The 72,089-nt window shown below is 43.6% G+C and overlaps 2 protein-coding genes across 4 annotated transcripts; one reads left to right on the top strand and one right to left on the bottom strand.

The window, feature by feature from the left end:
• The first annotated feature begins 55,859 nt into the window (after window positions 1-55,859).
• On the top strand, window positions 55,860-61,268 carry LOC125528899 (two-component response regulator ORR24-like). Its single transcript, XM_087514012.1, has 7 exons — window positions 55,860-56,038; window positions 56,131-56,299; window positions 56,395-56,547; window positions 58,954-59,313; window positions 59,399-59,475; window positions 59,806-60,744; window positions 60,839-61,268. The coding sequence occupies exons 2-7, from the start codon at window positions 56,152-56,154 to the stop codon at window positions 60,875-60,877; spliced, it is 1,716 nt and encodes a 571-aa protein (XP_087370138.1). The 5' UTR covers window positions 55,860-56,038; window positions 56,131-56,151; the 3' UTR covers window positions 60,878-61,268.
• Window positions 61,269-66,501: 5,233 nt separating this feature from the next.
• On the bottom strand, window positions 66,502-71,051 carry LOC125545959 (pentatricopeptide repeat-containing protein At4g19220, mitochondrial-like). 3 transcript variants are annotated; one of them, XM_087514011.1, is made up of 4 exons: window positions 69,320-71,051; window positions 68,111-69,112; window positions 67,479-67,611; window positions 66,502-67,391 (listed from the first exon to the last, which is right to left on the bottom strand). In XM_087514011.1, exons 1-2 carry the CDS (start codon window positions 70,974-70,976, stop codon window positions 68,229-68,231), a joined length of 2,541 nt encoding a protein of 846 aa, XP_087370137.1. In that variant the 5' UTR covers window positions 70,977-71,051; the 3' UTR covers window positions 66,502-67,391; window positions 67,479-67,611; window positions 68,111-68,228. The 3 variants fall into 3 exon arrangements, with proteins under 3 accessions (XP_087370137.1, XP_048565982.2, XP_048565983.2); XM_048710025.2 differs by having other exon boundaries at window positions 68,111-71,051; XM_048710026.2 differs by having other exon boundaries at window positions 68,166-71,051.
• Window positions 71,052-72,089: the final 1,038 nt, after the last annotated feature.

Raw genomic sequence — 72,089 nt, 5'->3', positions numbered from 1 at the left:
CTTCGATCTGCTCCACATGGACCTCTTCGGTCCCACTCACTACTCAACTCTTACTACTACTGCTTGTCTCTATGGCTTTGTCATTGTTGATGATTATTCAAGATATACTTGGGTGCATATAATCCTTTACAAGACTGAAGTGCAGGATGTCTTCAGACGCTTCGCCAATCGAGCCATGAACAACTATGGCGTCAAGATCAAGCACATCAGAAGTGACTAGCACTGAATTCAAGAACACTGGCCTAGACACTTATCTTGATACTTTAGGCATCACTCATGAATTCTCAGCTTTGTACACGCCGCAGCAAAATGGCGTCGTGGAATGTAAGAACAGAACACTTATTGAGATGGCCCGGACGATGCTCGATGAATACAAGACTCCAAGAAAGTTCTGGCCTGAAGTCATTGATACTGCATGACATATCATCAATCGTGTTTATCTTCACAAGCTTCTGAACATGACATCCTATGAGCTCCTTACTGGCAAGAAGCCAAATGTCAGTTACTTCAGAGTATTTGGTGCCAGGTGCTGGATCAAGGATCCACATCACACTTCAAAATTTGCACCGAAAGCACATGAAGGTTTTATGCTTGGATATGGAAAGGATTCACACTCCTACAGAGTCTTCAACCTCTTTCACTATAAAGTGGTTGAAACTGTGGATGTGCGGTTCGATGAGACTAACGGCTCGCAAAGAGAGCACCTGCCAAATGTGCTAGATGAAGCCCCATCCAGTGAAACCATCAAACTAATGGGAACTGGAGAAATCATACCGGCTGAAGCTCAGCCTAAAGAGGAACTCATCATCTCAGCACCAGATCAACCTGAAGACAATGCTCAGCCTGACGACAATCCTTCTAACAATGACAATGATCAGCAAGAGCAAAATCTTCATCCTATTCATCCTCGTGTTGCAAATGAAGTACAGATTGAGAGAATAATTGATAGCATCAATGCACCAGGTCCACTCACTCGTTAAAGGGCAACACAGCTAGCAAATTTCTATGGGAACTTCGCAATTGTCTCAATATCTGAACCCAAGAAAGTTGATGAAGCCTTCATGGAACCTGAATGGATTCAAGCTATGCAAGAAGAGCTTCAACAGTTTGAGCTGAATAATGTACGGGAACTGGTTAAGCGACCTGATCCTCGTAAGCATAATATAATAGGCACTAAATGGATATATCGCAACAAGCAAGATGAGCATGGTCAAGTTGTCAGAATCAAATCTCGTCTCGTTGCTCAAGGATACACTCAAGTTGAAGGAATTGACTTCGATGAAACATTTGCTCCTGTGGCTAGGCTTGAAGCTATACGCATACTGCTGGCCTATGCAAATAATCATAACATTCTTCTGTATCAAATGGATGTGAAGAGCGCTTTTCTCAATGGCAAGATTGAAGAAGAAGTGTATGTTGCACAACCGCCTGGCTTTGAAGATCCAAAACATCCTGACATGGTCTACAAACTCAACAAGGAACTGTATGGCCTTAAACAAGCCCCTCGAGCTTGGTATGACACACTCAAAGACTTCCTAAAGAGCAAAGGCTTCAAACCTGGTTCCCTGGACCCCACTCTCTTCACGAAGACATATGATGGTGAACTATTTGTGTGCCAAATATATGTGGATGACATTATCTTCGGCTGCACTGACCAGAAATACAGTGAAGAGTTTGGATATATGATGCAAGAGCAATATCAGATGTCCATGATGGGTGAGCTGAAGTTCTTCCTTGGTCTTCAAATACGTCAGCAACGCAACATCATCTTCATATCTCAAGAGAAATACCTCAAAGATTGCCTGAAGAAATTTGGAATGCAAGACTGCAAAGGCTACACGACGCCAATGCCAGCCAAGCACCATCTGGGTCCCGACGACAATGGTAAAGAGTTCGATCAAAAGGTATACCGCTCCATGATTGGTTCTTTGCTTTATTTATGTGCATCTAGGCCAGCTATCATGCTTAGTGTTTGCATGTGTGCCCGGTTCCAAGCGGCACCAAAGGAATCACATCACTTAGCTGTGAAGTGAATTCTTAGATATTTGGCTCACACCCCAACACTAGGATTATGGTATCCAAAGGGCTCAGAGTTTGATCTAGTTGGATTCTCAGATGCTGATTATGCTGGTGACAAGGTGGATCGCAAGTCTACATCAGGCACATGTCATTTTCTGGGACGATCACTTGTATGTTGGTCTTCAAAGAAGCAGAACTGTGTATCTCTCTCCACTGTTGAATCTGAATACATTGATGTTGGATCTTGCTGTGCTCAGCTTCTATGGATGAAGCAAACACTCAAAGACTATGCCATTCATCTGAAGCAAGTGCCACTCTACTGCGACAATGAGAGCGCCATCAAGATTGCCAACAACCCAGTTCAGCACTCGAAGACAAAGCACATTGAAATTCGTCATCACTTTCTCAGAGATCATGTTATGAAGGAAGACATAGATATCATACACGTCAACACTGAAGAGCAATTGGCAGATATCTTCACAAAGCCCTTGGATGAGAAGAGGTTTTGCAAGTTATAGTGTGAGCTAAATATCTTGGAATCCTCAAATGTCCTGTGGTCAGGCACACTTCCTAACACTTGTGCATGTTGATGACTTAGATGTGCAACACACGAAGTAACGTATGTCTTCAATCAATGAAGACTTGCATTCTAAGTGTGAATACATTAACGTGGAATTTGACTTCAGAGCGCCACGAAGGTTGTGCGTCGTGTCTGGGTCTAATACTTCCTATACGGTGGGTAACGCCACCACAAAATTCTTCCCTAAGAAGTGTTTCTCACATGGCGTTACATTTGCAAAGTCTTCACTTTCTATTTGTCTTCAATGTTAACATGACCTCATGTTTATCTTCAACGTACTAATTTGGTTTCTGTCCTCTACAGCATTCACTTATAGCTATGGCTTCTTGCTCAATCTTTTGAACTAAGTGAATGTGATCGGACCCTAACCCCTCTATGCTTCTTTCCTAAGTCTATCTATCCAAATCATATGCATTCTATTGACATTGTCAAATGTCTTCTCTGCGTCCTTGTCGGCAGAAGACATAGAGACAAACATTAATCCATTTTCAATGCTAAATCCTTCCACCTGAAACCCGGAGAAGTGGGAACGACCACCCGATAATCCAGGTGTGCGTGGGAACGTGGAACAACCTCCGATGTGTTGCATGATAGCCACGTGTCCTTCAGATGTGAACCGCTAGGGGCACCTGTGTAATAACACTGTGCCGTCCCTGTCCCTATAAATACACGCCTCACCATAGTCATTATCCTTTCTCCCACTCTCGGACAAACCCTAGCGCCACCGCTAGCCCTCGACGACGCCGGTGACGAAGAGCTTAGCTGCCGCAATCTCACCGACGCCGTCCTCACGCCAGCCGCGGACATCGTCTTCTCCGCCGTCGCCGTAGGTGTCCTCCGTCGCCAAGTTAGGGCACAGAAGATCGAACTGCTCGGCCTCCTCTCCCACTCCGTCTAGCAGTTCCTCGTGTGGTAAATAAAACCTCCTTTTTACAGTCTCTTTGATCCGATAGATTCATCCTTTTCTACCACAAGCAGTTTCTGTTCACACAAGTTGGATCTATTTTATACTGCATCTCATAATATGCCTAGTATATTCACTTATGCTTGACAAAGTAGTTAGATTACTCACTTGTACTTATTCATGGATTCGTACAAATCTGGAACCAACTCTCTATCTATGAGTGAATGTCTTCGCACTATGAGGTCAATGTCTTCTAAACTGATTTATCTTCAAAATCTTCTGAGAATGCATATGACCTCTTCCCCTTCCCTCGCACCTTAATGCTGTCACATGTACATGTCCGTGGGAGAATCCCTTAGTTCTCATAGTCTGCATTCATTTGCAGAATTCTTACAGCATCATATAAATTCTCCTGAAGCCAGTTCTTGTCTGGCCAGTAGACGGAAGACTTTGACAGTTTTGAAGCCTTTCAGTTTGAACTTCATGGCACCAGAAAAATCTGCAAGGAAGGGTGGCAGACAGCGTCGTGGCAACACCTCAAGAGATTTGCGTCCTGACCTCTATGAGCTGTACAAGACAGATCCAAAGGAGGACTACAATCAGCGGAAAACTCGAATCCAATGGATTCGAAGATATTGGGCAGAACAATGGTTCAAGTACAGGTTCGTGACCCAGGAGTATGCTGAGAAGAATGCCATCAAGCGACCGTGGGGAGACATCCTATACAAAAATCTTCAACCCAGGTCCAGAGCTGAAGCCATTGAACAAGGCTTCTATCCTTGTATGGTCCATGGACCACAGCCTGCAGATGCAGACCCATCGTCATTGCTATGGTGTCGTGATGACAATCTGTTCAAGTGCAACCTTCAGTTTGCCAGGAACTCGGCCAAAGAAAACAAGAAGTCACGGGGCTTAGACTTCAACCCAGGTCCCTCTGCTCCTTGTGCCGATGGCTCACGCGAAGCTGAACCCAATCTTGTTGGGCCCTTCTACAACCTAGAAGGTCTCATCACTCATATTATGGTTCAAGGGGCAGTCGTGGATCAACCTGCAGACGATGCTGAATCTGACGAAGCGCCTGCACCACCGAAGCCAAAGAAGTTGAAGAAGCCTAAAGCTTCAAAGCCTGCCCCTGCACCAAAGGTCTCACGGGCAAAGCCTCTAGCCACTGCACCTCCTGAACACAGTGTGCAATCTGAAGATGTATCACGCATCTCCAAGCCCTCCAAAGTGAAGATGCCCATGCAACCCGCCAGCCAAGCACTGACCCCTGCTGCTGTTCTGTGAAATGAGAATGACGCCATTGATCTGTCCAGCGATGACGATCTTGGCGATGACGCTCTTGAGCAGTTGATCAAGAGCAAGCAAGAGGCAGAAATCTTCAATGACCTTCCTCTCTTTGATGTTGAAATCATCAACACATTCATTGATGAGTGGTTTGACAGCCCAAATGTTAGCTTTAATGATCTTCAGCTTCCCGTTGGCCTCAGTGTCGCCTTCTACGGAGCCATTGCTGCTGAGCTGGCTCTAGCTCAGAAGATTGTTGAGCTGAAGCATAATATAGATTATGAAAAGACTCAGTTCAAGAAGCATATGGACAAGCTCAATGTTGAAGACATTCAGAACTTCCAGATCATGATGCATGAGCTTAAGGAAGCATTCCGAACCAAACGCGAAGAAGTCAAAGGTTCTCGTGAGCACATGAAGGATCTTGCTGCTAAATGTGTCCAAGGATACAATGAAGCTAAAAAGCGCAAGGCCTTGAGGTGACCAGGCATCGACCCCAGAATGGCAGCCAAGAAGAAGAAGAAGCCAGCTATGGCAGAACCCGAAGCACCAAGGCAGGAAGTACATCCAATTGTCTTCCCAGCCAGTATGACAGGCTCGAAGCCTAAGGTCCCCACATGGCTTCAGAACTGAAGAAAACAAGGGCAGCTAAAGCTGAAGCAAGAAAGCGCAAAACCAAGGGCACCACTGATGATGCTCCTCCAACTAAGAAACAAAAAACCAAGAAGAGAGATCGGGCTGCTCCCACAGAGCCCCTTGAGGTCGAGCCAATCTCAGTGGCTCGTCCTGCGTCTGAAAATCAAGAACGCCAAGTAGTAATTCATGAGCCTGCTTCTCTAGAGGCTCCTGAAGTTGAAGACAATCCAGCTGTTGACCCCACCGCAGCTGAAGACATTGGTCCTCACGACAATGTTGAAGATGATGAAGTCCTTCCTTAGATCGAGCACCAATTGGTATCATCGCCTGTGCTCACGCACAGCGAACTCATCAGCATTGGTCGTCCTCTGACGCCAACTGCTCAGGATGCATCATGGGCTGATCACCCACAACGACAAGACACCCAAAGTTCTCCCCATCCACAAGTCACCTCACCCGTGCAAGATCACGATGACTTTGAGGCCCAGCACACTCCATCTCCGCAAGCGTCGCCAACATTACGCAGGCTTCGCAAAGGACCAAGACCCCAAGTCACTCCCACTATGCACGTGTCTGAGTCTGAAGCCAAAATGGCTGAAGATGTTCCGCTGCATCAACTGATGAAGAAGAAGCACCAAGAGTTGAAAGAGTTGCTACACCCCTGTCCCACCAAGATGTTGTTCTCGAGGAGAACGTGTCCGACCCTCCAGCTTCTAAAGTGGAGGTTAACAATCCTGAGGCGTCCACCAACATCACCACTGAAGCCAATGACGTTGTCATGGCTGAAGCTAATGCAGCGCCTGAAGCTACTGCGATGCCAGAAGTCCAAGTGCCTGACGCCACTGCAGCACCCGAAGCCAATACTGCACCTGAGGTACAAGCACCTAAAGCAAATGTGGCCCCTGAAGCTCATGTCAATGACAATGCCAATGCTCATGTTCCCCCTCCAAGACCTCATACAATTGAGCTGGCATTTGACTGTGGTCAGCTTGTTATGGTCCGATGGCCCATTCTGGTTCCTCCACCTGCTGCGGGTCCACAATTTGAATATCATGTCGAGCACAGACCTCAAGTCCAAAAGCCCAAGCCAAGACTTCCACGATCCCAGGCACTGCAACTTCACCTGGGGTCTTCAATGTGAATGGCTTCGTGGCACATAACACCTTCTTCAACAGCGCCAAGAACCCTTATACAAAACATCGCATTTGATCAGATCGGTTCTGGAGCCATCAACAGCGCAACTACTATTCCTGCGTCTTATACAATCAAGGGCGCATATTCCCACATATGCGCCTCGACTCTGAAGCTATAGATGGTCTGCCCTACCTTGAAGAAGCGTTGGCTTGCTTCAGAGATGCTGGACTGCTGCAGTTTGTCACAAATAAGGAACACTGGAATGAAGAGCTTCTGCTACAGTTCTATGCAACTCTTCACATCCGAGGCTACAACAGGGATCCAAAGACTTGGGTCCTTGAGTGGATGACAGGCAATGTCCATCATGAAGCCAATGCTCTTGATATCATTGAGCTCACAGGCCTGCCCACTCCTGGTGAATACTATGAACCAGGTTGTCAACAACACCAAAATTCCTTGGAAAGCATCTTTCAGAAGCCAGAACCCAACATGAGTCAAATGCTGAGCATGATGAAGCCTCTGCCTCAAGATGCTGAATACTCGTCTGAATTCTTTGTTGAAGACCTAGAGTACCTGCCTCACACCATTTACCATATCATCAGAAAGACTCTATGGCCTGTCAAAGGACATTCATCGGCAGCAAAGCTTGAAGGAGTAATGAAGACTTTGGTTTTCTATATCTTCAATGGCATCAGCTTCAATGCTCAAGACTTCTTCATCAGACAGTTGGCTGCATCTGGCTCCGACATTTTTGGGTTGAAATTCTATGCTCCATGGGTCATGCATCTTATCAAGTGTCACTCTGCCTTCAACTATCAGCCGTCTGCGTGCAATCATCTTATATTCTTGCCAGAGGTTGATATGTCTGTTGAAGCTATTTACCCAGAGCCTGCTAAGTATCCCATTTATCTTCACAATGTTGATCACCAAAGCTTCACCCAGCCTATTGAAGGAGTTCAGCAGTTGCTCGTATTTATCCCCTTGCTGGCAACACACGTGCCCCTCGCACTCAAACTGACGCCACTGGAAGCACCATTGCGCAAAGGCCTTAGAGGCGATATCATGTTCTCAATGACCGAGAGCTTCTCGTCGCGCTACACCAGAAACAGGACAAACATCACGACTTGCTTAAGCGTCAGATGCAAATCCTCTTGGTGGATGTCAACCGCATTCGCAATCTTGCCACCAAAAATGCCTTTGTCACTCATGAAACCTGTCGGAGGTCGTGGAAGAGTTTGACATTACTTGGTACTGAAGCTGATCTGCAAGACAATGGCTTCACTGAACGGTTCAAGTTTGACTCAACTCCTCCCAGGAATGCTCACTTGCGTCGGACTCACTCACTTGAAGACTCTGACTATTCGTCCTCAGCTGCAATAGTGAATGCCAGAGTCATCGATGACCAAGATGATGCCACTTCACCTCCTCCAACTTCAGCGCGTGTCGACACTGCACCAAGTTCTTTTGCACAACTGGACCTCAATGACGACCCTTCTGCCTCGCCTGCACCTCATGGGAATGAGTAGGCGCTCTATGTCTTCAAACCTTTTTGGTCCTTACTGACAAAAGGGGGAGAAGCATATGAGTTGATAGTCTTCAAGCGGGTCCATATGGGTGGTTGCTTTACCCTTTGCTACTTTTTCCAAGTGTTTACAACTCTTGCTTTTCGATATATTTGGTTCCTTGAGTTGTAACACTTAAACTCGATGGCCGTCTGCTACTTATTTGCTATTCTGTGATGTGATGATAAATTCCGCATGTGCGATGATAAATTCCGCACTTAGGTCATTTTGCAAACGTCCATTTTCCATTATGCATGTCATTATCTTTGTTATATCATATCATGCATGATGAATTGTCATCATAGGTTGAAGAGGATCTCCACAAGTACAGCCTGCCATGTGCATTTGCATTCCAAGAGCAAAGTACTTATATGCACATCTTCAGGGGGAGCCTTTGCAACTTATGAAGACAATACCCTGTCCTTTACAATTTCACATATTTTATTCCCCGTTAAAAACTTCAAACAGTTTATCATCAATCACCAAAAAGGGGGAGATTGTAAGTGCATCTAGTGCCACCCCTAGTTGGTTTTGGAGTATTGACGACAAACCTGGTTGAGGGACTAATGTGTTTGTGAGAATTGCAGGATAACACAGGTAGAAGTCCCTCATTGATTCTTTTTTCCTACCAGAGATGACCCCTAAAAATGTATGAAGACATTGAAGTCAAAGGTGGTATGTGAAGACATTCACATTGAAGACTATGACAAGAGAAGACATCGCGTGAAGACTATGGAGCGCGAAGACTTAGTTGTTTCGTCGTTCTTTTTCTTATTTGTTGAGTCATAGGAACCACCGTACTGTTAAGTGGGGTCCAAGAGAACCAGTCAGAATGACTGAAGTGATGCTTAACCAAAATCCTATGTCTTCGAGTGAAGACTATGAGAGCAAATCTTATTCAGAGTTGGATAAATCAGCTTTGCTTGTAGCTCAAGTAAAGTTGTCGTGTGTGTTTGAAATCTGACCGTTGGAACACGTGTCAGTTCCTTAGTGACCCAGGGTCATTTCGAACAAATCAGGTCGGGTTGCCTAGTGGCTATAAATAGCCCACCCCCTACAACCATAACGGTTGGCTGCTCAGAGATAGTGTACAGCTTTTGTCATTTGAGAGCAACCCACCTCGAAGCCTTTGAGAGAGAATTCCTTGCGAGGATAAAGCCCTAAACACCCAGAGCCAAAGAGTGTTAGGCATCACTTAAGTCTTCCTGTCTGTGTGATCTGAAGACTTATTACACTTGAGGACTGTGAATCCTCCAGCCGGTTAGGCGTCGCGTTCTGAGCATCCAAGAGTCATTGTGGATCGCCGGTGAACAAAGTCTGTGAAGGTTTGGAAGTCTGCCTTGAAGACTTACCAGAGTGATTGGGCGAGGACTAGGTGTCCTTAGCTCAAGGGGAATAAGGTGAAGACACGGTCTTCTGAGTTGAATCTCAGCCTCCCTAACGAGACGTACAGTTGTCACAGCAACTGGAACTGGTCCAACAAATCATTGTCTTCAACGAGTCACTGGTTCTATCCTGCCCATCTCTTTATTTACTGTTGGTCCTTGTGAAGTCATTGTATGATTGCATTATCTTTTGTCTTCACTGAGTGACTACTTGTTCTGATTGGCTTCGTACTATCTTCCTACCTGATCCATACTGGCTAGCTGCCATCAGTTGTTGTGATTTCACTTCATTGAATACTTGACTATGGTTTTCTTAGTGTAGTCCACCTTCCGCTGCATGGTAATAGGTTTATTTCTGTCATTTGTCTTCAAAACTCCCATGTTTCTGAAGACTTTCTTAAAAATCGCCTATTCACCCCCCTCTAGTCGATCACTAGCACTTTCAGTCCTCCCCCTCCCCCTCCTCTCCCATTCCCCTACCTCTCCCACTCTCGCTCTTCTTCTTCCTCAATACTTCCCCCCCCATTACTCTCCCTCTTCTACCTACCTTTCTCTCTCTTCATTACTCCTACCTAACTACACCACCTCCATTAATGCATCTCCTTTCTCTTTTTCCTTCCCCATCCACTAGTTGAAGTTGTCTCCTCCCAAATTAGGTAGCTAGGTAGATGTAAGCATTTAGTTAAGTGACCTATTTGCCCCCTAACTAGATCTATCTTTGTCAAGAAGAGCTTTGTGCACTTTTGATCTCCCTACATCATCATGTCCACCGTGTGCTCGATCTCGAGATATAGGTGATTAAAATTTCATGCTTTTGCAAAATGGAAATATGTTTATGTGTGTGTGATATGTTTATGGAAATTGTGTGTGTGGCATGAGTTGATGCCAAATTGTGCTTTTGAGTTGCGTATGTTTTGCTGAAATGTCGATTTATTTCAGTTTCTGCGAATTCCGGGCAAACTCTAGATCTATATATGTCCTATTTTTAAGGAAAGTCATGCTGAATTTTTGTATGACTTTGATGCATGCACGCATTTTTATAATCAATTTGTTTATTATTACCGTGCAGAGTTGACTATGGTTAGTGGAACGAGGGTGGACAGGTGGTTGCGGTTGGCGGTGCAGGACATGAAAGAAAATAACCGGACAGAGGTTTTATGTCCGTGTCGAAAATGCAAAGGAATAGTTTGGCTCGACCCCCATGACGATGGTCGTGTCGAAGCGCACCTGCTCATGACTGTTTTCATGGATGGCTATACTCGCTGGATAATTGAAGATGAGGATGACAATGTTGAGGATGCCGACGGGGCAGGCAATGATGACACGGAGCAAGATGAAGAGATGATCGATAATGGCGGCGGGGAAGAGGCCGGTCATGGCGGCGGAGAAAGGGCCGGACATGGCGGCGGAGAAGGGGCCGGACATGGCGGCGGAGAGAACGACACGGACTCCACGCAGCAGAGTTCGTCGGTACTAAGTTCAATCGTGCGCGACCCTCATGTTCAAGCATTGCTTCGCAAGGAGACGAGTACTGAGAGAGTTGCTTCTGGAGAGGAGGCTAAGCTGGAGCAACTGGTGGTAGACTCGAACACTCCATTGTATGATGGTTGCAATCCTGAGGTGATCCGCTTGAGTTTCACGCTCCAACTCCTGAAGACGAAGGCTAAAAACAAATGGACCGACACTAGCCTCGATGAGCATCTCAAGTACCTAAAGGATGTTCTTCCCGCGGGTAATCTATGTCCTAGTAGTGTTGATGAGGCCAAGAAGATCGTGTGCCCTCTTGATCTGCCACATGTTAGATACCATGCATGCATCAACGATTGCATAATTTATCGGAAGGAGCACGCGGAAAAAACAAGCTGTCCGGTGTGCAATGCTTCTCGATACAAGAAGGCCGGGAAGAAATGTCCCCAGAAAGTGGTATGGTACTTAACGATCACTCCCCGTCTCCAGAGGTATTTTGTAGATCCCAAGGAAGCAAAGCTAATGCGCTGGCACGCGGAGAGGATGAAGCCCGACGATGGAGATGATCCGAAGCTGAGACACGTCAAGGATGGAAGCCAGTGGAGAGCGTTGAACATCTTCTATCATTATTTTGAATGTGATGCAAGGAACATCATGCTCGGCGCATGTACCGATGGCATGAATCCGTTTGGCAACCAGAACACCAACCATAGCACATGGCCCGTGTTTGTATTGATGTACAACCTCCCCCCTAGTTGTGCATGAAATCGAAGTACATTCACATGAGCATGCCTATTCAAGGGCCGAAACAACCAGGAAATAATATTAATTTGTATCTGGGGCTACTTCAAGAGGAGTTAGATACGTTATGGAAAACACCGGCCAAGACATGGGATGCCAGCAAAGGCGAGTATTTCAACATGAGAGCCGCGCTGATCACGACAGTGCAGGACTATCTCGGTTATGGATATGTGGCAGGCCAGGTGTGCCATGGATATTGCGGATGCACGCAGTGCATGGATGATACGACGTCTCAGCAGCTAACGTCAAGGAAAGATGGCGGGTTTGGGAAAATCGTGTACATGGGGCATCAAAGATGGCTCAAATAGGACGACCCATGGAGAAACCGTGGACATCTATTCAATGGTCACGCTGAGCATCGAGGACCTCCACATAAGCAGAGCGGTGCCGAAATCGATGAGCTATTGAAAAACTGGAAGGAGTGCCCCACGCCGGGAAAGACGATGAGAAAGGCGCCGGAGCCGCTGCTGAAGGTATGGAAGACGAGGTCTGTGTTCTGGGACTTGGAGTACTGGCATAAACTCGATACACCTCATTGCCTTGATCAAATGCATATATGTAAGAATGTCCTTGATAGCTTGCTCGCAACACTAATGAACATGCCGGATAAGACCAAGGATGGGCCCAAGGCAAGAAAAGACTTGCAAGATTTGAAAATCAGGGAAGATCTGCACATGCCGCCCTATAAAATGTCAGACGAGACAAAGACAGAGACAGAGGCACGAGAGAAGAAGGGCAAGAAAATAAAGAAAGAGGATTATTGCCCCTCTTCTTGCTTCACCTTAAGTCAGGCTGAGATCGATCAATTCTTTAAGTGCCTTACCAGAGTCAAAGTTAGTTTCGGTTACTATGGCAAGATAAACAGATATCTAGACACGGACAAGAAAAGGTTCAGCGGGATGAAGTCCCATGACTGTCATGTGATGATGACGCAGATACTACATGTTGCCCTTAGAGGGATAATGTACAAGCACGTCCATGACACGCTTATTGGTCTCTGAAACTTTTTCGAGGTCATCTCTTGAAAGTCGATCAGTGTGAAGCAGCTCCGAAGGCTACAGGAAGAGATCGTTGTGATACTGAATGAGCTTGAGATGTACTTCCCGCCCGCGTTCTTTGACGTGATGGTGCATCTATGTGTCCATATTGTGGATGACATAATTGACCTGGGGCCGTCATTCCTACACAACATGATGCCGTTTGAGAGGATGAATGGGATCATCAAAGGATTCGTTCGTAACATGTCCCGTCCGGATGGAAGCATCGTCCAGGGCTATGTGACACAAGAGTGCATCTCTTTCTGTGAAAACGTCAGCGCTGAGGAACCGTATGTTATCGGTCAAATGATGTAATATATATATACATATATGTTCCTATTTTATATACACACTTAGCCATTATTACGCATGGGTCCAATGATGTAATATATATGTTCCTATTTTGTATACATATTTAACCGTCAAATGATGCAACATATATCGCCTTCCCTTCGTTCACTGCTCTCGGGAAATAAAAGTGGGAGAAAATAAAGGAAAAGAAAAAGGAAAACTGGCAGTAGCGATTTCCTTATAAAACAGCTACAGTCAAGCTAGCAGTAGCGATTTCCTTATAAAACCGCTACAGCTAGTGAAGGTAGTAGCAGCGCGTTTTATCTAAACCGCTACAGCTAGTGAAGGTAGTAGCAGCGCGTTTTATCTAAACCGCTACAGCTAGTGAAGGTAGTAGCTGCGCATTTTGTCTAAACGCGCTACTGCTACGTCCACTTGACCCAAAATTCTCACTCTCCCTACTTCATCCCGCCTCTTTCCCCCCAAATCCCCACTCTCTCTTCCCCCGTCGCACCACCACGCCCCGGCGCTCGCCCCCGACCCGGCCCTCACCCCCGACCCCGGCGCTCGCCCCTGACCCCTGGGCCCTCGCCTCCCTCCTCTGCTTCCTCCCCTCCCAACCTCGCCATCGTCGGGCCTACCTCCTCGCCCCTGCACCCTCTGTAAACCCCCCCCCTCTCTCTGCTAGTTAGGGTTCTTCAGTTAATTTACTTAGGTTTTAGTTAGGGCAGTAGGTTAATTAGGTTATCTATTTAATTATGAATTTAGCTAGGTTTTAAAATAGGACAGAAATTTAGGGTTAAGCATTTGTAGTTAAAACAAAAGGCAGCATTTAAGCAATTGTCCAAATCAACATCCCTTGTTAACGCAAATTTAGGTAGGCTAAATTTATATGCAAATTTGAACTGGACATGTGATATGTGGATATGTCATGTTTTGGACATGTCATGTTTGGAATTTGAACATGTCATTTGGACATGTGATGTTTTGGTTCAATTTTGGTAAATGATCCGAGTGGCCTATGTTACGCTGGAATGTTGATTCATTTCCGTTTCGGTGAATTTCAGACGCTCGATATGTCCATTTTTTAGCAAAGGTCATGCCAAAATTTGCCGTGAATAAAGGCATGATTTGTGCTACATAGTTGGCATATCGAGTGCTGGCACATAGATTTCTTTTTTATGTCATTTCTCATTTATTCATACTTTTAGAAATAAATGAGGACACTTAATCATAGGAAACATGTCGAACAACGAAGAAACTGGGCCTTCTGACCAAGATGCAGACGAGATGGATTATGAGGGTGAACAAGAGTACCTCGACTATTTGACTGCTAAGCAAGGTTTACAGGTTGGCCTCGATGATGGTACTGACGCCGACATCGACACCGACGGCGCCGGCACCGATGGTGGCGCCGAGACCGGCAGGGAAGGTACCGGCGGGGAAGATACCGGCGGGGAAGGTACCGGCGCCGATGCCGCTACTGAAAAGAGGAAGCATAAGAAGCAGAGGATACGAAAACCTAAAAAACTAGGGATTGGACGACTTTTGATCACAAAGATGGCACCTGGCAAGTTTGAGCCATTAGAGCCGGAAGAACCTCGCAAGTGCTATGGGAACCAAGTAGGATGCATCCTACGGGAATGCACGAGCATCAACGACGATGACTTAAGGAGTAAAGAACATTTAACACAGTTGCTCCTAACGAAGTTGCATAAGAGATTCAAGTTCCCCGACCGGGATGATAACACAGAACAACCGTGGGATGATCCGAAGATGAAAAAGATTAACAATCACACCATGGGCATGTTTAGCAATGATTTGGCCTCCTAGAAAGGGAGGGTGAAACGAGCTATTGAGGCTGAGGAACCCCTGTCCAAGATTCTGGAGGAAAATCCGACACTTACTTCTCCGAAAAGTTCAAGGACACTTGTGCTACCGAGGCAGCCAAGGCGAAGGCTGCAAAATTCAAGAGCCTTCAGCAAAGGAACACGGGGAAGCATCGCCTCGAAAGCCGTGGCTACCTCGGTAAAAGGCCCATATGGGATAAGGAGGACGCGGAACGTGAAGCCACGGGTCTCCCCAGACCCCTTCGTGAAGTTCACCAACCCCTTGGAGCGTGACTTCATCAGGGCCCACTACAAGTGGGACAAGGAGAAAAAGGTTTTTTACACGGACCAGATCACGAGGAAATTGATTAGACTACTGGAGAAGAATCACCAGCTTGCAGCCGAAAGCCCTACTTCTCCGACGAGGCCCAAGTGGGACACCCCTCTCAACCGGGCCTTGAACGAACTTAAGGGACTCCCTTTGGGCCAGCGGCCGCGATATGGTCATGTGCACAGCGTTGGAGACGGCGCCACGTGGAAGGTGTTTTACAACGAGGGCCCGGAGGCCAAGAAGCAGAAAAAACAAGTTTAGTCAGGCGGACATCAATGTGAAGGTGAAGCTTGCGGTCGAGAAAAAAGCAGCTGAGGACGCGAAAAAAACAGCCGAGGAGAAAAATGATTTGCTACAGCAGGTAGTCAATGCAGCTGTAACTGCCTGCAGAAATGATTTCGCTACTAACTTGGTTCCATCTATCATCAACTGGACGAAGGAAAATCCAGACAAGACGGTACATGATTTCCCGATGCCCAGTTTCGTCGGGAGCAACTCCATGAACAACAACAACACCGCACCATCACTTGCTCACGCAACCGGGCCTCCTCTCGTGATCGCTCCCGCTCATAGTAGCCCATCCTCAGTCTCTGGCGTGCTAGGTGGGCCTTCGTCTTTGGCTGAGCTCAACGCCGTCACGGTAATTACATGTCGCACTAACATATATATATATATATATATATATATATATAGAATATTCCATTTTCGTTGCCTTTCGGATGTTTTACGCCACAGACATATGTGTTTGTAGGGCGAAGAAACCCCGTGCACCATACTCTACTTGATAAAAGGCCAGAAGGTCGACGTGGGAAAGGGGATGATATTGAACCCCTTGAAACCCACGTTCCACAACCAGCCGATCCCCGCTGGGCACTTCAGGGTTAGCTTGTCCAGTGTGAAATCGGGGCACAAGGCATTGCCTCCTCCAGTACAGCATGTGGGAGAGGACGACGAGACCCCGCCACGGATTGGAAGCTGCAAGGGTTGGGTGTTGCTATGGCAGAAGAATCTTATTCGTCTGGAGCCGGCTGAGAGCACACCAATAACCACACATCAACAAGCATGTGCGGAGACCACCATCCCGCCTACGCAATTACCAGCTCATGTAGTGCCGAGTGAGAGCGGCGGACGACGTGATGAAGGGGGTGCAATAGTACTGGCTGATGTAATCGGCCCTGTAGAACAGAGAATGGATGATGAGACGGAGGTCAACCCTATGGGTTTCCTCAATACAAATGTGTATGACTGTGACATAGATATGATGAGTCAACCATATGACGAATCGGGCTATCAGCATGCTAATGAGGATATGGATGATATGCCCGGGCAGGAAGGTTGTTGGAAGGATTGCAAAAAGTCTCTCTTCATGAATTCCTCACAGGACACGCCTGAAGATGTCGCCTCAACACAGGCTCAACTAGCCGGGGGTCGTACAGTGCTTAGCCCGGGAACCCTGGGGCAGGGGTTAAGGAAGGGTCTGGAAGGTGTGCCCAAGAAAAAGGAGAGGAAGAGATCGGGGATGATAACTGCCTCCAAACAAGCCAGAGCACAAAGCAGCTAGACGATGCATTCTGAAGAGCATGTACCCGTGAAAGGTGCGGCCATGTTCCATCTCACAGGCGAGCTGATGCTACCGCCGAAACCGCTGGAGGCACTATCAGGGGATCTCAGGAGACTGCACGACCATGTGCTGTCGACCGAGAAAAGCCTACTAGCCTCAAAGGATCTAGGATATCCAACATACGCGGCTTGTGTGCCTGAGGGGAAGTGCTACGTCGAGACACGGCCCGTGGAGGTGTTCTTCCTACGGTTTGACCATATCTTTGAGATGTTTCTGACAAGGCGGCTCAATTTTACAATCGTCCGCCTTTTTACGCTACATATGAGCTCCGTCATGAAGAGTGAAGAAGTCTCGCAAATCTGTGTGGCGGATCCGTACTACATGCACGAGTCTTTCTTGAGTCTCGGCGACTTTGAGCGTGAAACTGCTAGGGAGTACCTCCAAAACTTCATGGTACAGAATAAGGACCGGGAAATTGTCCTCGTTCCTTATCATCCAAAGTAAGTCAGTTCCGGACAACCCTTTCGTACATTTCAATCATTCCTTCTCTCTCATATGGGGAATAATTTGAGGTGTCTTTTCCCCGCAGCAACGGGCGCGCCGTCCTTATCGTTCTTTACCCGCAAGTCTCCCACGCCGTGTATTTTGACCCTTCCAGAGACTACGAGAAAAAAGACTACACCCACATAATGAATATTCTAGATGATGCTCTCCAAGGCTTCAGCATTAGAGGTGGCCACATGCAGATCAGGAAACAAAGGAACAAGAAGATGGGTTTCGCGCATAAAACTAACTTCTCCTGCATCCATGTCCCAAAACCAAGCAAGAATTATGGATTCTACATCGTCCATCTCATGATTCAGTTCAACACGGATCACCAAAAGCTTCGCATGAGAAGCAGAAATGATGATCATATCCACAAGTGGCTAGAATCTCATGGAGAAGCGGATTATAAACTTAGAGATGACTTCTTTCGCATCCAAAGCGATATTGCGACGATCATCATGAAAGAAGTCGTCGATGAGAAGGGGATGTTCCACCACGGCCCTATATCGCGAGCTGACGTCCGAACTCGCATAGGCATGCAACGTCTAGACCTCACGCCGTTCAAGAAGCTAGGATCCATCCTCGATGATATGGAAGGATGGAACTTCTAGTGATTTATGATGACGATGATGATGATATGTGTCGGTTGAACTTGTATACTTTTTGTAGCGATGAAACTTTGTGATGTCCATGGTCCCTGCCGAACTTGTGTAACGCTACTTTGTTAGTTTGCGTACGATGACCTGCATACCTCTAGTTAATTAATTTGTGTACTGTATGTTGCATCTAGTTGCTAACCCTTTCTTTTTCGGTGTTGCTCTAGTATATTTTGTTGCATATATATGATTGTACATCCTCTTCATGAACATGCATCTCTAACAGGTACCTAGTTTTTTGATGGCGAGATGGAAGTGCTATGTCGTGTACAAAGGGAAGGTTCTGGGGGTGTATAACGAGTGGCATGAGTGTTAGGCACAAGTGAATGGGTTCTCGGGCGCCTGCCATAAAGGCTTCAAAAGCAGACAAGAAGGAGAAGCTAGTTACTTGAGGTTCACGCTAGCACGAGAGAGGACTCGTAACCGCCACCTCATGTACTGCATAGTTTTGCTCTCACTCATAGTGATAACTCTTCTGGCGTATACCTTTGTTTAGATGGATGACGTTGTAGTTGCAAGTATTCGAGACTTGCATGTATCGCTATTTCCGAGATGATGACAAGATACCACTTTGTGTTGGATGATGATTATGATGAGACTATTTGTATGTATATGCTATGATTACATTTGTGGTCTCGCAGGCATTTGTATGGGTATCATGATGACATTTGTATGTGCTAAAGATTCTTCTATAAAGCCTGTTCAAATACAAAACAAATATGCTGAAAAAAACAAAAAACTACTAAAATTAGCAGTAGCGAGTGGAGAAAAGTTAGCGGCAGCGCGGTAGTAGCAGTAGCGCTCACAGGAGAAGCGCGCTATAGCTATTAGCAGTAGCGAGCTTCCATTAAGCGCGCTGCTGCTACACTTGTGTAGCAGTAGCGCTGGTGAGCATGCGCTACTGCTACGTGTTAACTGTAGCGCCTTATTAGTAGCGCCGGTCCCCGCGCTACTGATACACCTAAAACACGCGCTGCTGCTAGCCTTTTCCCTAGTAGTGATGGCCTCGGAACATTGAGACCGAAAGGTCGAGCGTGAATCATATAGTAGATATGATCAACATAGTGATGTTCACCATTGAAACTACTCCATCTCACGTGAGATCGGACATGGTTTAGTTGATATGGATCACGTGATCACTTAGAGGATTAGAGGGATGTCTATCTAAGTGGGAGTTCTTAAGTAATATGATTAATTGAACTTAAATTTATCATGAACTTAGTCCTGGTAGTATTAGCATATCTATGTTGTAGATCAATAGCTCGCGTTTAGCTCCCCTGTTTTATTTTTGATATGTTCCTAGAGAAAACTAAGTTGAAAGATGTTAGTAGCAATGATGCGGATTGGATCCGTGATCTGAGGTTTATCCTCATTGTTGCACAGAAGAATTATGTCCTTGATGCACCGCTAGGTGACAAACCTATTGTAGGAGCAGATGCAGATGTTATGAACGTTTGGCTAGCTCAATATGATGACTACTTGATAGTTTAGTGCACCATGCTTAAACGGCTTAGAATCGGGACTTCAAAGACGTTTTGAACGTCATGGACCATATGAGATGTTCCAGGAGTTGAAGTTAATATTTCAAGCAAATACCCGAGTTGAGAGATATGAAGTCTCCAACAAGTTCTATAGCTAAAAGATGGAGGAGAATAGCTCAAGTAGTGAGCATGTGCTCAGATTGTCTGGGTACTACAATCGCTTGAATCAAGTGGGAGTTAATCTTCCAGATAAAATAGTGATTGACAGAATTCTCTAGTCACCATCACCAAGTTAGTAGAACTTCGTGATGAACTATAATATGCAAGGGATAACGGAAACGATTCCCAAGCTCTTTGTGATGCTGAAATCGACGAAGGTAGAAATCAAGAAAAGCATCAAGTGTTGATGGTAAACAAAACCACTAGTTTCAAGTAAAGGGACAATGGGAAGAAAGGGGAACTTCAAAAAGAACGGCAAGCAAGTTGCTGCTCAAGTGAAAAAACCCAAGTCTGGACCTAAGCCTGAAACTGAGTTCTTCTACTGCAACGGGACTGGTCACTGGAAGCGGAACTACCCCAAGTAATTGGCGGATAAGAAGGATGGCAAAGTGAACATAGGTATATTTGATATACATGTTATTGATGTGTACTTTACTAGTGTTTATAGCAACCCCTCAGTATTTGATACTAGTTCAGTTGCTAAGAATAGTAACTCGAAATAGGAGTTGCAGAATGAAGAGAGACTAGTTAAGGGTGAAGTGACGATGTGTATTGGAAATGGTTCCAAGATTGATATGATCATCATCGCACACTCCCTATACTTTTGGGATTAGTGTTAAACCTAAAATAAATGTTATTTAGTGTTTGCATTGAGCATGAATATGATTGGATCATGTTTATTGCAATACGGTTATTCATGTAAGTTAGAGAATAATTGTTGTTCTGTTTACATGAATAAAACCTTCTATGGTCATAAACCCAATGAAAATGGTTTGTTGGATCTCGATCGTGGTGATACACATTTTCATAAGATTGAAGCCAAAAGATGCAAAGTTAATAATGATACTGCAACTTATTTGTGGCACTGCCATTTACGTTATATTGGTGTAAAGTGCATGAAGAAAATCCATGCTGATGGGCTTTTGGAATCACTTGATTATGAATCAGTTGATGCTTGCGAACCATGCCTCATGGGCAAGATGACTAAGACTACGTTCTTCGGAACAAAGGAGCGAGCAACAGATTTGTTGGAAATCATACATACTGATGTATGTGGTCCGATGAATATTGAGGCTCGCGGCAGGTAACATTATTTTCTGATCTTCACAGATGATTTGAGCATATATGAGTATATCTACTTGATGAAACACAAGTCTGAAACATTTGAAAAGTTCAAAGAATTTCAGAGTGAAGCGGAGAATCATCATAACAAAAATAAAAGTTTCTACGATATGATCGCAGAAGTAAAATATTTGAGTTACGAGTTTGGCCTTCAATTAAAAAAATGTGGAATAGTTTCACAAACTCATGCCACCTGGAACACCACAGCGTAATGGTGTGTCCGAACGTCATAACCGTACTTTATTTGATATAGTGCGATCTATGATGTCTCTTACCGATTTACCACTATCGTTTTGGGGTTATGCATTAGAGACAGCTGCATTCACATTAAAAAAGGGGCAACATCTAAATCCGTTGAGACGACACCATACGAACTGTGGTTTGGCAAGAAACCAAAGTTGTTGTTTCTTAAAGTTTGAGGTTGCAATGCTTATGTGAAAAAGTTTCAACCTGATAAGCTCAAACCCAAATCGGAGAAGTGCATCTTCATAGGATACCCAAAATAAAATGTTGGGTACACCTTCTATCACAGATCCGAAGGCAAGATATTCATTGCTGAGAATGGATCCTTTCTAGAGAAGGAGTTTCTCTCGAAAGAAGTGAGTGGGAGGAAAGTAGAACTTGATGAGGTAACTGTACCTGCTCCCTTATTGGAAAGTAGTTCATCACAGAAATATGTTCCTGTGACTACTACACCAATTAGTGAGGAAGCTAATGATGATGATCATGTAACTTCAGATCAAGTTACTACCGAACCTCGTAGGTAAACCAGAGTGAGATCCGCACTAGAGTGGTACGGTAATCCTGTTCTGGAGGTCATGTTACTTGACCATGACGAACCTACGAACTATGAGGAAGCGATGATGAGCCCAGATTCCGCGAAATGGATTGAGGCCATGAAATCTGAGATGAGATCCATGTAAAAGAACAAAGTATGAACTTTGGTTGACTTGCCCAAAGATCGGCGAGCCATTGAGATTAAATGGATCTTCAAGAGGAAGACAGACGCTGATAGTAGTGTTACTATCTACAAAGCTAGAATTGTCGCAAAAGGTTTCGACAAGTTCAAGGTGTTGACTACGATGAGAGTTTCTCATCATATCTATGCTTAAGTCTGTCCAAATCATGTTAGCAATTGCCACATTTTATCAAATCTGGCAAATGGATAAACAAAACTACATTCCTTAATGGATTTATTAAAGAAGAGTTGTATATAATGCAACAAGAAAGTTTTCTCAATCCTAAAGGTGCTAACAAAATATGCAAACTCCAGCGATCCATCTATGGACTGGTGCAAGCATCTCGGAGTTGGAATGTACGCTTTGATAAGTTGATCAAAGCATATAGTTTTATACATACTTGCGGTGAAGCCTGTATTTACAAGAAAGTGAGTGGGAGCACTACAACATTTCTGATAAGTATATGTGAATGACATATTGTTGATCGGAGATAATGTAGAACTATTCTGCAAAGCATAAAGGAGTGTTTGAAAGGGGTTTTTTAAATAAAGACCTCGGTGAAGCTGCTTACATATTGAGCATCAACATCTATAGAGATAGATCAAGACGCTTGATAAGTTTTTCAATGAGTACATACCTTGACAAGATTTTGAATTAGTTCAAAATGGAACAGTCAAAGAAAGAGTTCTTGCCTATGTTACAAGGTGTGAAACTGAGTAAGACTCAAAGCCCGACCACGGCAGAAGATAGAAAGAGAATGAAAGTCATCCTTATGCCTTGGCCATAGGTTCTATAAAATATGCCATGCTGTGTATCAGATCTATTGTATACCCTACACTGATTTTGGCAAGGGAGTACAATAGTGATCTAGGAGTAGATCACTGGACAGCAGTCAAAATTATCCTTAGTGGAATAAGGATATGTTTCTCGATTATGGAGGTGACAAAAAAAAGGTTCGTCGTAAAGGGTTACATCGATGCAAATTTTGACACTGATCCAGATGACTCTAAATCTCAATCTGGATCTATATTGAAAGTGGGAGCAATTAGCTAGAGTAGCTCTGTGGAGAGCATTGTTGACATAGAAATTTGCAAACTACTTACGGATCTGAATGTGGCAGACCTGTTGACTAAACTTCTCTCACAAGCAAAACATGATCACACCTTGGTACTCTTTGGGTATTAATCACATAGCGATGTGAACTAGATTATTGACTAGTAAACCCTTTGGGTGTTGGTCACATGTCGATGTGAACTATGGGTGTTAATCACATGGTGATGTGAACTATTGGTATTAAATCACATGGCGATGTGAACTAGATTATTGACTCTAGTGCAAGTGGGAGATTGAAGGAAATATGCCCTAGAGGCAATAATAAAGTTATTATTTATTTCCTTATATCATGATAAATGTTTATTATTCATGCTAGAATTGTATTAACCAGAAACATAATACATGTGTGAATATATAGACAAACAGAGTGTCACTAGTATGCCTCTACTTGACTAGCTCGTTTATCAAAGATGGTTATGTTTCCTAACCATAGACATGAGTTGTCATTTGATTAACGGGATCACATCATTAGGAGAATGATGTGATTGACTTGACCCATTCCGTTAGCTTAGCACTTGATCGTTTAGTTTGTTGCTATTGCTTTCTTCATGACTTATACATGTTCCTATGACTATGAGATTATGCAACTCCCGTTTACCGGAGGAACACTTTGTGTGCCACCAAACGTCACAACGTGACTGGGTGATTATAAAGGTGCTCTACAGGTGTCTCCGAAGGTACTTGTTGGGTTGGCGTATTTCGAGATTAGGATTTGTCACTCCGATTGTCGTAGAGGTATCTCTGGGCCCACTCGGTAATGCACATCACTATAAGCCTTGCAAGCATTGCAACTAATGAGTTAGTTGCGAGATGATGTATTACGGAACGAGTAAAGAGACTTGCCGGTAACGAGATTGAACTAGGTATTGAGATGCCGACGATCGAATCCCGGGCAAGTAACATACCGATGACAAAGGGAACAACGTATGTTGTTATGTGGTTTGACCGATAAAGATCTTCATAGAATATGTGGGAGCCAATATGAGCATCCAGGTTCCGCTATTGGTTATTGACTGGAAACGTGTCTCGGTCATGTCTACATTGTTCTCGAACCCGTAGGGTCCGCATGCTTAAAGTTCAATGACGGTTATATTATGAGTTTATGTGTTTTGGTGTACCTAAGGTAGTTCGGAGTCCCATATGAGATCGGGGACATGACGAGGAGTCTCAAAATGGTCGAGACGTAAAGATCGATATATTGGATGACTATATTCGGACATCGGAAAGGTTCCGAGTGATTCGGGTATTTACCGGAGTACCGGGGAGTTACGGGAATTCGCGGGGGAGTGTATGTGCCTTATTGGGCTTTAGGGGAAAGAGAGAGAAGCAGGCCGCGCACCCCCCAAGGCCCAGTCCGAATTGGACTAGGGGGAAGGGCTACGCCCCCTCCTTCCTTCTCTTCTCTTTTCCCTTTCCTTCTCTCCTACTCCTACTACTTGGAAGGGCTCCTAGTTCTACTAGGAAAGGGGGAATCCTACTCCCGGTGGAAGTAGGACTCCCCTAGGGCGCGCCATAGAGATGGCCGGCCCCTCCCCTCCTCCACTCCTTTATATACGTGGCCAGGGGGCACCCCATAGACACAACAATTGATCTCTTGATCTCTTAGCTGAGTGCGGTGCCCCCCTCCACAATAATCCACCTCGATCATATCGTAGTGGTGCTTAGGCGAAGCCCTGCGTCAGTAGAACATCATCATCGTCACCATGCCGTCGGGTTGACAAAACTCTCCCTCAACACTCGGCTGGATCGGAGTTCGAGGGATGTCATCGAGTTGAACGTGTGTAGAACTCGGAGGTACCGTGCGTTCGGTACTTGATCAGTCAGATCGTGAAGACGTACGACTACATCAACCGCGTTGTGCTAATGCTTCCGCTTTCGGTCTACGAGGGTACGTGGACACACTCTCCCCTCTTGTTGCTATGCATCACCATGATCTTGAGTGTGCGTAGGAATTTTTTTGAAATTACTACGTTCCCCAACATTCTTCCCGGAGTATTTGTCGACCCCAGGCAAGCCAACCTCTTATCACGAGCCCCAAACTTGCTTGTTGACTTTTCTTGCACCTTGTGTGTGTGTAGTTGCAATTGTTTCTTATTGTTTTCGTTTGCAGTTATTCCGTTATGCTTAACATGCATGCTTGTGTTTTCATGATATCTTTTGCCATGATAATTAGAATGTTGTTATTGATAATGCCATGTCACTACTCTACTTTATTTTCATGACCTCGTTATAAAATGTTATGATGATTGTAATACACCGTTGATATGCTAGTACTTGGTATCGTCATGTTCTTTATGCTATAGTTTTTCACTCGAGAAGCTTGGTATTTTATTAAAGCATTTGTATGATGCATTCTCATTGTTGGATTCATGTTAAATATGTTCATGATGATGGAGAAGATAATAATATGACTTAATAATAACAACCCTCCTCCGTCGTCGATGGGATCGAGTCATAGTGCCACCAAATCGAACTTCTTTAGTGCAGCCACATTTTGCATTTTTGGGAAGGCCTTAATGTGATCTATTGTCATGCCTCTCGCCGGTGCCTCCAATGAGGGAAGGTTATGGGCGCGCGCTACCCTGATTAGGTAGGCGGACATATGCCTTGTGTGCCCTGGTTTGGTTTTGAGCTCATGTCCCCGTTTGGGACCGTTTATTGTTTTGCCACGACGGTGGCCGTTGGTGTCTTTGGTAGGCACGGGGCCACCAAGGACTGAACCCAAAAGGGATGTTGGTCGGAGTGGCCAAGAGAGTGTCATGGCAGTAGTTTGGTTTCATCGGAATGTCGTGTGTCCACCCGAATGGGATGACGAGGCCATGGATTCCGTGGTGTGGGTAAAGTGCGCTACCTCGGCAGAGTGTTTATTAAGTATATCGATAGCAGCACAGTTCGTAGTAGGTCACACTATCGGGTCTTTGTCGAAATGGAGGATAAACCTGAAATAATTAAGTTAATAAATAAATATGTGATAACCAGAATGTGGTGACTTGGACTATGAGATAGTCATGAGAAATCACGATGATGTGTTGATATGATCACGAGACGAGGTCTCGGTGAGTGTTGAACCAAGTGTGGTTCTGTTTGTCATCCGTGAGTGATCACCGTTTGGTTACAAGGTAACCCATTGAACCGAGTATGGTTCCGTTTGTGATTCGTCATGATCACCGTTCGGTTGCGAGGCAACCCGTTGGTAAGAGAGTCCGAGGGACTCGGTGTCCAAGTTTGGTTGCATTGCATGAGTAATATGTTGTTATTTGCATTTAAAGAACCATGGTGAACGGAAGATGGTTGAATAAGTTAACATGCTATGTCTGCATTGGAAATGACCGGTAGTTCATATTCCGCATAGTTTCATGATACCTTGCCATGATTTGATTGATATGCTAAATTATGCCATGATTGAGATGATATGCTTTGTTTCGCTATTTGCTACGTCTTGAGCTTGTGTTGGTTTTCCCCGAAGAGGAAGGGATGATGCAGCAGAGTAGCGTAAGTATTTCCCTCAGTTTTTGAGAACCAAGGTATCAATCCAATAGGAGGCCACGCTCAAGTCCCTCGTACCTGCACAAAACGATAGCTACTCGCAACCAACGCGATTAGGGGTTGTCAAGCCCTTCACGGTCACTTACCAGAGTGAGATCTGATAGATAGAATATTTTTGGTATTTTTGGTATAAAGATGCAAAGTAAAAAGTAAAGGCAAAGTAAATAGCAAAACAATATTAAAGTGATGGAGATTGATATGATGAGAATAGACCCGGGGGCCATAGGTTTCACTAGTGGCTTCTCTCAAGAGCATAAGTATTCTACGGTGGGTGAACAAATTACTGTTGAGCAATTGACAGAATTGAGCATAATTATGAGAATATCTAGGCATGATCATGTATATAGGCATCACGTCCGTGACAAGTAGACCGAAACGATTCTGCATCTACTACTATTACTCCACTCATCGACCGCTATCCAGCATGCATCTAGAGTATTAAGTTAAAAACAGAGTAACACCTTAAGCAAGATGACATGATGTAGAGAGATAAATTCATGCAATATGAAATAAACCCCATCTTGTTATCCTCGATGGCAATGATGCAATACGTGCCTTGCTGCCCCTTCTGTCACTGGGAAAGGACACCGCAAGATCGAACCCAAAGCTAAGCACTTCTCCCATGGCAAGAACTACCAATCTAGTTGGCCAAACCAAACGGATAATTCGAAGAGACTTGCAAAGATAACCAATCATACATAAAAGAATTCAGAGAAGATTCAAATATTATTCATAGATAGACTGGATCATAAACCCACAATTCATCGATCTCAACAAACACACCACAAAAACAAGATTACATCGAATAGATCTCCACGAGAGAGGGGGAGAACTTTGTATTGAGATTCAAAGAGAGAGAAGAAGCCATCTAGCTACTAACTATGGAACCGAAGGTCTGAGGTAAACTACTCACACTTCATCGGAGAGGCTAGGATGATGTAGAAGCCCTCCGTGATGACGGCCCTCTTCCGGCAGAGCTCCGGAACAGGCCCCAAGATGGGATCTCGTGGATACGGAAAGTTGCGGCGGTGGAATTAGGTTTTTGGCTCCTCGTCTGATCGTTTGGGGGTACGTGTGTATATATAGGAGGAAGAAGTACGCCGGAGGAGCAACAAGGGGCCCACGAGGCAGGGGGTGCGCCCTAGGGGGGCGCCCCCCACCCTCGTGACCGCCTCTTTTGTTCCTTGGAGTAGGGTCCAAGTCTCCTCGATCACGTTGGGTGAGGAAATCATGTTCCCGAAGATTTTATTCCGTTTGGACTCCGTTTGATATTCTGTTTCTCCGAAACACTGAAATAGGCAAAAAACAGCAATTCTGGGCTGGGCCTCCGGTTAATAGGTTAGTCCAAAAAATAATATAAAAGTGGAAAATAAAGCCCAATATAGTCCAAAAGAGTAGATAATATAGCATGGAGCAATCAAAAATTATAGATACGTTGGAGACGTATCAGGCATCCCCAAGCTTAATTCCTACTCGTCCTCGAGTAGGTAAATGATAAAAAGAGAATTTTTGATGCGGAGTGCTACTTGGCATAATTTCAATGTAAATCTTCTTAATTGTGGTATGAATATTCAGATTAGAAAGATTCAAGACAAGAGTTTATATTGACATAAAAATAATAATACTTCAGGCATACTAACAAAGAAATTATTTCTTCTCAAAATAACATGGCCAAAGAAAGTTATCCCTACAAAATCATATAGTCTGGCTATGCTCTATCTTCACCACACAAAATATTTAAATCATGCACAACCCCAATGACAAGCCAAGCAATTGTTTCATACTCTAACTTTTTCAAAACTTTTTCAATCTTCACGCAATACATGAGCGTGAGCCATGGACATAGCACTATAGGTGGAATAGAATGGTGGTTGTGGAGAAGACAAAAAGGGAGAAGATAGTCTCACATCAACTAGGTGTATCAACGGGCTATGGAGATGCCCATCAACAGATATGAATGTGAGTGAGTAGGGATTGCCATGCAACGGATGCACTAGAGCTATAAGTATATGAAAGATCAAAAAGAAACTAAGTGGGTGTGCATCCAACTTGCTTGCTCATGAAGACCTAGGGAAATTTGAGGAAGCCCATCATTGAAATATACAAGCCAAGTTCTATAATGTAAAATTCCCACTAGTATATGAAAATGATAACATGAGAGACTCTCTACTATGAAGATCATGGTGCTACTTTGAAGCACAAGTGTGGTAAAAGGATAGTAACATTGTCCCTTCTCTCTTTTTCTCTCAATTTTTTATTATATATTTTTTATGGCCTTTCTCTTTTTTTATGGCCTTTCTCTTTTTTTTATTTGGGCTTCTTTGGCCTCTTTTTTTTATTTTTCGTCCGGAGTCTCATCCCGACTTGTGGGGGAATCATAGTCTACATCATTCTTTCCTCACCGGCATAATGCTCTAATAATGATGATCATCACACTTTTATTTTTCTTACAACTCAACAATTACAACTCGATACTTAGAACAAAGTATGACTCTATATGAATGCCTCCGGCGGTGCACCGGGATATGCAATGAATCAAGAGTGACAAGTATGAAAATTATGAACGGTGGCTTTGCCACAAATACTATGTCAACTACATGATCATGCTAAGCAATATGACAATGATGGATGTATCATGATGAACTAGATGATGGAAAGTTGCATGGCAATATATCTCAGAATGGCTATGGAAATGCCATAATAGGTAGGTATGGTGGCTGTTTTGAGGAAGGTATATGGTAGGTGTATGATACCGGCGAAAGTTGCACGGTATTAGAGAGGGTAGCAAAGGTGGAAGGATGAGAGTGCGTATGATCCATGGACTCAACATTAGTCATAAAGAACTCATATACTTATTGCAAAAATCTAGAAGTTATCAAAGCAAAGTACTACGCACATGCTCCTAGGGGGATAGATTGGTAGAAAAATACCATCGCTTGTCCCCGACCGCCACTCATAAGGAAGAAAATCAATAAATAAATCATGCTCCGACTTCATCACATAACGGTTCACCATACGTGCATGCTACGGGAATCACAAACTTCAACACAAGTATTCTTTAAATTCACAACTACTCCACTAGCATGACTTTAATATTATCACCTCCATATCTCAAAACAATTATCATGCTTCAATATTTTATTAGTATTCAACACACTCAAAAGGAAGTTTCACAAATCTTGAATACCAAGCATATTATTATTAAGCAAATTACCATGCTATTAAGAGACTCTCAAAATAATTTAAGTGAAGCATGAGAGATCAATAGTTTCTTTAAAACAAATCCACCAACGTGCTCTAAAATATCTAAGTGAAGCACATAGAGCAAAATTATAACGCTCAAAGGATATAAGCGAAGCACATAGAGCAAAACTACGTAGCTCAAAAGATATAAGTGAAGCACATAGAGTATTCTATCAAATTTTAATTCATGTATGGCTCTCTCAAAAGGTGTGTACAGCAAGGATGATTGTGGCATACTAACAAACAAAGACACAAATAATACAAGACGCTCCAAGCAAAACACATATCATGTTGGTGAATAAAAATATAGCTCCAAGTAAAGTTACCGATGGAAGTGGACGAAAGAGGGGATGCCTTCCGGGGCATACCCAAGCTTTGACTTTTTGGTGTCCTTGGGTTATCTTGGGGGTTCCATGGGCATCCCCAAGCTTAGGCTCTTGCCAATCCTTGTTCCATAATCCATCAAATTCTTACCCAAAACTTGAAAACTTCACAACACAAAACTTAAAATAGAAAACTCGTGAGCTCCGTTAGCGAAAGAAAACAAAAGACCACTTCAAGGTACTGTAACGAACTCATTCTTTATTTATATTGGTGTTAAATCTACTATATTCCAACTTCTCTATGGATTATAAACTATTTTACTAGCCATAGATTCATCAAAATAAGCAAACAACACACGAAAAACAGAATCTGTCAAAAACAGAACAGTATGTAGTAATCTGTAGCTAGCGCAAGATGTGGAACCCCAAAAATTCTAAAATAAATTGCTGGACGTGAGGAATTTATCTATTAATCATCTTCAAAAATAATTAACTAAATAGCACTCTTAAAATAAAAATGGCAGCAGTTCTCGTGAGCTCTAAAGTTTCTGTTTCTTACAGCAAGCTCAACAAGACATTCCCCAAGTCTTCCCAACGGTTCTACTTGGCACAAACACTAATTAAACACAAAAAACACAACCAAAACAGAGGATAAATAATTTATTTATTACTAAACAGGAGAAAAAAGCAAGGAATAAAAATAAAATTGGGTTGCCTCCCAACAAGCGCTATCGTTTAACGCCCCTAGCTAGGCATAACAAGCGAGGATAGATCTAGGTATTGCCATAGTAAAAAGATAGATTGGTGAAAATCATTTCATATTCTCTATGTTTGGCAGCAAGTTTTCTTTGAGGCAAGCAAAAGTAATCGAAAGGACTAAATTTAACGGGACAAAAGTGAAGGAAATATGCCCTAGAGGCAATAATAAAGTTATTATTTATTTCCTTATTTCATGATAAATGTTTATTATTCATGCTAGAATTGTATTAACCGGAAACATAATACATGTGTGAATACATAGACAAACAGAGTGTCACTAGTATGCCTCTACTTGACTAGCTCGTTAATCAAAGATGGTTATGTTTCCTAACCATGGACAAAAGAGTTGTTATTTGATTAACGAGGTCACATCATTAGTTGAATGATCTGATTGACATGACCCATTCCATTAGCTTAGCACCCAATCGTTTAGTATGTTGCTATTGCTTTATCCATGACTTATACATGTTCCTACGACTATGAGATTATGCAACTCCCGTTTACCGGAGGAACACTTTGGGTACTACCAAACGTCACAACGTAACTGGGTGATTATAAAGGAGTACTACAGGTGTCTCCAATGGTAGATGTTGGGTTGGCGTATTTCGAGATTAGGATTTGTCACTCCGATCGTCAGAGAGGTATCTCTGGGCCCTCTCGGTAATGCACATCACTTAAGCCTTGCAAGCATTGCAACTAATGAGTTAGTTGCGGGATGATGTATTACGGAACGAGTAAAGAGACTTGCCGGTAACGAGATTGAACTAGGTATTGGATACCGACGATCGAATCTCGGGCAAGTAACATACCGATGACAAAGGGAACAACGTATGTTGTTATGCGGTCTGACCGATAAAGATCTTCGTAGAATATGTAGGAACCAATATGGGCATCCAGGTCCCGCTATTGGTTATTGACCGGAGACGTGTCTCGGTCATGTCTACATTGTTCTCGAACCGTAGGGTCCGCACGCTTAAAGTTACGATGACAGTTATTATGAGTTTATGCATTTTGATGTACCGAAGGTTGTTCGGAGTCCCGGATGTGATCACGGACATGACGAGGAGTCTCGAAATGGTCGAGACGTAAAGATTGATATATTGGAAGCCTATGTTTGGACATCGGAAGTGTTCCGGGTGAAATCGGGATTTTACCGGAATACCGGGAGGGTTACCGGAACCCCCCGGGAGCCAAATGGGCCAACATGGGCCTTGGTGGAAAGGTGAAAGGGCTGCCCCATGAGCTGCACGCCTCCCCCCCTTCCCCTAGTCCTATTAGGACTAGGGAAGGTGGCCGGCCAACCCCTCTCTCTTTCCCCACTTGGGGAGTCCTATTTGGAATAGGATTGGAAGGGGAGTCCTACTCCTAGCGGGAGTAGGACTCCTCCTATGGCTGCCGCACCCCTCCCCCTTTGCCCCTTTATATATGGGGGTAGGGGGCACCTCTAGACACACAATTGATCATTGAGATCGTTCCTTAGCCGTGTGCGGTGCCCCCTGCCACCAAATTCCACCTCGGTCATATCGTTGTAGAGCTTAGGCGAAGCCCTGCGTCGGTGAAACATCAAGATCGTCACCACGCCGTCGTGCTGACGGAACTCATCCTCGACGCTTTGCTGGATCGGAGCCCGAGGATCGTCATTGAGCTGAACGTGTGCTAAGAACTCGGAGGTGCCGAAGTAACGGTGCTTGGATCGGTCGGATCGGGAAGAAGACGTACGACTACTTCCTCTACGTTGTGTCAACGCTTCCGTTGCGATCTACATGGGTACGTAGATCATACTCTCCCCTCGTTGCTATGCATCACCATGATCTTGCGTGTGCGTAGGAAATTTTTTGAAATTACTACGTTCGCCAACAGTGGCATCCGAGCCTGGTTTTATGGTTTGATGCTATTTGCACGAGTAGAACACAAGTGAGTTGTGGGCGATACAAGTCATACTGCCTACTAGCATGTCATACTTTGGTTCGGCGGTATTGTTGGACGAGACGATCCGGACCGACATTGCGCATACTCTTATGCGAGACCGGTTCCCTCGACGTGCTTTGCACATAGATGGCTTGCGGAAGACTGTCTCTCCAACTTTAGTTGAACCGAGTGTGGCTACGCCCGGTCCTTGCGAAGGTTAAAACGGAGTCTATTTGACAAACTATCGTTGTGGTTTTGATGCGTAGGTGAGATTGGTTCTTGCTTAAGCCCGTAGCAGCCACGTAAAACTTGCAACAACAAAGTAGAGGACGTCTAACTTGTTTTTGCAGGGCATGTTGTGATGTGATATGGTCAAGACGTGATGAGATATAAGATGTTGTATGAGATGATCATGTTTTGTTGAAGTTATCAGCAACTGGCAAAATCCTTATGGTTGTCTCTCTATTGCATAAGATGCAAGCGTCCAATAATTGCTTTACTTTATCGCTATGCGATAGCAATAGTTGCAAGAGCAATTGTTGGCGAGACGACCACGCGATGACACATTGATATAGATCAAGATGATGGAGATCATGGTGTCATGCCGGTGACGATATAGATCATGACAGTACTTTGGAGATGGAGATCAAAGAAGCAAGATGATGATGGCCATATCATGTCACATATATTGATTACATGTGATGTTTATCTTTTATGCATCTTATCTTGCTTTGATTGACGGTAGCATTATAAGATGATCTCTCACTAAATTATCAAGAAGTGTTCTCTCTGAGTATGCACCGTTGTGAAAGTTCTTCGTGCTGAGACACCACGTGATGATCGGGTGTGATAGGTTCTACGTTCAAATACAACGGGTGCAAAACAGTTGCACACGCGGAATACTCAGGTTATACTTGACGAGCCAAGCATATACAGATATGGCCTCGGAACACGGAGACCGAAAGGTCGAGCGTGAATCATATAGTAGATATGATCAACATAACGATGTTCACCATTGAAAACTACTCCATCTCACGTGATGATCGGTTATGGTTTAGTTGATTTGGATCACGTGATCACTTAGAGGATTAGACGGATATCTATCTAAGTGGGAGTTCTTAAGTAATATGATTAACTGAACTTAAATTTATCATGAACTTAGTCCTGGTAGTATTTTGCAAATTATGTTGTAGATCAATAGCTCGCGTTGTTGCTTTCATATGTTTATTTTGATATGTTCCTAGAGAAAATTGTGTTGAAAGATGTTAGTAGCAATGATACGGATTGGATCCGTGATCTGAGGTTTATCCTCATTGTTGCACAGAAAAATTATGTCCTTGATGCACCGCTAGGTGACAGACCTATTGCAGGAGCAGATGCAGACGTTATGAACGTTTGGCTAGCTCAATATGATGACTACTTGATAGTTTAGTGCACCATGCTTAATGGCTTAGAATCGGGACTTCAAAGACGTTTCGAACGTCATGGACCATATGAGATGTTCCAGGAGTTGAAGTTAATATTTCAAGCAAATACCCGAGTTGAGAGATATGAAGTCTCCAACAAGTTCTATAGCTAAAAGCTGGAGGAGAATCGCTCAACTAGTGAGCATGTGCTCAGATTGTCTGGGTACTACAATCGCTTGAATCAAGTGGGAGTTAATCTTCCAGATAAGATAGTGATTGACAGAATTCTCTAGTCACCATCACCAAGTTAGTAGAACTTCGTGATGAACTATAATATGCAAGGGATAACAGAAACAACTCCCAAGCTCTTCGTGATGCTGAAATCAACGAAGGTAGAAATCAAGAAAAACATCAAGTGTTGATGGTAGACAAGACCACTAGTTTCAAGAAAAGGGCAGAGGGAAGAAGGGGAACTTCAAGAAGAACAGCAAGCAAGTTGCTGCTCGAGTAAAGAAGCCCAAGTCTGATCCTAAGCCTGAGACTAAGTGTTTATACTGCAAAGGGACTGGTCACTGGAAGCGGAACTACCCCAAGTGATTGGCGGATAAGAAGGATGGCAAAGTAAACATAAGTATATTTGATATACATGTTATTGATGTGTAATTTACTAGTGTTTATAGCAAACCCTCAGTATTTGATGCTAGTTCAGTTGCTAAGAGTATTAACTCGAAACGGGAGTTGCAGAATAAACAGAGACTAGTTAAGGGTGAAGTGACGATGTGTGTTGGAAGTGGTTCCAAGATTGATATGATCATCATCGCACACTCCCTATAATTTCGGGATTAGTGTTGAACCTAAATAAGTGTTATTTGGTGTTTGCGTTGAGCATGAATATGATTTGATCATGTTTATTGTAATACAGTTATTCAATTGAGTAAAAGAATAAATTGTTGTTCTGTTTACATGAATAAAACCTTATATGGTTACACACCCAATGAAAATAGTTCGTTGGATCTCGATCGTAGTAATACACATAATCATAATATTGAAACCAAAAGATGCAAAGTTAATAATGATAGTGCAACTTATTTGTGGCACTGATGTTTAGGTCATATTGGTGTAAAGCGCATGAAGAAACTCCATGCTGATGGGCTTTTGGAATCACTTGATTATGAATCAGTTGATGCTTGCGAACCATGCCTCATGGGCAAGATGACTAAAACTCTGTTCTTCGGAACAATGGAGCGAGCAACAGATTTGTTGAAAATCATACATACTGATGTATGTGGTCCGATGAATATTGAGGCTCGCGACAGGTATCATTATTTTCTGATCTTCACAGATGACTTGAGCAGATATGAGTATATCTACTTGATGAAACATAAGTCTGAAACATTTGAACAGTTCAAAGAATTTCAGAGTGAAGTGAAAAATCATCGTAACAAGAAAATAAATTTTCTACGATCTGATCGTAGAGAAGAGTATTTGAGTTACGAGTTTGGCTTTCAGTTAAAAAACAATGTGAAATAGTTTCACTACTCATGCCACCTGGAACACCACAATGTAATGGTGTGTCCGAACGTCATAACCGTACTTTATTAGATATGGTGTGATCTATGATGTCTCTTACCGATCTACCACTATCGTTTTGGGTTTATGCATTAGAGACAGCTGCATTCACGTTAAATAGGGCACCATCTAAATCCATTGAGATGACACCGTATGAACTATGGTTTGGCAAGAAACCTAAGCTGTCGTTTCTTAAAGTTTGAGGTTGCTATGCTTATGTGAAAAAGTTTCAACCTGATAAGCTCAAACCCAAATAGGAGAAATGTGTCTTCATAGGATATCCAAAAAGAAACTATTGGATACACCTTCTATCACAAGACCGAAGGCAAGACTTTTGTTGCTAAATTCGGAAACTTTCTGGAGAAGGAGTTTCTCTCGAAAGAAGTGAGTGGGAGGAAAGTAGAAAGCTTGATAAGGTAATTGTACCTTCTCCCTTATTGGAAAGTAGTTCATCACAGAAATCTGTTCTTGTGACTACTACACCAATTAGTGAGGAAGCTAATGATGATGATCATGTAACTTCAGATCAAGTTGCTACTGAATCTCGTAGGTAAACCAGAGTGAAATCCACACCAGAGTGGTACGGTAATCCTGTTCTGGAAGTCATGTTACTAGACCATGACGAACTTGCGAACTATGAGGAAGCGATGATGAGCCCAGATTCCGCGAAATGGTTTGAGGCCATGAAATCTGAGATATGATCCATGTATGAGAACAAAGTTTGGACTTTGGTTGACTTGCCCGATGATCGGCAAGCAATTGAGAATAAATGGATCTTCAATAGGAAAACGGACGTTGATAGTAGTGTTACTATCTACAAAGCTAGAATTGTCGCAAAAGGTTTTCGACAAGTTCAAGGTGTTGACTACGATGAGAGCTTCTCACTCGTATCTATGCTTGAGTCTGTCCGAATCATGTTAGTAATTGCCGCATTTTATGAAATCTGGCAAATGGATAAACAAAACTGCATTCCTTAATGGATTTATTAAAGAAGAAGTTGTATATGATGCAACAGAAGGTTTTGTCAATCCGAAAGGTGCTAACAAAATGTGCAAGCTCCAGCGATCCATCTGTGGACTGGTGCAAGCATCTCGGAGTTGGAATATATGCTTTGATGAGTTGATCAAAGCATATAGTTTTATACAGACTTGCAGTGAAGCCTGTATTTACGAGAAAGTGAGTGGGAGCACTACAGCATTTCTGATAAGTATATGGGAATGACATATTGTTGATCGGAAATAATGTAGAATTGTTCTGCAAAGCATAAAGGAGTGTTTGAAAGGAGTTTTTCAAAGAAAGACTTCGGTGAAGCTGCTTACATATTGAGCTTCAAGATCTATAGAGATAGATCAAGACGCTTGATAAGTTTTTTCAATGAGTACATACCTTGACAAGATTTTGAAGTAGTTCAAAATGGAGCAGTCAAAGAAAGAGTTCTTGCCTGTGTTACAAGGTGTGAAGTTGAGTAAGACTCAAAGCCCGACCACGGCAGAAGATAGAAAGAGAATGAAAGTCATTCCCTATGCCTTGGCCATAGGTTCTATAAAGTATGCCATGCTGTATACCAGATCTATTGTATACCCTGCATTGATTTGGCAAGGGAGTACAATAGTGATCTAGGAGTAGATCACTGGACAGCGGTCAGAATTATCCTTAGTGAAATAAGGATATGTTTCTCGATTATGGACGTGACAAAAAGGTTCGTCGCAAAGGATTACGTCGATGCAAGTTTTTGACACTGATCCAGATGATTCTAAGTCTCAATCTGGATACATATTGAAAGTGGGAGCAATTAGCTAGAGTAGCTCCGTGTAGAGCATTGTAGACATAGAACTTGCAAAATACTTACGGATCTGAATGTGACAGACCCGTTGACTAAAATTATCTCACAAGCAAAACATGATCACACCTTAGTACTCTTTGGGTGTTAATCACATAGCGATGTGAACTAGATTACTGAATCTAGTAAACCCTTTGGGTGTTGATCACATATCGATGTGAACTATGGGTGTTAATCACATGGTGATGTGAACTATTGCTGTTAAATCACATGGCGATGTGAACTAGATTATTGACTCTAGTGCAAGTGGGAGACTGAAGGAAATATGCCCTAGAGGCAATAATAAAGTTATTATTTATTTCCTTATTTCATGATAAATGTTTATTATTCATGCTAGAATTGTATTAACCGGAAACATAATACATGTGTGAATACATAGACAAACAGAGTGTCACTAGTATGCCTCTACTTGACTAGCTCGTTAATCAAAGATGGTTATGTTTCCTAACCATGAACAAAGAGTTGTTATTTGATTAACAAGGTCACATCATTAGTTGAATGATCTGATTGACATGACCCATTCCATTAGCTTAGCACCCGATCATTTAGTATGTTGCTATTGCTTTCTTCATGACTTATACATGTTCCTATGACTATGAGATTATGCAACTCCCGTTTGCCGGAGGAACACTTTGGGTGCTACCAAACGTCACAACGTAACTGGGTGATTATAAAGGAGTACAACAGGTGTCTCCAATGGTAGATGTTGGGTTGGCGTATTTCGAGATTAGGATTTGTCACTCCGATCGTCAGAGAGGTATCTCTGGGCCCTCTCGGTAATGCACATCACTTAAGCCTTGCAAGCATTGCAACTAATGAGTTAGTTGCGGGATGATGTATTACGGAACGAGTAAAGAGACTTGCCGGTAACGAGATTGAACTAGGTATTGGATACCGACGATCGAATCTCGGGCAAGTAACATACCGATGACAAAGGGAACAACGTATGTTGTTATGCGGTCTGACCGATAAAGATCTTCGTAGAATATGTAGGAACCAATATGGGCATCCAGGTCCCGCTATTGGTTATTGACCGGAGACGTGTCTCGGTCATGTCTACATTGTTCTCGAACCGTAGGGTCCGCACGCTTAAAGTTACGATGACAGTTATTATGAGTTTATGCATTTTGATGTACCGAAGGTTGTTCGGAGTCCCGGATGTGATCACGGACATGACGAGGAGTCTCGAAATGGTCGAGACGTAAAGATTGATATATTGGAAGCCTATGTTTGGACATCGGAAGTGTTCCGGGTGAAATCGGGATTTTACCGGAATACCGGGAGGGTTACCGGAACCCCCCGGGAGCCAAATGGGCCAACATGGGCCTTGGTGGAAAGGTGAAAGGGCTGCCCCATGAGCTGCATGCCTCCCCCCCTTCCCCTAGTCCTATTAGGACTAGGGAAGGTGGCCGGCCAACCCCTCTCTCTTTCCCCACTTGGGGAGTCCTATTTGGAATAGGATTGGAAGGGGAGTCCTACTCCCAGCGGGAGTAGGACTCCTCCTATGGCTGCCGCACCCCTCCCCCTTTGCCCCTTTATATACGGGGGCAGGGGGCACCTCTAGACACACAATTGATCATTGAGATCGTTCCTTAGCCGTGTGCGGTGCCCCCTGCCACCAAATTCCACCTCGGTCATATCGTTGTAGAGCTTAGGCGAAGCCCTGCGTCGGTGAAACATCAAGATCGTCACCATGCCGTCGTGCTGACGGAACTCATCCTCGACGCTTTGCTGGATCGGAGCCCGAGGATCGTCATCGAGCTGAACGTGTCCTAAGAACTCGGAGGTGCCGAAGTAACGGTGCTTGGATCGGTCGGATCGGGAAGAAGACGTACGACTACTTCCTCTACGTTGTGTCAACGCTTCCGTTGAGATCTACAAGGGTACGTAGATCATACTCTCCCCTCGTTGCTATGCATCACCATGATCTTGTGTGTGCGTAGGAAATTTTTTGAAATTACTACGTTCCCCAACAAAAAGTCCCCAAGATCAACCTTGGGAGGTATAGGTTCCTCCTTTGGTCCTTCATAGTGCACAACCAATTCATCATTATAGGCATTCTTTTGACAGAACTTTGTGAGCCTATATTCAAGAGAATATCCTAGTTCATTATCTCGAATAGCCAAATCATCATTAAGTTCAGAAATTCTATCAACTAAAACATTGGTAGGCACCCTTCTTCTAAGATTTTCATTAAAAGCAACATAATCTAGAGATTGAAAGCGCATTATTTCTTCTTGATCAAAGAGGATAGCCTCTATGGGAGGACGGCAAGCGTCCACCCTATAATGCGCAAAGATTTCTTGGCTTCTCTTATTATGAATCTAAACTCATGAGCCAAAAAGATAGTAGCGGCACGCTTAATAGAAGAATGCTCAATATTAGAAAATTCCAGAAAAATCCTTTGTATGGAAGGATGCATGTGCATGAATTGTCTTTCAAGTTCAACTACAAGCATGGCAATAGCGTCCGCAAGACTACTAGTTCTGTGAAGGATAGAACTACCCATAGAAGGTAAAGCACCGGCACAAGTAAAGAAATCTTGAATAACTCCTTTTCCAATAATATTACCACTACCAACATGGAATTTTTATGTATGAAAGATGGTAGGTTATTTAGTAGGAGCATCAGAATTTTCCATGATATTGTTATCGCCCATATTGGCGATAACTTCCGCAACTTCAGACATAATGACAAGCAAGCAAACTAGCACACGGGCAAACAAAGAGGCAAACAGAGAGGGAGGAAAGAGAGAGAGAGGGGGGGGGCAAATAAAACGGCAAGGGTGAATTGGGGGGAGAGGAAAACGAGAGGCAAATGACAAATAATGTAATGCGAGAGATAGGGATTGTGATGGGTACTTGGTATGTTGACTTTTTGCGTAGACTCCCCGGCAACGGTGCCAGAAATCCTTCTTGCTACGTCTTGAGCTTGCGTTGGTTTTCCCCGAAGAGGAAGGGATGATGCAGCAGAGTAGCGTAAGTATTTCCCTCAGTTTTTGAGAACCAAGTTATCAATCCAGTAGGAGGCCACGCTCAAGTCCCTCGTACCTGCACAAAATGATAGCTACTCGCAACCAACGCGATTAGGGGTTGTCAAGCCCTTCACGGTCACTTACCAGAGTGAGATCTGATAGATAGAATATTTTTGGTATTTTTGGTATAAAGATGCAAAGTAAAAAAGTAAAGGCAAAGTAAATAGCAAAACAATATTAAAGTGATGGAGATTGATATGATGAGAATAGACCCGGGGGGCATAGGTTTCACTAGTGGCTTCTCTCAAGAGCATAAGTATTCTACGGTGGGTGAACAAATTACTGCTGAGCAATTGACAGAATTGAGCATAATTATGAGAATATCTAGGCATGATCATGTATATAGGCATCACATCCGTGACAAGTAGACCGAAATGATTCTGCGTCTACTACTATTACTCCACTCATCGACCGCTATCCAGCATGCATCTAGAGTATTAAGTTAAAAACAGAGTAACGCCTTAAGCAAGATGACATGATGTAGAGAGATAAATTCATGCAATATGAAATAAACCCCATCTTGTTATCCTCGATGGCAATGATGCAATACGTGCCTTGCTGCCCCTTCTGTCACTGGGAAAGGACACTGCAAGATCGAACCCAAAGCTAAGCACTTCTCCCATGGCAAGAACTACCAATCTAGTTGGCCAAACCAAACGGATAATTCGAAGAGCTTGCAAAGATAACCAATCATACATAAAAGAATTCAGAGAAGATTCAAATATTATTCATAGATAGACTTGATCATAAACCCACAATTCATCTATCTCAACAAACACACCGCAAAAAGAAGATTACATTGAATAGATCTCCACGAGAGAGGGGGAGAACTTTGTATTGAGATTCAAAGAGAGAGAAGAAGCCATCTAGCTACTAACTATGGACCCGAAGGTCTGACGTAAACTACTCACACTTCATCGGAGAGGCTAGAATGATGTAGAAGTCCTCCGTGATGACGGCCCTCTTCCGGCGGAGCTCCGGAACAGGCCCCAAGATGGGATCTCGTGGATACGGAAAGTTGCGGCGGTGGAATTAGGTTTTTGGCTCCTCGTCTGATCGTTTGGGGGTACGTGTGTATATATAGGAGGAAGAAGTACGCCGGAGGAGCAACGAGGGGCCCACGAGGCAGGGGGCACGCCCTAGGGGGGGCGCGCCCCCCACCCTCGTGACCGCCTCTTTTGTTCCTTGGAGCAGGGTCCAAGTCTCCTGGATCACGTTCGGTGAGAAAATCACGTTCCCGAAGATTTTATTCCGTTTGGACTCCGTTTGATACTCTGTTTCTCCGAAACACTGAAATAGGAAAAAACAGCAATTCTGGGCCGGGCCTCCGGTTAATAGGTTAGTCCCAAAAATAATATGAAAGTGGAAAATAAAGCCCAATATAGTCCAAAACAGTAGATAATATAGCATGGAGCAATCAAAAATTATAGATACGTTGGAGACGTATCACTTTTGCCATGTTAGAAGCATGTTTTGATACGCCATGTCTGTTGGAAATATGCCCTAGAGGCAATAATAAAAGCATTATTATTATATTTCCTTGTTCATGATAATTGTCGTTATTCATGTTATAATTGTATTATCCGTAAATCGTAATACATGTGTGAATAATAGACACCAAGATGTCCCTAGTAAGCCTCTAGTTGACTAGCTCATCGATCAACAGATAGTCATGGTTCCCTGACTATGGACATTGGATGTCATTTGATAACGAGATCACATCATTAGGAGAATGATGTGATGGACAAGACCCAATCATAAACATAGCACAAGATCGTATAGTTCGTTTGCTAGAGTTTTCCAATGTCAAGTATCTTTTCCTTAGACCATGAGATCGTGTAACTCCCGGATACCGTAGGAGTGCTTTGGGTATACCAAACGTCACAACGTAACTGGGTGACTATAAAGGTATACTACGGGTATCTCCAAAAGTGTCTGTTGGGTTGACACGGATCAAGACTGGGATTTGTCACTCCGTACGACGGAGAGGTATCACTAGGCCCACTCGGTAATGCATCATCATAATGAGCTCAGAGTGACCAAGTGTCTGGTCATGGGATCATGCATTACGGTACGAGTAAAGTGACTTGCCGGTAACGAGATTGAACGAGGTATTGGGATACTGACGATCGAATCTCGGGCAAGTAACATACCGATTGACAAAGGGAATTGTATGCGGGGTTGCTTGAATCCTCGACATCGTGGTTCATCCGATGAGATCATCGAGGAGCATGTGGGAGCCAACATGGGTATCCAGATCCCGCTATTGGTTATTGACTGGAGAGCGATCTCGGTCATGTCTACATGTCTCCCGAACCCGTAGGGTCTACACACTTAAGGTTCGGTGACGCTAGGGTTGTAGGGATATGTATATGCAGTAACCCGAATGTTGTTCGGAGTCCCGGATGAGATCCCGGACGTCACGAGGAGTTCCGGAATGGTCCGGAGGTAAATAATTATATATAGGAAGTGCTATTTCGGGTATCGGGACAAGTTTCGGGGTCACCGGTATTGTACCGGGACCACCGGAAGGGTCCCGGGGGTCCACCGGGTGGGGCCACCTGTCCCGGGGGGCCACATGGGCTGTAGGGGGTGCGCCTTGGCCTACATGGGCCAAGGGAACCAGCCCCAAGAGGCCCATGCGCCTAGGGTTTCAAGGAGGAAGAGTCCTAGGAGGGGAAGGCACCTCCTAGGTGCCTTGGGGAGGAGGGATTTCTCCCCCTTGGACGCACCCCCCTAGGAGATTAGATCTCCTAGGGCCGGCGCCCCCCCCCCCCTTGGCCCTCCTATATATAGTGGGGAGATGGAGGACTTCTTACCTTTGCCTTTGGTGCCTCCCTCTCCCTCTCGAACACCTCCTCCTCCTCCATAGCGCTTGGCGAAGCCCTGCCGGAGTACTGCAGCTCCATCACCACCACGCCGTCGTGCTGCTGCTGGAGCCATCTTCCTCAACCTCTCCTTCCCCCTTGCTGGATCAAGAAGAAGGAGACGTTACGCTGACCGTACGTGTGTTGAACGCGGAGGTGCCGTCCGTTCGGCGCTAGGTCTTCGGTGATTTGGATCACGTCGAGTACGCCTTCCTCATCCCCGTTCTTTGAACGCTTCCGCGCATGATCTACAAAGGTATGTAGATGCAATCCAATCACTCGTTGCTAGATGAACTCATAGATGGATCTTGGTGAAACCGTAGGAAATTTTTTGTTTTCTGCAACGTTCCCCAACAGTGGCGTCATGAGCTAGGTCTATGCGTAGTTCTCTTGCACGAGTAGAACACAATTTGTTGTGGGCGTTGATGTTGTCAACTTTCTTGCCGCTACTAGTCTTATCTTGCTTCAACGGTATTGTGGGATGAAGCGGCCCGGACCAACCTTACACGTACGCTTACGTGAGACCGGTTCCACCGACTAACATGCACAAGTTGCATAAGGTGGCTGGCGGGTGTCTGCCTCTCCTACTTTAGTTGGAGCGGATTCGATGAAAAGGGTCCTTATGAAGGGTAAATAGAAGTTGACAAATCACGTTGTGGCTTTCACGTAGGTAAGAAGACGTTCTTGCTAGAAACCCTACTTCAGCCACGTAAAACTTGCAACAACAATTAGAGGACGTCTAACTTGTTTTTGCAGCAAGTGCTTTGTGATATGATATGGCCAAAGTTGTGATGAATGATCTATATGTGATGTATGAGATGTTCATGATATTGTAATAGGAATCACGACTTGCATGTCGATGAGTATGACAACCGGCAGGAGCCATAGGAGTTGTCTTTATTTTTTGTATGACCTGCGTGTCATTGAGAAACGCCATGTAAATTACTTTACTTTATTGCTAAATGCGTTAGCCATAGTAGTAGAAGTAATAGTTGGCGAGCAACTTCATGGAGACACAATGATGGAGATCATGATGATGGAGATCATGGTGTCATGCCGGTGACAAGATGATCATGGAGCCCCAAGATGGAGATCAAAGGAGCTATGTGATATTGGCCATATCATGTCACTATTATTATTTGATTGCATGTGATGTTTATCATGTTTTTCATCTTGTTTACTTAGAACGACGGTAGTAAATAAGATGATCCCTCATAATAATTTCAAGAAAGTGTTCCCCCTAACTGTGCACCGTTGCGACAGTTCGTTGTTTCGAAGCACCACGTGATGATCGGGTGTGATAGATTCTAACGTTCACATACAACGGGTGTAAGATAGATTTACACATGCAAACACTTAGGTTGACTTGACGAGCCTAGCATGTACAGACATGGCCTCGGAACACAGAAGACCGAAAGGTCGAGCATGAGTCGTATAGAAGATACGATCAACATGAAGATGTTCACCGATGTTGACTAGTCCGTCTCACGTGATGATCGGACACGGCCTAGTTAACTCGGATCATGTTATACTTAGATTACAGGAGGGATGTCTATCTAAGTGGGAGTTCATTGAATAATTTGATTAGATGAACTTAATTATCATGAACTTAGTCTAAAATCTTTACAATATGTCTTGTAGATCAAATGGCCAACGTAGTCCTCAACTTCAACGCGTTCCTAGAGAAAACCAAGCTGAAAGACGATGGCAGCAACTATACGGACTGGGTCCGGAACCTGAGGATCATCCTCATAGCTGCCAAGAAAGATTATGTCCTACAAGCACCGCTAGGTGATGCACCTGTTCTCCCTGCAGAACAAGACGTTATGAACGCTTGGCAGGCACGTACCGATGACTACTCCCTCGTTCAGTGCGGCATGCTTTACAGCTTAGAGCCAGGGCTCCAAAAGCGTTTTGAGAGACACAGAGCATATGAGATGTTCGAAGAGCTGAAAATGGTTTTCCAAGCTCATGCCTGGGTCGAGAGATATGAAGTCTCCGACAAATTCTTCAGCTGTAAGATGGAGGAAAACAGTTCTGTCAGTGAGCACATACTCACTATGTCTGGGTTGCATAACCGCTTGACTCAGCTGGGAGTTAATCTCCCGGATGACGCGGTCATTGACAGAATCCTTCAGTCGCTTCCACCGAGCTACAAGAGCTTTGTGATGAACTTCAATATGCAGGGGATGGAAAACACCATTCCTGAAGTATTTGCTATGCTAAAATCAGCAGAGGTAGAAGTCAAGAAGGAACATCAAGTGTTGATGGTCAATAAAACCACTAAGTTCAAGAAGGTCAAGGGTAAAAAGAACTTAAAAAAGGACGGCAAGGGAGTTGCCGCGCCCGGCAAGCAAGCTGCTAGGAAGAAGCCAAAGAATGGACCTAAGCCCGAGACTGAGTGCTTTTATTGCAAGGAAAGTGGTCACTGGAAGCGGAACTGCCCCAAATACTTAGCAGACAAGAAGGCCGGCAAAGCAAAAGGTATATGTGATATACATGTAATTGATGTGTACCTTACCAGTACTCATAGTAGCTCCTGGGTATTTGATACCGGTGCGGTTGCTCACATTTGTAACTCAAAACAGGAGCTGCGGAATAAGCGGAGACTGGCGAAGGACGAGGTGACGATGCGCGTCGGGAATGGTTCCAAGGTCGATGTGATCGCCGTCGGCACGCTACCTCTACATTTACCTACGGGATTAGTTTTGAACCTCAATAATTGTTATTTAGTGCCAAGTTTGAGCATGAACATTGTATCAGGATCTCGTTTAATACGAGATGGCTACTCATTTAAATCCGAGAATAATGGTTGTTCTATTTATATGAGAGATATGTTTTATGGTCATGCTCCGATGGTGAATGGTTTATTCTTAATGAATCTCGAGCGTAATGCTACACATATTCATAGTGTGAGTACCAAAAGATGCAAGGTTGATAATGATAGTCCCACATACTTGTGGCACTGCCACCTTGGTCACATTGGTGTCAAACGCATGAAGAAGCTCCATGCTGATGGACTTTTAGAGTCTCTTGATTACAAATCATTTGACACGTGCGAACCATGCCTCATGGGTAAAATGACCAAGACTCCGTTCTCAGGAACAATGGAGCGAGCAACCAACTTATTGGAAATCATACATACTGATGTGTGCGGTCCAATGAGTGTTGAGGCTCGCGGTGGCTATCGTTATGTTCTCACCCTCACTGATGACTTAAGTAGATATGGGTATGTCTAATTAATGAAACACAAGTCTGAAACCTTTGAAAAGTTCAAGGAATTTCAGAGTGAGGTTGAGAATCAACGTGACAGGAAAATCAAGTTCCTACGATCAGATCGTGGAGGAGAATACTTGAGTCACGAGTTTGGCACACACTTAAGAAAATGTGGAATAGTTTCACAACTCACGCCGCCTGGAACACCTCAGTGTAATGGTGTGTCCGAACGTCGTAATCGCACTCTATTAGATATGGTGCGATCTATGATGTCTCTTGCCGATTTACCGCTATCCTTTTGGGGGTATGCTTTAGAGACTGCTGCATTCACTTTAAATAGGGCTCCGTCGAAATCCGTTGAGACGACACCGTTTGAATTATGGTTTGGAAGAAACCTAAGCTGTCGTTTCTAAAGGTTTGGGGATGCGATGCTTATGTCAGGAAACTTCAACCTGAAAAGCTCGAACCCAAGTCGGAAAAATGCGTCTTCATAGGATACCCTAAAGAAATTATTGGGTATACCTTCTACCTCAGATCCGAAGGCAAGATCTTTGTTGCCAAGAATGGGTCCTTTCTAGAGAAAGAGTTTCTCTCGAAAGAAGTAAGTGGGAGGAAAGTAGAACTTGATGAAGTATTACCTCTTGAACCGGAAAATGGCGCAACTCAAGAAAATGTTCCTGAGGTGCCTGCACCGACAAGAGAGGAAGATAATGATGATGATCAAGATACTTCTGATCAAGCTCCTACTGAAATTCGAAGGTCCACAAGGACACGTTCCGCACCAGAGTGGTACGGCAACCCTGTCTTGGAAATCATGTTGTTAGACAACGGTGAACCTACGAACTATGAAGAAGCGATGGCGGGCCCGGATTCCGACAAATGGCTGGAAGCCATGAAATCCGAGATAGGATCCATGTATGAAAACGAAGTATGGACTTTGACTGACTTGCCCGTAGAGCGGCGAGCCATAGAAAATAAATGGATCTTTAAGAAGAAGACAGACGCGGATGGTAATGTGACCATCTATAAAGCTCGGCTTGTCGCTAAGGGTTATCGACAAGTTCAAGGGGTTGACTACGATGAGACTTTCTCACCGATAGCGAAGCTGAAGTCCGTCCGAATCGTGTTAGCGATTGCCGCATTCTATGATTATGAAATATGGCAAATGGACGTCAAAACGGCATTCCTTAATGGTTTCCTTAAGGAAGAATTGTATATGATGCAGCCGGAAGGTTTTGTCGATCCTAAGAATGCTGACAAGGTGTGCAAGCTCCAACGCTCGATTTATGGGCCGATGCAAGCATCTCGGAGTTGGAACATTCGCTTTGATGAGATGATCAAAGCGTTTGGGTTTACACAGACTTATGGAGAAGCTTGTGTTTACAAGAAAGTGAGTGGGAGCTCTGTAGCATTTCTCATATTATATGTAGATGACATACTTTTGATGGGAAATGATATAGAACTCTTGGACAGCATTAAGGCCTACTTGAATAAGAGTTTTTCAATGAAGGACCTTGGAGAAGCTGCTTATATATTAGGCATCAAGATCTACAGAGATAGATCAAGACGCCTCATAGGTCTTTCACAAAGCACATACCTTGATAAGATATTGAAGAAGTTCAATATAGATCAGTCTAAGAAGGGGTTCTTGCCTGTGTTGCAAGGTGTGAAATTGAGCTCGGCTCAATGTCCGACCACGGAAGAAGATATAGAAGAGATGAGTGTCATCCCCTATGCCTCAGCCATAGGTTCTATTATGTATGCCATGCTGTGTACCAGACCTGATGTAAACCTTGCCGTAAGTTTGGTAGGAAGGTACCAAAGTAATCCCGGCAAGGAACACTGGACAGCGGTCAAGAATATCCTGAAGTACCTGAAAAGGACTAAGGAAATGTTTCTCATTTATGGAGGTGACGAAGAGCTCGTCGTAAAGGGTTACGTCGACGCTAGCTTCGACACAGATCTGGATGACTCTAAGTCACAAACCGGATACGTGTATATTTTGAATGGTGGGGCAGTAAGCTGGTGCAGTTGCAAGCAGAGCGTCATGGCGGGGTCTACATGTGAAGCGGAGTACATGGCAGCCTCGGAGGTAGCACATGAAGCAATTTGGGTGAAGGAGTTCATCACCGACCTAGGAGTCATACCCAATGCGTCGGGGCCGATCAAGCTCTTCTGTGACAACACTGGAGCTATTGCTCTTGCCAAGGAGCCCAGGTTTCACAAGAAGACAAGGCACATCAAGCGTCGCTTCAACTCCATTCGTGAAAATGTTCAAAATGGAGACATAGATATTTGTAAAGTACATACGGACCTGAATGTAGCAGATCCGTTGACTAAACCTCTCCCTAGAGCAAAACATGATCAACACCAGAATTCCATGGGTGTTCGATTCATCACAATGTAACTAGATTATTGACTCTAGTGTAAGTGGGAGACTGTTGGAAATATGCCCTAGAGGCAATAATAAAAGCATTATTATTATATTTCCTTGTTCATGATAATTGTCTTTATTTATGCTATAATTGTATTATCCGGAAATCGTAATACATGTGTGAATAATAGACACCAACATGTCCCTAGTAAGCCTCTAGTTGACTAGCTCGTTGATCAACAGATAGTCATGGTTTCCTGACTATGGACATTGGATGTCATTTGATAACGAGATCACATCATTAGGAGAATGATGTGATGGACAAGACCCAATCCTAAACATAGCACCAGATCGTATAGTTCGTTTGCTAGAGTTTTCCAATGTCAAGTATCTTTTCCTTAGACCATGAGATCGTGTAACTCCCGGATACCGTAGGAGTGCTTTGGGTATACCAAACGTCACAACGTAACTGGGTGACTATAAAGGTATACTACGGGTATCTCCGAAAGTGTCTGTTGGGTTGACATGGATCAAGACTGGGATTTGTCACTCCGTATGACGGAGAGGTATCACTGGGCCCACTCGGTAATGCATCATCATAATGAGCTCAGAGTGACCAAGTGTCTGGTCACGGGATCATGAATTACGGTACGAGTAAAGTGACTTGCCAGTAACGAGATTGAACGAGGTATTGGGATACCGACGATCGAATCTCGGGCAAGTAACATACCGATTGACAAAGGGAATTGTATGCGGGGTTGCTTGAATCCTCGACATCGTGGTTCATCCGATGAGATCATCGAGGAGCATGTTGGAGCCAACATGGGTATCCAGATCCCGCTGTTGGTTATTGACCGGAGAGCGATCTCGGTCATGTCTACATGTCTCCCGAACCCGTAGGGTCTACACACTTATGGTTCGGTGACGCTAGGGTTGTAGGGATATGTATATGCAGTAACCCGAATGTTGTTCAGAGTCCCGGATGAGATCCCGGACGTCACGAGGAGTTCCGGAATGGTCCGGAGGTAAAGAAGTATATATAGGAAGTGCTATTTCGGGTATCAGGATAAGTTTCGGGGTCACCGGTATTGTACCGGGACCACCGGAAGGGTCCCGGGGGTCCACCGGGTGGGGCCACCTGTCCCGGGGGGCCACATGGGCTGTAGGGGGTGCGCCTTGGCCTACATGGGCCAAGGGCACCAGCCCCAAGAGGCCCATGCGCCTAGGGTTTCAAGGAGGAAGAGTCCTAGGAGGGGAAGGCACCTCCTAGGTGCCTTGGGGAGGAGGGATTCCTCCCCCTTGGCCGCACCCCCCTAGGAGATTAGATCTCCTAGGGCCGGCGCCCCCCCCCCCCCTTGGCCCTCCTATATATAGTGGGGAGATGGAGGACTTCTTACCTTTGCCTTTGGTGCCTCCCTCTCCCTCTCCAACACCTCCTCCTCCTCCATAGTGCTTGGCGAAGCCCTGCCGGAGTACTGCAGCTCCATCACCACCACGCCGTCGTGCTGCTGCTGGAGCCATCTTCCTCAACCTCTCCTTCCCCCTTGCTGGATCAAGAAGAAGGAGACGTTACGCTGACCGTACGTGTGTTGAACGCGGAGGTGCTGTCCGTTCGGCGCTAGGTCTTCGGTGATTTGGATCACGTCGAGTACGCCATCCTCATCCCCGTTCTTTGAACGCTTCCGCGCGTGATCTACAAAGGTATGTAGATGCAATCCAATCACTCGTTGCTAGATGAACTCATAGATGGATCTTGGTGAAACCGTAGGAAATTTTTTGTTTTCTGCAACGTTCCCCAACAATGTCATTGTCATGTTAGTAGATGCTATGGTATTGTCATGCTTAGTTGATCTTTATCATGCCATGTTTAGTAATTGATATGAGATAGGTTGTTGCATGCGCTTGGTTCTTGCTTTGTCTTCTGCTTGTTTGGATGCTATGTATTTGGTTGTCTTGCAAGTACATTCATTGCACTGACCTGGCGTGTCATGCCAGTTTGTAGGTCGTGCCTGGATTGTTCGCTTGTTCTGTCGTGCTAGGCCGTAATCTTGCCAGTCATGTGAGTTGTGGAGCCCAGTCAGAGTTGATGAGCCATCAAACCAAGACTTCCCTTGCCTTTTAATAGCCTTAGAGCTATGCCAGATGACTGTATTCATCAATGATGTAATCTTCTATACATGTACTTGATGAATATTCTTGTACCTGGAATGCTATATCATGGACCTGTCGTGCGTCAGGTGTTATCCTGGGCTGACGTGCGAAGGCCCCTGCTCCATGCGGATCGGGTGCCACAACAACACACAAAACCATTCTGCTTGTTTGCCTCAGCCATCGCGAGAAAATTATGCATGCCCTCAATGTACTCGGAGGTGCGTCTATTACCATGCATCCATTGTCGGTTCATCTGCATGCATTATATATAATTAAGTGTGTCAAAAACCATTACAGAACATCATGAATAGATAAGTGACCAAATTAATAGAATTTCATCATCACATTAAAACCGAAGTACATACATAGTTCTCATTGAACAACATATAGCTCTCCAGAGCATCTAATTGAACCATACATTGGAACTATCTAAAATATTTCAATGCAACAACAAATGCGATCATAATCGCAACCAAGGTAACAATTGATCCAACGACATAATGATACCAAGCCTCAGTATGAATGACATATTTTCTAATCTTTCTAATCTTCAAGCGCATTGCATCCATCTTGATCTTGTGATCATCGACGACATCCGCAACATGCAACAATATCATCTTCTCCTCCTCAATGTTTTTTAATTTTTCCTTCAAGTAATTGTTTTGTTCTTCAACTAAATTTAACCTCTCGACACTAGGGTCGGTTGGAATTTCCGGTTCACATACCTCCTAGATAAAAAAATCTATGTCACATTGGTCGGCATAATTGTCATAAACAATAAATGAACCAAATAGTTATAAAAGATTATATGTACCACATCCGAATCATAGACAGGACGAGGGCCGACGGAGGCGAATACCAAAACCATCGCACTATATAATAACAAACAATAATAAAAGTAAGAAAATTACACAAGTATCTATCTAAATCATACAAGTAAGAAATTTTTTCTTTTAGAAAGAAGATAAGATCAAGAGGCTCACCACGGTGGTGCCGACGACGAGATCAGCACGGGCGATCGATGGCGGTGAGGACGGGGACGGGACAGGACGGACCGCCAAACCTAGACAAATCTCGAGGAAAATGGAGCTTGGACAAGGAGCTTCGAGAGGAGAAAGCTTAAGTATGGCTCGGGCATTTCATCGAACACCTCATGTGCATAGGAGGTGAGCTAGAGCACCACCAAACTCTCCAACGGCCGGCCAGAAAAACAGAGCAGTGGAGTGCTCTGCTCGCGGGCGAGGGGGTATATATAGGCATCTCATTGGTCCCGGTTCGTGACTAGAACCGGGACTAAAGGACCCCCTTTGGTCCCGGTTCCAGCCACGAACCGGGACCAATGGTTGTGGGCCAGGAGCGAGGCCCATTGGTCCCGGATCGTGTCTGGAACCGGGACCAAAGGGTCCAGACAAACCGGGACAAATGCCCCACGAGGCTTGGCCGGCCCCCTAGCCTCATGAACCGGGACTGTTGCCCACATGGGTCCCGGTTCGTGACTGAACTGGGACTAACGGGCTGGCCCGGCCTGGACCAAAGCCCTGTTTTCTACTAGTGTCGACAAGAGAGTGTGAAAAGTTTAATCCGACCTCGGTTGTGGAGGGTGAGTTGGACCAATATATAAGGTGGGGTCATTCACACATCACTAAGAGCATGAGAAGTGGGCACATAAACGCCTGCTTCTCCTCCTCCGCCCGCCTATGCCACGTGTACAAGGAATTACGATCTGATGATTTCTAGTGGAGTGAGGAATGAAAATATTATCAGAATTGTTTCAGCAATAAAAGAACTAGTTTCAACAGAAACCGGAAGCGTCTCGGGTAATACTGGGAAAATATATAAACAGAAAATGTTTCTAGGAACCTAATATTAATATAGAGGGCTCAAATATTGATTAACAGGCCCCTAGGATTTATTTAGAGGCTATGGGTAAGGAAAATAATAAAGGCCTAATGGGAAAAGTTATTAGGCCCAATAGTGGAGGCGCCCCTTATTAGCTTTTTGGACAAGCTAAAGGGGGAGGGGGTTGGAGGGAGGACTCCCCCTCCTTGGTCGATGCACCAAGGGAGGGAGGCTCCTCCTCCAAGTCGGCCTACCCTTCCCCCACACCTATATATATATGAGAGGGGCCCCCTAGAAAGACAAGTCGCTTTGCCTCGAGCGCCCCTTCTCTAGCTCTAATTCTAGTTTAGAGTTGTTCTAGATTTTTCTAATCCAGATAATAGAGAAGCCATGTGTAGTTCTCTTCCTCCCTTCCCTAATTATCAGGCGATGCTAAACTTTGCATGGCGAAGCTCTGCCAAATCGTGAAGCCCGTACGCGTGCAATCCATAGAGAGCCCGTGCTTTCAGTATTCGGTTCAAGGGATCATCCTGGACGGTTCGAGGGACTTCAAGAACGATCTACACTAACTCTTCTTCCACTGCAACTCAAAGTTGGTGACAGTCCCATCTAACCTTCTATGCATCTTCATAGTGATCCGGAATCTTGATCGTAGGGTGATTTTTGGTCTTCTACTATGTTTCCCAACAATTTGACATCACCAAATTTGGGGTGGATCTTAGTGGAGTATCTCTAGAGTACCCGTAAGGGCATCATACAATGGTACAGGACCCATGAGGTGATTCGTTGTATGGGTATAGTATCCGACCTATGCAGAGTCAAACGTCAAACATCATCGTAAAAATTAGAAATTTTCCATTTCCATTGGGTGGGTCATCATCTTCTTCAAAAACAATTTCCTAAAAAGAGAAAACCATTATATCAATGCATCATGTTGGACTCCATTTAAAGCAATGATCTTAAGTGGTGCCTCTAGGTCTTTCTATATAGAAATCATTGGGTTCCAATCTTGCCCTCCAAATCCAAACTTTTTTATTCTTACGACATATATTGGTCACATAGTACATTATCTCCTTTCATCTTCATTTGTTATGTGTCGGGTTGAATCATTTCATTTCCATTTTTCACGTGGTGTGCTAACTCCTTTCATCTCTCTTTGTCGAGTGGCGCTTTGACTCCTTTCTTCCCCTCTCTCATGTGGCACATTGTGTTCTTTCATCTCCAACTGTCATGTGGCACATTGACTCCTTTCATCTCCATTGGCCAGGTATTTTTAAGCATTTTTCCACAATGATAGTAAGCGCTACCGCATCCCTTAAATCATTTTAATAGGATTTGTCAGATCATATGTTGGCATTTCATAATATAATTATTCATGTCCATGAATAATGCGAGCTGTAGGGAAGTTCACAGGATATCATTGATCTCTAATATTTTGCAAAAAAGAACAAGAAACGGCAGCCATCGCATGCCTACTTCTTCAAGAATGTGTTTTAAGTGGTTGGGAGTTCCACTCGTCCAAATCACACCATATCATTTTGGTCCAACACTTACAGTTTAAATTAATTTTTTTCATTGCTTCTCTATTTATGCGTGATGCGCTCAGAATCAGTATGCATTGTCATGTTTCCTTTTGTGATTGCTTCAAACTGATTGCGATAAAGTTTGATCGGATCCTGGACTCCGTCGAGTCTGGGTTTTTGAAAATAGTTGAGGTGTATTTTTGTTGGAAATGATCATAAGATGTTATCTACTGCACCTAGAAATTTTCATGTACACAAAAGGACCAAGATCTACATTTAGAAATAGCAAACAGCACATGCATACAAATCTACATACATGGTAAAGTATATTTTAAGAGAAGCTTACACATATGTAAAATACATCAATTACAAGTCAAACTATTTCAGAATATATTAAAAAATTTAAATAGGATTTTTTATCATTTAAAAATATCTTGGTTCACTGGGCCGGGCCTCCAAATTGCCTAACTCATTCAATGGATCATCTATTAGTTTATATATATATAGTGAGACAATGAACATATGCTTTCGGTGCACCAAAACAAATTTCATGAGAATAAAGGTGAGGTATTAATTTGAGATATGACTTGAACATCGCCAAAAGCCTCTTTTGGAATACAGACGATATCATCTAGCTCCAACGTTGGACCACAAGAAAGTTGACATTTGACACTGGAATGGGAAGAAAAACTGATTTTTTTTATGGAGAGTAATGAAAATAAAAATGGCAGAAACTACAGACATCCAACCCCTGGACCACAAGAACTCCACTCTTCTATCCCTGTATTTCTTCCTCCCTTCTTTGTAAACGATATATTTCTTTCTTTTCTTAATACATAGGCCTGACACCTCATAATAAGCAATCATTTGGTTCGAATTTGTGTGTTACGACTCACTTACTCTCGTCCTTAGCTAGGGTGCATCCGGTACTCCCTAGTCTGAAACACCCTTGAACTTATCTTCTTGAAGTGTTTTTCTTCAGATAAAAATGCCCTTGTCATATTATTTTTCCACAAAGTGATAAGTGGAAAAGGACTTCCACTCCTTGAGTTTATATTAGGCCCTCACATTCTCACGTTGCCATGCAAAGGTAGGTAGGAATCTGACGATTGAGACATGAACGCTCTGTCTGTTCCCGGTCAAAGGAAGCAGGAGCCTCTCCTTTTTGTAATTCAAGATCATAACATTTGTGTTCCAGCATTAAACATTTGGTGAGAAAAGAACAAAAGCAAAAAACGGCAACACAACCCGTGGTTTTGCTCACCTCTCATGGAAGGAACCATGGGCTGATTGCACAAGAAGACACGCACATTGACATCGCCAGATCAAATGGCCTAGCTGCAGAAATTAAGGAGTAGAAACTAGCGCATGCACACTCTGGACCGCAAGACTTCCACTCCTTCCCTTGACCCCTCTACCCCTATAAATAGACGCCCTGCATCCTCCAGCCCTTCTCACCACTCCTCTGAAATCCGGATCGTTAACTTCAGTTGTGTCCTGAGACGAGGAAGCTAATAGAGGTTTTGGGTTGTGTTCTTAGCTAGATGGCTGTGAGGTTTCTGTTGATTTGTTTTTTACTCAGTATTTTTCTTGATGCCATTTTCTTTTCCAGGTGGGAAGAAGTTCGGAGAACATGGCCACGATGGGTGGGGACCGAAGGCAGATGATGGAGGATGCGGCGGAGGACAAGTTCCCGGAGGGGTTACGCATCCTCGTCGTCGACGACGACCGTGTCTGCCTCACAGTACTAGAAGCCCTCTTGCGCCGTTGCAAGTACCAACGTGAGTCTCTTGATCCCTCCACTTCGCCATAGTCCATTAGAATCGATGCCTTGTGATCTATTTGTTTCTCGCGAATAATGCTTGCCGCTATGCAGCAACGACGGTGATGGATGCAAAGACGGCGCTGAGGATGCTCATGGCAGGGAAGCAGCAGTTCGACCTCGTCATCACCGACGTGCGCATGCCGGACATGGACGGCTTCAAGCTCCTCGAGCTCATCCGCCTCGAGATGAATCTGCCCGTCATCAGTACTCTCACAGCTCTCAATCCAAAGTCCAACTTTTGTGTTTTGCATCCATGAGCATTGACAATTGTTCTTAACAACGTGCTTTTACTCCTCAATCTTGGAGTTACCCTGAGAGGATATTAATTTCTTTGGGCAGCATGTGAGATCCTATATATTTAGGACGATTTTATGAAGCCACGTACACATGCACGGCACCCGCACTCTATTTCTAACCTGGAAGAGTTCTAAAGAACGGGATCCCCATTGAGTCCGAACCAACGGGGTGTCGGGGTTCCATCTAACCGTTCATCCGTCCGATCGGATGGCTAGTGGGGTAGGAGAGCAGAGGTGGAGCGACACATGAGTTAGTAGGGGATGTATTGTCGGTTTCTAGCCCAAACCAATGGCATCCTATCCAGCCATCCGTCCGATCGGATGGCGAGTGGGGCGGGAGAGCGGAGGTGGAGCGACACATGAGTTAGTAAGGGGACGTATTGTCGGTTTCTAGCCCAGACTAATGGCATCTTATCCAGCCATCCGTCCGATCGGATGGCGAGTGGGGCGGGAGAGCGGAGGTGGAGTGACACATGAGTTAGTAGGGGACATATTGTCGGTTTCTAGCCCAAACCAATGGCATCCTATCCAGCCATCTGTCCGATCGGATGGCGAGTGGGGCGGGAGAGCGGAGGTGGAGCGACACATTAGTTAGTAGGGGACGTATTGTCGGTTTCTAGCCCAAACCAATGGCATCCTATCCAGCCATCCGTCCGATCGGATGGCAAGTGCGGCGGGAGAGCGGAGGTGGAGCGACACATGAGTTAGTAGGGGATGCAGTGTCGGTTTCTAGCCCAAAACAATGGGATCATATCTAACCATCCATCCATCAGATCGGATGGATGGTGGGAAAGGGGAACAAACGTGGATAGCACGTGATTATGAGATCCCAATTATTGTTTTTAATAATTAGGTTGATAGTGTTTAGTAGGCTAGAGACATGGTCACTCCAATGGCTAATTTGTCTTAGTGAGAGTCTGTGTCACTCCAATGTAACATAGTTTCCACATCCACATGTTCGATGGGCGTCTTTTATGGACTATCCACAATTTAATTTTATAAATGTGTAGTTTGGCTTAGTGAGAGTCTCTATCACTCCAATGTAATGTAGACCCCACTATCCACGTGTTCGTTGGTTGTATTTATGAACATCTAGAATTTAATTTTATATCATCTCAATTAGTTGTAAGATCCTACCAATAAGAACGAAAACTATAATCTATTCATATTTCATAATATGACCAAGTTATATTTAGTTGTTTCCAAAGCTAATATTAAAATTCGTGTTCTACCAATCACACAAAGTACACAATTGCACCACATCTGTTTGCTAGGGGTTTCATGAATACTACAATTAAGAAATACCTATGTTGTATTGATATTATTAAGATTGAGATTACTACTCATGTTCATTCTCCTTAAAGTTGTTACTCCTTATGACTATTTACTCTCGAGAATAGCATATAAAGTAGGAGTGTCACTTTTAAGTACATACATCCAGTAGGTTAACCATGGGTAATACCTACAATACTGCATTTTTGTTGACTTTGAACCAGCACACTAATTTATAGTCAAATTACATTCACAGAAAGTGCAACCACACGTACTTATTTTCCTGAATCTCTACTATTAATGCCCAAAAATCGTCCCAGATAATTCTTGCCCAATCTCCGCCTCGCCCACAGCTGCATGCAATTAATTAGCTACATAGTTATTTACACATGTCAATTATCTAGACATTAATTTATGGAAAGTATCATCGAGCATTGGACGAGAGGACCATGTTAATTATGAAGAGTATCATTCTTTGGATAGGAGTATCACATTAATTATAAAAAGTATCATCAAGCACTGGACGTGAGGACCACATTAATCATGAAAATTATCACGTAGAATATGTATGCCCCCATGGCAAGCACAGACAATTAGCTAGTTGCAATAAAAAAGCTATTGACAATGGTGCTTAACATTTAAAAACTAATATGAGTGTGATCACTTAAAATGCTTAGAGCATTACATGGGCCGATAGATGTTACCTAGTATGCTAGAGAAACATGGTTGACTGCCAATAATATTACTTGATCTTCAGGTTCACCAATAGTTAGACATGATGATGTGTTTTCCCTACGCGGAACATGTCGTGATATGGCTTAGGCATTGTGTTACTGTTATTGTTTCAGCCATTATTTTTGTATCTTCATATTGAATGTGTGAAATTTTTCCCATTTAGTCTGCATTGAAGCAGAATTATAAAATTGAACATTGAAATGCTTTTTTTTGTCTATAGGCACTTTGACCAAAACATATGTACACTTCATAGAGTTTTGTGAATTTCTAAATTCTAAATCTAAGTCATTGGTCATATGGCATGCAGTGCTATCCGTCGATTGCGACAAGAAGGTTGTGATGAAGGGGATAGAACAAGGCGCATCCGACTTTATGGTGAAGCCAGTCCATACCCATGAGCTAAAAAACATATGGCAACATGTTCAAAGGTGGAGAAATCCCAAAGCAATAAGCCACATCAGCGATCATGACAGTGATGTCCAGAGAGTTCAACCAGCGACTGCTGACAAGAGTAAGTTATCGGGGAATAAGAGAAATGTTGGAGATGATTCTAACAAGCACAATGAAAGCACATGTGTATCCGCCACCCACAGAAAGCCCAGGGTGACATGGACAATTCAGCTGCATAACAAGTTTCTAGAAGCTATCAACCAGATCGGCCTTGATAGTAAGAATTCACATCTTGTGCCTTATTCATTGACAATGTTGGCTGCTCCATCTTTTCATTATAATTTTTTATTACATAATTGTAGGGGCTGTTCCAAAAAAGGTATTGGAGCTGATGAATGTGGATTACCTCAGTAGAGAGAATATCGCGAGTCATCTACAGGTTTACTTTCGACCTTTATGCTTAATTTCTATGTTTTTCTTACTATTATTCGTAGTCTAACACTTTGTCATATATAAGTGCAAGCTTGTATTTTCCGGGGAAGATATCAGTCAAAGCTCTAGTGATGCAACTATCATGAAGTGTAATTTTAATTAAATGTTTCCCTTAAACTGCGAGGCTTATCTCATATAATGCATGCCTCATATTTTTAGGAGTATTTTTACCCATGCAACATCATTAGTTCTTTTTGTACTCACATATTTACTGTTATTTTTTTTCCGATGAGCATCCATCTCATACCTTGTTATTTTGTCTATCTTTTTATTTCAGAAGTATAGATTGCACTTAAAAAAAGTCAACTCAAATCACTCTGGTGATGCATATGAAAGATGGAACTCATCGTACAACATGAACAACAAGGGTAATTTCATGCATAATCATGAACATGGAAGATGGAGTGCGTCCTCTAGCGACACTTCCTCTTGGAGTACAAACAACTATGGTGCAACAGGTCACTTGGCTCCGGCGATGAACACCCAAAGCAACTTCGACATGGGGTCATACCTCCATGATGGTAGAATGCTGAGGTATGTTGGGAAACAACCATCGGATGCAAGAAGATTCACAGGTTTTGGTGACCCTCCCGTTAGCCTATACAACAACATACCCAATGAGATAATGTTAGATGAATTTCCTTCATTCAATTATAGTAATTCCTATGCTGACCTCATGTGTGGCAAGCTAATGGAGATAAGCAAAGGCAAAACCCCTTCCAATTGTCAAAGTTCATTTGCAAATACAACAGTTGGTGGCGGGAGGTCTCTTGTCGCATCACAGGTGAACTTCCCACAGATCAACCAACTAGAGAGCTATGCAATGTCATCTGGTCGGTTGCCTCTGCAAAATGAAAAGGCACCATTCATAAGCAACACCACATTAGCGGGAGGCTTCACTGAGCAGATGGCACCATTCAACATGGCAAGCAACACAAGCTCAGTAGGAACGATGTTGAATGGTAGCTCTGCACTTGATGCAAGTAGAACTTCAACTAAAGATAATCATCTGGTCAATAGTGAAAGAACTACTTCGATGCTTCACAACCTTCAGACAGACGATTTCTTCTCATTGACTCAGCTACTTGATGGCGGGGATGGAGCTAGCATTCTTCCTATGCAAGAAGGCACACTTGATCAGCAACCTCTTAATGATCAACTGAATGAAATCAATGCCTTCTCAGTGGATGATATATTTTCCAACATGAACCTGGAAGTAAGAGTTTTTCTCGTTTGTATAAATCTATGTGCTGCATATGAATTGTTGAGTTGGACATGTGTATTTAAGTAACACTTTTCTCTCAATGTAGGATTTCACGGGAGATGATCCTATCGTGGAAGAAGCATGATAGTTCTGTATGTTAGCCTGCCCAACGCATGAGATGCTTGATGAAGAGTCTCATGCTCGAGGGGGCTCTTTAAAGCAATAGAGTGCTTTGACAAGTTTGCAAACATAGTGATATGTGTAGCCATTTTCATATACCAATGGTTGTTTGAGATACACTTTCTTTAGCATAACATTGAGAATTGGCGTGTTCTGCACAACAAGCATAAACACCATCCCTTGGAGACTGTTGTGCGTAATCTTTATATTTATCTTTACCAAATATTAAAGGGAGAATTGTTTCTCCACATTTTATCGTTTGTGATGGGATCCAGATCTTTTTTCGTCCGACATGGGACTAATGTTTTTCGTTCGCTGCAAATCCTCTCGTGCGAGATTTCTCTTTAGCCAGTCGAAAAACAAGATAAAAAAAGGTGTCCGGGTGGGAATCGAACCAGCAACCAGTGGGTGTTGTGCCCGCACTCCTCGCTAGTATGAAAAGCTAACTTTTGTGGAATATTTGTAGCGCAGGAGTTAAAGAAACAAACAGCAGTGGCAAAACATAAAAAACAGTTAACAAAAAATTGTGCGTGTGTGGAACCAATCACGTGACCTCCCGTGAGTTAACAACGTCTGCCACCGTAGTTCTTCGATTTTTCTTGTAAAAATTGCAGCAGAATATTTAAACCATTTTGAGTTTTCAAACTTTTTTGAAAAGAAGTGATTTTTTGGAATAATAAACTATTTCTGAATTTTTGGAATTTTTTTGAAAAAAGGATTCATTTCTAAAAATAAACTAATTTTTACAAATGCAAATATTGTTTAAAATTCTGAACATTTATTGAAAAAAGAAAAACCTTGAATGAGTAAATTGAGCTAGCTTGTACTTCTGTCTATTACCTCTGTCCATCATTGTTAAGCCAGGTGCACTGATTATGTCCGTTATTTTTGGGTCATTCATGAAAAATGCTTGATTTAATCTCCCCAGCAGATCGTTATAGAACACCAGCCAATGCATGCAATGGGTTTTCTTTCCTCCAATTGGTGCATTGTATGCGAGCCCAATTATCCCACGTGGAAGCCAAAATATAATATTTACATGGAAACTGCTTCTTCACGCGGTCACTGGCTACAGTTAGATGCATTTAGTCTTCGCATGAGGTTGTATCTTGGTCGTAGAGTTTTGGCCCTCGAGCCCTTGAAACCTAAATGAGAGGATTTGTTTGCTTATGAAATTAAACAACCGCTTCTTATTTTCTTACACTAAATTTCATCAGTTTATATACGTTTGCAAGTTGTATGAAAAACAATAAACCGCTCCGAGAATCGATAGAGGATGAGGAGTGGGTCCTGATTATCCCTGGAGAAATGAACACACAATTATTTTGCTACAGTTGAGTAAGAAGGATTTAACTCACATATCTCAAAAAGAAAAAATTAACTCCCAATACTCTGGATGCTTTGTACACAGGATTGTCGGTGAACATGAGATAGTTGGTATATATGATATAACTTAATGTATAATTGCAATCCGACATTGTTTAACTTGGCCGTGTTGTAAGTTCATCAGCTGCACATTCACAACCTAGATTTAGGGTTAATACAAATGATTATAAGTTCAAATATAGTGGGGAGTTCCCTTAGGGCAACTGAGTGTGTCAGTTAAACTACTCAATGAGTTGATATGTTGTGCTTGCGCATCCAATGTTTTCTAAATTGAAGTACATATCAATTTTCATCCCTGTTGCAACGCATGGGCATATGTGCTAGTACAATTCTTATGGTGGAAGATTTTACAATAGGGTTAGCATCCTGATAATCAAAACATTAATGCTTCTTGAAGCCTATAGTAAAAAGGCACACTTTATACCTGGGACAAACTTGTTTGTGGCCCATCACGTTTTTACCTCGAGGTGGAGTACAAAGTGCCAGGTGTTACTCTTCATTACAGCCGTATATTCTTCATCCATAGCTTTTCTTCAATTTTTCACTAGAAGCCACAACTAAAGACATATAGACATTTTCTAAGATTCTGAACATTTGTTGAAAAAAGAAAAACCTTGAGTGAGTAAATTGAGCTAGCTCGTACTTCTGTCTATTACCTCCGTCCATCGTTATTAAGCCAGGTACACTGAGTATGTCCGTTATTTTTGGGTCATTCATGAAAAATGTTGGATTTAATCTCCCCAGCAGATCGTTATAGAACACCAGCCAATGCATGCAATGGGTTTTCTTTCCTCCAATTGATGCATTGTATGCGAGCCCAATTATCCCACGTGGCAGCCAAAATATAATATTTACGTGGAAACTGCTTCTTCACGCGGTCACTCGCTACAGTTAGATGCATTTGATCTTCGTGTGAGGTTGTATCTTAGTCATAGAGTTTTGGCCCTCAAGCCCTTGAAACCTAAATGAGAGGATTTGTTTGCTTATGAAATTAAACAACCGCTTCTTATTTTCTTACACTGAATTTCATCAGTTTATATATGTTTGCAAGTTGTATGAAAAACAATAAACCGCTCCGAGAATGGATAGAGGGTGAGGAGTGGGTCCTGATTATCCCTGGAGAAACGAACACACAATTATTTTGTTACAGTTGAGTAGGAAGGATTTAACTCACATATCTCAAAAAGAAAAAATTAACTCCCAATACTCTCGATGCTTTGTACACGGGAATGTCGGTGAACATCAGGTAGTTGGTATATTATGAGACTATGGCAGTATGATACAACTTAATATATAATTGCAATCCGACATTGTTTAACTTGGCCGTGTTGTAAGTTCATCGGCTGCACATTCACAACCTAGATTTAGGGTTAATACAAATGATTATAAGTTCAAATATAGTGGGGAGTTCCCTTAGGGCAACTGAGTGTGTCAGTTAAACTACTTAATGAGTTGATATGTTGTGCTTGAGCATCCAATGTTTCCTAAATTGAAGTACATATCAATTTTCATCCATGTTGCAACGCACGAGCATATGTGCTAGTACAATTCTTATGGTGGAAGCTATTACAATAGGGTTAGCATCCTGATAATCAAAACATTAATGTTTCTTGAAGCCTGTAGTAACAAGGCACACTTTATACCTGGGACAAACTTGTTTGTGGCCCATCACGTTTTTACCTCGAGGTGGAGTACAAAGTGCCAGGTGTTACTCTTCATTACAGCCGTATATTCTTCATCCATAGCTTTTCTTCAATTTTTCACTAGAAGCCACAACTAAAGACATATAGACATTTTTTAAGATTCTGAACATTTGTTGAAAAAATAAAAACCTTGAGTGAGTAAATTGAGCTAGCTCGTACTTCTGTCTATTACCTCCGTCCATCATTATTAAGCCAGGTGCACTGACTATGTCCGTTATTTTTGGGTCATTCATGAAAAATGCTTGATTTAATCTCCCCAGCAGATCGTTATAGAACACCAGCCAATGCATGCAATGGGTTTTCTTTCCTCCAATTGATGCATTGTATGCGAGCCCAATTATCCCACATGGCAGCCAAAATATAATATTTACGTGGAAACTTCTTCTTCACGTGGTCACTGGCTACAGTTGGATGCATTTAATCTTCGTGTGAGGTTGTATCTTGGTCGTTGAGTTTTGGCCCTTGAGCCCTTGAAACCTAAATGAGAGGATTTGTTTGCTTATGAAATTAAACAACCGCTTCTTATTTTCTTACACTAAATTTCATCAGTTTATATACGTTTGCAAGTTGTATGAAAAACAATAAACCGCTCTGAGAATCGATAGAGGGTGAGGAGTGGGTCCTGATTATCCTGGAGAAACGAACACACAATTATTTTGTTACAGTTGAGTAGGAAGAATTTAACTCACATATCTCAAAAAGTAAAAGTAACTCCCAATACTCTGGATGCTTTGTACACGGGATTGTCGGTGAACATGAGATAGTTGGTATATTATGAGACTATGGCAGTATGATATAACTTAATATATAATTGCAATCCGACATTGTTTTAACTTGGCCATGTTGTAAGTTCATTGGCTGCACATTCACAACCTGGATTTAGGGTTAATACAAATGATTATAAGTTCAAATATAGTGGGGAGTTCCCTTAGGGCTATTGAGTGTGTCAGTTAAACTACTTAATGAGTTGATATGTTGTGCTTGCGCATCCAATGTTTCCTAAATTGAAGTACATATCATTTTTCATCCCTGTTGGAACGCATGGGCATATGTGCTAGTACAATTCTTATGGTGGAAGCTTTTACAATAGGGTTAGCATCCTGATAATCAAAACATTAATGCTTCTTGAAACCTGTAGTAACAAGGCACACTTTATACCTGGGACAAACTTGTTTGTGGCCCATCACGTTTTTACCTCGAGGTGGAGTACTAAGTGCCAGGTGTTACTCTTCATTACAGCCGTATATTCTTCATCCATAGCTTTTCTTCAATTTTTCACTAGAAGCCACAACTAAAGACATATAGACATTTTGAAAATGTTGCTATCTGGCCATATTATTGCGCGCCGTCCAAAAGGACCAACAAAGCATCGAAATCATGTCCAAATCATGTTTCAATGCAAAGAGGGAACACTTTGGTCAATGCAAAAGAAATCAGTGAAGCTAGAGGTTTTCTAGGTAAAATTATGAATTTTTCTAACGCTAGCCCACATGACCTTCATCGGGATACATGAGAAAAAGATATGGTCAACGTTTTCTCCCTTCCCACGGAGAGCGCACAAGCCATTAGAAGGGCCATGTCTCTTAGCCACCAGTTCATCAGTAAGCAACGTTCCCAGACAGCCCCCCAAGGAACACTTTAGTTTTAAGTGGAAGTAGGATATGCTAAGGGAGGCAGAAGTGCTCTAATATCGACCATTGACAGAGCCGTAAACAAAATGCCTGCGTGCCCTTGAGAACTTCTATGAACCCTTGAATTAAGTGGGCCCTTTGAGAACTTCTACGAACCCTTGAATTTAAGTGGCATGCTTAGTTTTGACCCTCCCGCATATGGTTTCAGACAGTGCGCTGATCCATGGGGCCCGATCTGTGTAGGGCTTTGACTGGACGTGAGAGGGGACAGACCATGGTAAATTCAATTTTGGTTTGTCTTAGGATAGGTCATAGTGACTAAGGGTTGAAACCCACAGGGAGCGAATTGGAAGGCACTACCAACCCCGCAACTATGTTGTTTGTGTAGCTATATTCGCACCCAAACCATAATTTGGAAATGGTCTGTTCTATCTGTTGCTAGGAAACGAGAATAAAAGGAGTTTTAGCTAACCTACAAATTAGAACGCGAAAATAAACTAAGTTAGAACATAAAGTAAAAAAAGGGGGTTTGAAACTGTAGGATTGAATGGAGCGAAAGGTGGTGTTAGGCTTTGGTCTCATTAGTAAACACTATACCGCAAACATGTGCAGCTTCACATGGGTAAGAAGGTGTAGATCATGCGATGTGGTTTCTCGTCCAAAAGTGAAAGGAACCAGATTAACATTAGGATCTATGTAAGCTTGCTAAGCTCTTTATCTGCTTTTAATAATGGCACACATAGGATGTGTCTGAATGATTTGAGGCACTCTGCTACATGAAACATACATACCCAAAGCGCCCCTCCTCTTTCATGATACGTCAAACATCTTTAGCAAAGCTAATCAATGTCATGCTTAGGCAATCGGCATAAACAATATCTTACGCAGCTTCCATTCACCCCAAACTAGCCACATTATCCAAATTCATACCAATTTTTATGTCACATCATAGGTACTGGTACATTAATCTTCACCTCCCGAGACTAACAATATTGTAAGTTATCTGTCTCCTCTTTTTGTAAAATGATCCACTGCAACTTCTCACTCTGGAAAGATGTGACTAAAATCATTCTAAATTAGTTAAAAATCTCCTAATTCTTTGTTCCCTTTTTTGGGTAGAACTGATCCAGATGGCAGCTTGCTTACTGTGGAAAGGAACTAAAAGAAGAACCTGCAGACACAGGTGCCACATATATATTCTCCCATGTAGACAGAGCCAGCAGCTGCCTTTCCAGAAAGCAATTGTCTTTATCAGATGTGCTGCATCAAATATGGCACAGGAATCACACAACTACATCTATTAGTGTACTAGTGTATTGCTCCCAGCTAGCAATAGCTTCCTCCATGCCCATGTGCACAACATAACTGGAGAATACTGCCCAGTGACAACAAATCTTGCCCAGAAAAGGACTGTCCAGAGAGAGAGAGAGAGAGAGATCCTGGCAAGCAGGCAGGCTGGAGTGGTAGAGAGAGAACGGTGGTGATTAATGGCTGTCCAGTCCAGAGTATTTTTCTAGGCTGGCTTCCAGTGCGGCCACATGCTCCGTGTCTGCCTGCCTGCGCCCAAACACCCAATAATAACCACCCAATTTGTCTGCTCCTCCATTTATCAATCCAAAACTAGCTGTAGCATGCCCGCCTAAACTGCGAATTTTGGCACGCAGTGTACCATCATTGCAGAATTTCCACACGGTTGGATCTTGCTTTTCCTTGGCTCTCGAGTGCGTTGCCGTACAGACAAACCTCTGGTTAGCATCTTCTGCAAAAATGTACAAACATTAGAAAAAGAAACTAGCCACATGGACACCCATGATGACGCCAGGGCACAGACCAGCATCGAGCTTACCAGCAGAAGCCACCTGATGAACCTGGAAAACCGTGTCAAGTGCCGGAATGCCAGATTCAGAATTGCAGCTGTATGGTCGTCGGCAGAATGGTGTAGAGTTGGCTTATGGTGGTTGGCTGGTTGACAGGACCACCTACATGAAATAAACGGTTGTTTAAGAAATGACTAGATGGATTTCATGCTAGAGTGCCGGTAACACTTGTGAAAAGTAATCTAGATGAGGTAATGAAGGGCGTCCAAAAATAATAATATGACATATAAACACTTGAGCTCATTAACATACTTCGTTTCAACTTTTCTTTCTCACAGGCATAAGCTTGTTTGGCTCAGAATAATAACAGAGTAGTATGATACATACAGCTTGTCCTCCCGTTTATTTTATTTAATTTTCTATTGCTTAAAGGACGAAAACCTTTGGCTAAAATCTGATTTTGTTTTGCTTATCTCCAGTAATATACTTGCAAAATTAGTTCAAGAGTGATCATCAAGCCACAAACAGCATAACAATTATAGAAGTTCAGAATTTGAACAAAAATTTGAAGGCCAAATGAGGAAATTCATCCGACATACTATGTAAATAGGTTCAATCACTTAATTACTATACGAGGAGAAGTGTGTAACCAGACAGATACCTGCATCGTGCTTGAGCGAGTCTGCATGACAGAAAATAGTGAAGGGAATGTGCACCTTTGGTGATTTAGTGGATTTTTTTCTTGGACAGCATAGCTTCCACCATTCCTTTGCCACCCTTTACCCAACAATACTGTGACCATGGGGCTTCATCAATCCTTTATCTTGCAAAATGTCCCTAACTTTGACTGCACCATCCCACATGTCTTGATTTGCATATAGGTTAGAAATTGTCACATAATAACCACTGTTTTCAGGCTCCAGGCAGAGCAAATGCTTTGCGATGGACTCGCCCATCTTGAGTTCAGCCTTGTTATTGCAAGCACTTAACAGTGCACCCCAAACTCCATGTGATTCCTTGGATGGTAAACTCTCCACAAATTTATGTGCTTCCTGCAGCCGACCAGCACGACCAAGCATGTCTACGATGCATACATGGTGTTCGGCTGTTGGAGTAATCCCAAATTTCTCTGACATAAGGTAGTAATACTCCCATCCTTCATTAGTGAGTCCAGAGTGACTGCAAGCTGACAAAAGAGCAATAAAAGTACTACTCGTGGCTGTCATCCCAGACTGAATCATCTTGCAGAATAGTTCTATTGATCGCAACCCATGCCCATGAAATCCTAAAGCTGATATCATGGAGTTCCAGCAAGCAATTGATTTTTCAGCAGAGGATTCAAATACTCTGACAGCAACGTCGAGTCTTCCGCACTTACTGTACATATCAACTAGCGATGCTGAAACAAAAACATTATTTTGAAGATCAGACCTGACCACATGCCCATGTATGCTCTTTCCATATCTAAGATCCCCTAGTTGAGTGCAAGCACAGATGATACTGACTGTACACATTTCATCAGGCACGAAGTCTTCAATCTTCTGATAGAACTGCAATGCTCTCCAGCCATCGTTATTCCGTGCAAAGCCAGAAATCATACAATTCCAGGAGCACAAATTTATATCTCCGGGACTATAGAAGATTGACTCGGCACTTTCAGTATCTGCAAACCGGAAATACATGGTTAACAGGGCATTCTTCACCCTCAAATTGCATGCAAGCAAGTGCTTCAGTGACATGCAGTGGATGGACTTTCCTAGGGAGTGCAGTTTAAGAGTTCCACATGCTGATAAAACACTAACTAGTGTAATGCTGTCAGGATTTAGTGGCAAAGATGAATGCATGAACCGAAAGGCTTCCAAGGCGTCACCATGTAGTCCATTCTGTACACAGCCTACTATGGCTGTATTCCATGAAATAATATCTGATGCCAACATTATTCTTTCCAGCAGCGCTAAGGCAGCCAGTGTGTCCCCGCAGCATATGTACATGTGCATCAACGCATTAACAACTGAAACTGCACTCACAAATCCATACTTCAGGATAACAGAGTGAACTCCTTTGCCAAAGCTAAGGTCTTCTGGACAAGAGCATGAAGATAGAACAGCAAGTATAGCGGTCAAAGTGCACTTTAAACCTTCAGAAAGCAGCTCTTTGAACATAGCTTGAGCCTCTACTCCCAATGTGACATCTCTTGAGTAACTAGAAAGCATTGTGTTCCATGAGATCAGGTCTCTTACTGGCATTGTCCTGAACAAAAGCTTAGCAGTAAATGAGTGATGGCATTTCATATATAAGCCAAGTAAGCTATTTCCTATAGAAGACTCCTCATGCAGAAGGCCTTTTCTGACTATATATCCATGGATCTCTTTCCCTTCACGGAGTAGTCCTTGGTCAGCACAGCCAGAAATTACAGTCACTAAAGTGGCATGATCTGGCTGGTACCTGCATATCATTTCATGGAAAACAAAAAGGGCTTCGCTGACCTTTTCATTCTCCACCAATCCCTTGATCATAGCATTCCATGATACCAAAGTTTTACTTGAAATGCCTGCAAAGACATTCTCCGCATCGTTGGAAAATCCAAGCTCTGAATAAAATGTTATCAGAGAATTCGCCACCGAGCAAGATGCAGTGTCCTCGTAACCAAGCTTGACCACACAGCCATGGACAGACTCCCCAAAGGACAAAGGATCATCTGTGTGAGAAGCAGCTGAAAGGACAGAAGACAGGGTCACCTCATCTGCCTGAACCGCCAAACGGATCATCTCCTTGAAGTAACAAGCTGAAACTTCAGAAAGTCCATTGAACGTGCTTCCACCTATCATAGAATTCCATGAGGTGGTGTCCCAACACGGCATCCTCCAAAACACAGCCTCCGAAGTGCAGAAACGCCCACACTTCGCGTACATGTCCACGAGAGCATTCTGAAGGTTCAGGTCAGTGTCGAGGCGTCTCTTCACGGCCGCGGCATGGAGCGCCGTCCCAAGCTCCATGTCTCTGGCACGCGACGCCCCCGACAGCATGATGACCATGGTGGCCGAATCGAACGCCCCGAGCACGCACACCATCCGCCGGAACAGAACAACAGCGTCACCCAGACGGCAGCTCCGCGTCAGAGCATCGAGCGCGGCGTTCCACAGGATCACGTCTGGGCGGGCGGCCTCTTCGAACAGGGCCAGGGCGGCACACGCATCGCCCCTCCTCCTGGCGTAGGCCGTGAGGAGGGAGGTGCGCACGGGCGGGTCCAGCACCGCGCCGGACTTGAGGGACGCGCAGTGGAGGGCGGCGACGGCGTCTGCGGCCGGGCGCGCGCCGTCCCTGAGCGCGCGCACGATGGAGCTGGCCCGTGTTCCATGGGGCATTCCGTCGAGCAGGTGGCGGGCGACACCCTCGCCCCCAGCGGGCGCATGGTGGAACAGTGCTGTTGGTACGTGAAGGCCCGGGTAGGGAATGCGGGCGAGGTCGGCTGTGGCGGGGAAGGTGAGGTTTACGGCGGCGAGAAGCCTGGGAGCTCGGCGTAGCATCCACCGGCGCAGCGCGGCGGCTCTCCTCGGAGCTCGAGGGCGAGGGTCCCAAACTGTGTCACACGTTTTTTCTTGTTTGTTTTCTTTTTTTGAGGTGAAGCTCACACGTTTTTTAGGCGGAAATGTTATTTGGATGACGTTTCCTGGGAGGCCAACCCAGTGAATAGTGAAGTCTTATTTGGTTACAGATTTGTCAAGAGGATTGAAGGGGATTTACTTTCAAAAAAAAGAAGGGGATTTTGACGTGCAGAGGATTAAATCCACCTCAATCCCTACTAAAATCGCTGCACAACAGATTTGTAGCGTTCCCAATTAAAAAATGTATCGCACATAGTTAGACTTCTTGTATCATGTGCGATGTATACACACGATTTATCCATGCGACAGTATGTAGTTTATCATGTATGATTATTCTGTAGGGATTATGATCGACAAAAAGCTACCACACACAGTTTGTATTTAGGCACAACCCATGACTTCTATAACATGTGTGTAATAAGAGGGGCTTAATAGCATCATTATGCACCGTTTGCATAGTACTGAATAGAAAATAGCTTTTACTATACAAGCCCATATTTTTTCAGTTTTCACCATAAATTATAAAAGACATGCCAGCATAAAAGAATCATGGTTTCCTTTTTACACGAATTTCCTGGCTATACGTGGTTTTCCTTTAAAAAAATTAGCACTAGTCGAATTGATTTTTCAGGTCATCTCATTTAGATCCAATGGATGGCGTGCCTTCCTCCTCCTTCTGCCATCTTCTTCATGTTGTCGCCCTTCAACGTCTGCCGGGGCCCATGTCGATTCCTCTAAACCCACCCATCTCCTCTTCCTCTCTGACACTGGTAGCCCCACCCTGCACCTAAATCGTCAAGCCTTTGATTCCTCTCCACAGGGCCTCGGTGAGTAACACATAATTTGGATAATGGATTGGTTGCCAAACTATGTTACGAGAAACCCGAGGCCGTGGTTCGAATCGCATTTCACATTTTTTTTCAATTTAGTGTGAACCGTTCCATGCTCAGAAACAATGTAGTAATTTATTTAGCCCCATATTGCTTACCGAGCTAATTTTTTGTTACTTTAGAAGAAGAGCTGCACGATGTCTCA

Source organism: Triticum urartu, chromosome 3A (genome assembly GCF_056163025.1).
Source record: "Triticum urartu cultivar PI428250 chromosome 3A, HENAU_Tu73, whole genome shotgun sequence".
NCBI lineage: Eukaryota > Viridiplantae > Streptophyta > Magnoliopsida > Poales > Poaceae > Triticum > Triticum urartu.
Note: the sequence above shows the minus strand (reverse complement) of the source record. Positions and strands in the feature narration are given on the sequence as shown.

What these genes read in the sequence shown, in the direction of transcription:
- LOC125528899 (XM_087514012.1), top strand. Translation starts at nt 56,152, where the DNA reads ATGGCCACGATGGGTGGGGACCGAAGGCAGATGATGGAGGATGCGGCG. An exon ending in CAACCAGATCGGCCTTGATA is followed by an intron (nt 59,314 to 59,398) that starts GTAAGAATTCAC and finishes ACATAATTGTAG; the next exon opens with GGGCTGTTCCAAAAAAGGTA. An exon ending in TTTCCAACATGAACCTGGAA is followed by an intron (nt 60,745 to 60,838) that starts GTAAGAGTTTTT and finishes CTCTCAATGTAG; the next exon opens with GATTTCACGGGAGATGATCC.
- LOC125545959 (XM_048710025.2), bottom strand. Translation starts at nt 70,976, where the DNA reads ATGCTACGCCGAGCTCCCAGGCTTCTCGCCGCCGTAAACCTCACCTTC.